Source organism: Boleophthalmus pectinirostris, unplaced genomic scaffold, assembly GCF_026225935.1.
Source record: "Boleophthalmus pectinirostris isolate CB_2022bp ecotype Guang Dong unplaced genomic scaffold, ASM2622593v1 HiC_scaffold_5, whole genome shotgun sequence".
In the NCBI taxonomy this organism is placed as follows: Eukaryota; Metazoa; Chordata; class Actinopteri; order Gobiiformes; family Gobiidae; genus Boleophthalmus; species Boleophthalmus pectinirostris.
This window is the reverse complement of record NW_026571404.1, coordinates 37,206,828-37,278,916: the sequence shown is the minus strand read 5'-3', so window position 1 is coordinate 37,278,916 and position 72,089 is coordinate 37,206,828. Positions and strand designations below refer to the sequence as shown.

General features: G+C 38.7%; 4 protein-coding genes across 9 annotated transcripts in view; 1 reads left to right on the top strand and 3 right to left on the bottom strand.

Annotated features, from left to right (window-relative positions):
• Positions 1–4,307, bottom strand: part of sanbr (SANT and BTB domain regulator of CSR) — a 17,339-nt gene extending 13,032 nt beyond the window's left edge. For both annotated transcript variants that reach the window (XM_055162996.1, XM_055162997.1), the window contains exons 1-6: positions 4,183–4,307; positions 2,986–3,137; positions 1,452–1,605; positions 1,197–1,296; positions 719–957; positions 99–157 (exon numbers count right to left, since the gene is read on the bottom strand). In XM_055162996.1, coding sequence (XP_055018971.1) covers positions 99–157; positions 719–957; positions 1,197–1,296; positions 1,452–1,605; positions 2,986–3,135 — 702 coding nt within the window. In that variant the 5' untranslated portion in view covers positions 3,136–3,137; positions 4,183–4,307. The remainder of the gene's footprint in view (positions 1–98; positions 158–718; positions 958–1,196; positions 1,297–1,451; positions 1,606–2,985; positions 3,138–4,182) is intronic.
• Positions 4,308–4,963: 656 nt separating this feature from the next.
• pex13 (peroxisomal biogenesis factor 13) lies at positions 4,964–12,282 on the bottom strand. 5 transcript variants are annotated; one of them, XM_055163008.1, is made up of 5 exons: positions 12,102–12,237; positions 11,461–11,668; positions 8,751–9,469; positions 8,546–8,668; positions 4,964–6,243 (listed from the first exon to the last, which is right to left on the bottom strand). In XM_055163008.1, exons 3-5 carry the CDS (start codon positions 9,403–9,405, stop codon positions 5,897–5,899), a joined length of 1,125 nt encoding a protein of 374 aa, XP_055018983.1. In that variant the 5' UTR covers positions 9,406–9,469; positions 11,461–11,668; positions 12,102–12,237; the 3' UTR covers positions 4,964–5,896. The 5 variants fall into 5 exon arrangements, with proteins under 5 accessions (XP_055018983.1, XP_055018980.1, XP_055018981.1 ...); XM_055163005.1 differs by having other exon boundaries at positions 11,483–11,668; XM_055163006.1 differs by having other exon boundaries at positions 11,483–11,635.
• Positions 12,283–18,412: 6,130 nt separating this feature from the next.
• LOC110154527 (gastrula zinc finger protein XlCGF52.1-like) lies at positions 18,413–20,628 on the top strand. The gene has a single exon (XM_020918519.2). The coding sequence runs from the start codon at positions 18,481–18,483 to the stop codon at positions 19,798–19,800; it is 1,320 nt and encodes a 439-aa protein (XP_020774178.2). The 5' UTR covers positions 18,413–18,480; the 3' UTR covers positions 19,801–20,628.
• Positions 20,629–30,534: 9,906 nt separating this feature from the next.
• rel (v-rel avian reticuloendotheliosis viral oncogene homolog) lies at positions 30,535–70,354 on the bottom strand. The gene is made up of 11 exons (XM_020918500.2): positions 70,244–70,354; positions 69,759–69,797; positions 67,724–67,863; positions 64,046–64,194; positions 59,071–59,162; positions 43,563–43,703; positions 38,904–39,008; positions 38,176–38,394; positions 36,567–36,638; positions 36,412–36,474; positions 30,535–35,943 (listed from the first exon to the last, which is right to left on the bottom strand). Exons 1-11 carry the CDS (start codon positions 70,248–70,250, stop codon positions 35,111–35,113), a joined length of 1,860 nt encoding a protein of 619 aa, XP_020774159.2. The 5' UTR covers positions 70,251–70,354; the 3' UTR covers positions 30,535–35,110.
• Between the last annotated feature and the right edge of the window lie 1,735 nt (positions 70,355–72,089).

Below are 72,089 nucleotides of genomic sequence, written 5' to 3'. Positions count from 1 at the left end.
GTTTAAATAACCTTTAAGATTAGGATATATTAGGATATATGAAATAAGAATCAGTGTATCCCCATAATTTAATCACCTCCATGAACCACAGGACTCACCAAAGTGTCCATCTTCAGAAACTCAGAAGAGATCAGGATGGAGATCACATTACTGGGCTCTGCAAAACACAAACATCATGTGACCAAATGAATGAGAAGTGAATGAAAATGAAGGAACATTGCTGAACAATGTTTCAGATGATTCAACAATCAAAATCTGACCAAGCACTGTTCGTGTTAAAGTTCTAATGCCTAAATTTGACCAGCAGTCAGCAGAGTCATTTTTAATCATTTTGATGTATTTATTCATAGGACACTGTTTACCTTCTTTCATAGCTTTTAGTGGAACTGCTTTTATTAAAAAAATCATATTTACAACTACTAAACTAAGGTAGTGAGGAAATGTACTCCTAAATTCACTTTTGCTTAGCATTTTTCCAGTTGGATTTGATCACACCATAAATGACTGTGCTTAGCACCAGTTTGTGCTTACTCCAGTGCTATGCTGCTATACTATATGCTACTATGAAATGATGATGTAGACATATAATGTACAGTAAAATGTAAACTGTCCAAATAATCTAAACTAAACATAATTCACACTTCAAATGAAAAAATATATAAAATAAAAAAATAAAACTAAGACTGTTACTACTAATAGTCCATTAGTGCTTTCATACCCAGCCTGGGCTTGTCCTTGGCCCCGTCTCCGCCTGCGTTCCTCCTGACGTAGTTCATGAGCCAGTCAAAGATCTGGACATCACAGTGCACAGAGATGTCCACCTCGTCCCAGCGCTGGGCGTCCACAGACAAATACTCGGAGAAGTACTTCATCTCCTTCACGAGGAGCTCACGAGGACACGTGAAGTCCTGCTTCAGGCTCTTGGTCTCATCACACACGTGGATCACCATGTTTGGACTGGGCACAGGCAGAGAGCGACTAAGATCAAACAAAGGCTCAAGGATTTAGGGAAAAACTAATGATAAAGGTTGGAATCTTTTCAGCACATTTCAAACATGTCCAAGAGCATTAAAGGTAGAACATGTTGATTTTTTTCATGTTCAAATCAAGCATAACAATTGTAATACTGATTAATTCTTAACCCCATCCTTAACCCCAGCACCTGCAGTCAACCTCTGCCTCTGTCTGCAACTCACTCTTTTGGTTTCTGTGGTTTCCCGTCCTCTTCAATGGTGACACGTTTCTCCTTCTTCTCCACAGTGCAGACCCTCCCAGAGAACGAAGGTTTACGCCCAACTGTGAGCACAGAAAGAAGGGCAGAAGTCCCACACACATAAATTATTATTAATTCAATTCAAATGGGAACTTATATTCTGGTGCATGTCTCCAAGGATATGTTCAAGACAAAAAAGAGAATCTGAAGGAAAGCTGTTCAGATATACTGGTTATACCTGTGTTTTTGCTCTGCCCGCGGACCTCCTCCTCGGCCCCCTCTGTGTTCCCTGTATCTGCAGACGGACTGGTGCCTTCAGTCAGGGTGTTACACTCGTTATCCAAATGTGGGAATGCTCCAGACGTCTTCAGCTCCTCAAACCTCAGTGAACACTGAAGGAAATGCAGAGGTTTAAAGTCATATGCAATAACTCTCTAGGGAAAATGTCAATGTGTGTTATATTTGTGTTATAGCTGATGTGAAATTCAGTCAATGAATCAAATAATATGTGGCACCAAAAAGTGAAGAGAAAAATGAAGAACAGAAAGATATACCGAAGTAAACTGAAGTAAATCCAAAGTGTGCTCAAAACTTTAAGAATAAATGATGAGTACAATATTACAAAAAAGTGGCATTCATAAGAATTTGACAATGTCATAATTTCCGATGGAGGCGGGGGCCTATAGATTCACCGTTTTTGAAAGAAATATCCAAACTCATGATATACAACTTAATAATTGTTTAGGATCGGCTCCACAAACTTATGGTGTTTTGAAGTGTTTTTCAGTCATTTCCACTGACAACAATCACATCTGTGGGGATGAATAATTGCACCACTTTCTGAGGTGAGAGCTAAAAGTATTTCCATTTTATTTATTTACTTGAACTCTGTGCCAGTGTCTGTTTCATGTGGATAGTCCAGTAATCACAGAGGGATTAGCCATAAACCAGGTCAACAAAACTGCAACTTTTGGATTCCATGGCACTGGAGTGTTTGGCTGCTTTTGTTGCTACCTGTGCCTCACACTGAGCAGATTTAGAAACTTTTTGTTTTTTGAGCTCAGTTTTTAACAACAGGACAAAAGTAAGGGTCTTTTGGATTTTGTGAAATGAGCTGTGTGTTTTTCCTGTATCTATGGAGACTGTGCAGGGGGCTAGCTAGGGACTTTTGAGATGCTACAGGGTTTTTACACCATATGTGACAACAAATGTGGCAGAAGATCTTCCAGAGGAAACACTTTGAGAGAATGGACCATTTCTTCACCAACAGAAACACCAGAGCGGAACAAGAATGAAGTCTTTCCTGATGTGTTCACCTGGCGCACCCTGGAAGCTGCTGTGATGGTGCAGGACACAGAGGAGGGACACTTTTGGCTCTTCCTCTCCTCAAACTGTTCTGACACAGAATCTGCTGAACCTCCCTGACCAGTCCTCCTGTTAAACTGACCTGAGACCTTTGACTGACACACAAAGACGTGCAGTGGAAATGTTGCTGCAACATCAACAGTTTGCTGCAGCAAAACTCAAATTTCCCTTAGAATTAATAAAGTATTTGTCTGTCTGTCTGTCTCTCTGTCCAATTTGACAAATAAACAACAAATTCCACCTGAGAATTCTGACCTGTCCTCCAGCTCATTTTAAACTAAGGGATTCTACAATGTTGTGATGCAAACACAATCAATACTTGCAAATATGAGAGTGAGAGACAGACAGAGACAGAGAGAGAGAGAGAGAGAGAGAGGTACTTGTGCACTTTTGTAAACAACAGTTACCTCCTTTGGTGTGAACCCAGGCACCAGTTTGGCCACGTTGTCCCAGTTGATGGGCTGAGGAACCCCCCACAGAGACCCCAGAACCATGTCCAGAACCAGGATGTTATTATCATATGGGAAGTTATTGTTGTCTGCACTGAAGCGGCTCATTTCTGCAAAACACACAATAACATTTAGTTTTAATATATAAGCCTTATGACAAAATAAAGTGCAGCTTATTCTTTCATATAGTACACAGGTTGTGAGGATGTCTCTTTCAGAGAAGGCTAGGGCTAATATTCTTCTCATCAAATAAAACGTTTTGGTTACAACTGGTACAAAAAGACTGAACTGAAAACAGGTATTGAAAAAATACTGAGCTTTGTAGAGCACAATAGAAAATTACAAAACAGTGTCACCACAAATTTAATATAAAAACAACTGTGTTTCTTCAGTAACATTTTCAGTAGGATTATATCAAAACATACCGCTCTACAAACTGTTGGAACCAATCATTACATCACATTATCCATCTATGAATACAACATACAACTTTGCAGATTAACACGAGTCATTTTATTTTATTAAACCTGCCTCCTGTGAGAAGTGTGATGCCATCTGAAATCTAGAAATCTTTTAAAAATTAAACCTGCCCATCTTCCATTCTGTTATAGTTTGTCAGTAATTTAATTATTCTTTTCATTCCAAATTAAAGTTCATTAGGTCCAAAATTCCGCTTAATGACAAGTGGAGGTCATAGATAAATTAAAGTTTAAATTGATCTAAAATTCCTTTTTTTTCTTGAACATTCATAAATGTTTCATGACAAGTGGACCACTGGAGGTCACAGACAAATTAAAGTTGAAATTAATCCAAAATTCCTTTTTTTTTCTTGAACACTCATAAATGTTTCATGACAAGTGGACTAGTGGAGGTCACAGAAAGGATCTAACAGCCTGACATTTCAAACCATAAACACAGTTAAAGACCGAGGACAAATGTGGGATAATTGTCCTTGAATCTAATTAGTCTGATATATCTGCGGTGCACAAACACCGGGCGCTGCTGCAGAGGCAGGCCGAGTCATGAAGCCCCCATCCCGGACACTCACTGCGACATCCCCCGCCGCAGAGCCGAGGTGCACCTGCTGCTTTCGGGTGCTTTCCTCTGAACACTGTCTGAACACACTCAGTGTGTTCTATGTGCATGTGCACTTACTGTCGGCCGGAGTGTGGCTCTTCTAGCGTCCAGCGGAGTTTCGGATCATTGTGTTCAGTGATGATGAAGAGATGCGCTGTTTCTTCAGCAGCTCAAGCTAATGCTAACAGAGGCTAACGTCTGCGGGACACGCGCTGCTGCTTTCGAGACCCCACGGAAATCCCAGATACTTACATTTGACCGTAGTTTTAGACTATAACAAAATATATAAACACACATTCTTAAAAGATATGAGGACTGGTAAGTTTTGTTACTCAAAGACCTAACAAATTCATATGTTCGGAATAAAAAAATAAATAAAAAAAACTTTTAAAGATAAAATAAAAGTGAAATTTAATAGGCAAATCTTCAAATAGCAGGGCAAAGTTTATAACAGAACAATCAAAGAAAAAAAAAAGTAGGCCTAAATATTTCGTATTTGCTCAAGTCGTGTTGTGTCCTGTTGCCTAGTAACAGTGGTGGGCGTGAACTGCTCAAATGCTTCAATGTGCCTACAAAACTGTAACAATGGGAAATCCACTGTTTTAGCAAGTATTTCATTTTTGTATCTTTATGCTGACACTGAATGTTGTACCAGTTTTTCTTTTAAGTGGATAGGCCAAGTAAAAAGAAATATGAACCATAAACCAAGTCAAAAATATCTGCAATCTGATTAGACTGTAGAATTCTGACCTCACGCAACACGAGCCATAACCACACATGTAGATTGCAAGTACTTTCTTAAAATATCATTTATATTGTAAGAAAAAGAAAGACGGAAAATAGAAGACTAAAGACAACGTTTTAAAATTTAAACCAGATTTATTCTCAAAATATATTACTATATACAAATTTCCTCAACCATGGACAAATTTAAGATGTTGAAAACTATACAATCATTGTGTAAATTGTGGTCAATCAACAGTATGGATTTAAATGGAACCAAAACCATTGCATAAAATAATTTCTATTCCATCAGAATTGCTGTTAAAAGGACGGAGTTTATAATTAATTTCTTTGCGAGGGTCAACAAAGCTATACAAGACCAACTCTATTGACAACTTTTGAACAAATGTGATGTTACAGTCCTAGAACAACAAAGAGCAGACATTACAAACATGATTGAATGAAAAAGCAATTAGGTATATCATTAGAACCACTTATTCTTTTATGCAGCACATTAACCCAGCAAAATTTTATGTATGTCAACTTTTCTCTTTGCCACATTACTTTGCTTTTTTGCATAATTTAGTCAAAAACCTCGTCATAACACACAGATACACTTGTTCACATTACTGTTTACATTTCAATAATCCAATGACTCCAGAAATCAGAAAATAAGGTCCTCCAAATGTCGCCTATAACAGGAAACTGAAACCCATGAGTATCCAGCCTACAGACCAGAGATATAAGATCAATATTCTTAAAAAAGTGCGTAACTTTTCTGGTGGATTGTCTGTCTATTATTGCTTTGCCTGGAGTATATTGTGTATCTCCATAGAGACGAGCAGGTGACGCTACCAGGTGAAGTTACAAGTCAAATCTGTGGAGCCGTGACCCCACTCAAAGTATGAAGAATCAATGTTACTTTTTAGTAATACAAACACCAGTATTTGATTAAGTGCCATGTGGACAAATGTAACGCCATACAGTGGAACATTCCAGTGAAAGCAATCAAAGCTTCCACCAGAAAAGCTGATTTGCCTGAAAAGCCTGATTTTGTACATAGACATTGTTATAACTCATTTTTGTCCTCTATGTTTATTACTGTAGGTATATTTGTGTTAGGCGCTTCTCCATAGACCTGTTCCAGTTGCTCCTCTGTCTGCCCCAGGTTTGAGGTGACGTTTTGGGCTTGGGCTTGGGTTGTGGGTAGACCTGGGTGTAGGGTTGTGGAGGTTTCAATATTAGGCTGAACAGCAGTAGCAGGTTGTATTGGAGCGTTCATTTGTTGTGCCTCCATTTCGACCTGTCTGCGGCCTCTGCGTTTGCCCAAAACTTTGACGTAGTTTGCAGGAACGAGTCCCGTGGTCTGAGCGTCTGAACTGGCCAACAACCAGCCGCGCACTCGGGGCTGCAGCTCTGAAAGAGACAAATGTAATAAAAGATAATTTTGTTACATCGTGAAGCAGTATATTTTGATATTAAAAATGGGTCAAAATGTTTGTGCTTTCATTCCTAAATGAAATGATGTAAACAAGTGGAAGTTTTTTAACACCAAGTACCACCCAAGATAATGTATCACCAGATCTTAACACTATATTAGGCCTAAAATCTGGGATTGGGTTTGTGATTTAAGTTTTAATAATTGCATTCTGTTCAAAGTTCAATTTTTGACAAAAAGACTGAAATCTGAACTGACAAACTAATAAAAGAATCACATTTCAGAACATGTTTGTACAGATCTACACTACAGGGTTAAATGTTTTTATGCAGAATAACACAGGAGATTTTGTCATTTGTGGAGGAAATTATAGCACTTCAAAAGCCTTTGTAATTTGCTAATTGCATCCTCTAACCCACTAAACATTGGCCTAAAATGGTCACCCTTACTAAACATAGTCTAAAAATATGAATAATTTAGATCTAAATTAGGTTTAAGTAAATGGTGGACAAAAACTTTAGAATTAACAAGTAAAGCACTAAATTCAAATGTACCTGAGATAAAAAAGTTATACAGTATTGTTTTGTCTGCATGTTACAAGAATATTTAAAAAGGAGATGTTTTTAGCATTTAAGACACGTGGTTCAAATTAGCGGCTGTGATTGGATTGGGAATTAGATTTTGGGACAGGTGAGCCAAGCAACTGTTAACTCAAACTTCTGTATGCCATTGCAGACTTTATATAGAGCAATAAAGCACATCACTTCTTAGCCAGAACATAGACTCCAACAGAAGCATGTTTATTCCTTTGAAAAAGTGTCCTTACTGTGAGCAGAGCTTGCATCTCCACAATCCTGACTCTTATTTGGCCTGGAGGAGGGCTTTCACCTGTTTGTCTCCATGGAAATGTTGTTCCTTTGGCTATAATCAAGGTTCAAGGTTCAAGGTTCTTTATTTTGTCATTCAAACATGTGAGAGAAACACATGACAGAACGAAATGTGCTCCCCGAGGCCCAGTGATACAGAAAGAGATAAAAAAGAATAATAATAATAATAATTTTCCACAGTATGACATAAAAATGCCCATGGAGAATGTTTCAAAGTATGGATATATAACTTCCTATTTCCATGGAAACATGCAGCTGACGTGCCACCTCCACAAAGTTACACAGTGAGTGTGTATACATACACATCAGTATCCCAGTTATTAGCTATATCCCGGTTATGGCAGTATTCGGGATACTGCGAGTATATGCGCCCTGAGAAACCAGGATACTCATTTCCCCGTATACATGATCAAATGGAGTATCCCGGTTTCTTGACATAATCTTACAAGTGCGCAAGCTCAAAAATTAACTTAATTTAAGTCAATAAACCAAGAAAAATACAAACAACCATGAGCTCCTTTAGCAGAGGAAGCACGGGAGGTTCTAACCAGCAGTATGGAGCTATGAGATATCCCACAATCCACTGCACAGATCAAACCCAACGTGTAGATTTTTTATTAAAATATTCTACATAAATAAACTCATCTTTATGACATAAAAACCATAACCCCATCAGCCCGTTTGATAATATAATTCGGCTTTGACACATTTGTTTACGTTTTATAGAAACAAAACTTAAGACCACATGGCTAATTTGCATAAACTGTTAGTGCAGATAAAAACAGCTCCTTGTGCCGCTGATGAGATCAGTTTCTGTTGGACTAAAGGACACGATTCAGTGGATTATGTGTGTTTTTTCTGTGACAGAGGAGTGGCTGATGATGATGAGTGTGTTCTGTGCGTATATCGTATAGGAGATGTTTCATGTTTAACTTTTCAGAGATCATACGTGTGCAGGTCGTACGAGTGCAGATTGTACGTGTGCAGGTTTAGCGCAGTCATTTCACTCATGTATGATCACTTTATGTATGTAGCTATTGTTGTGGTGAAAAGACTGGGAAGTGTTTTTCTTTTGGACGCATGCACACTCAACTTTATGTAGCAGTAACCGGGATACTGTGGCATGTGTACGTATATGTATAAGTATCCCAGTACTATTGGAATATACCAACTACAGTATCCCAGTTTCTCATAACCGGGATACTGCAACCGTATACATGCACCATAACGAAACTGGGATACTCAAAAAAACCCGATCATAACAGGGATATTCATGTGCATGCATACGCACTCAGTGTTGTTGTTTTTTTCTAGTGGAAATAAAGTTTGCCATTTTGCCATTTTTCAACTTTCTGAAACCATAACCTGATGAAGTGTTTTGTTGGGCATGTACCTTTTGGGGCCAGGTTGAGCATGTCTCCTGCTCTCATCGAGATCTCCTCCTCTGACGCAGCAGTGAAGTCAAACTCTGCTCTGGCCACAACATGGTCGTCCTCTCCACTCGCCCACTCTGTGTCTAAAGAGACAGAACAGAGATCAGGAGTCTAACCAACAACTTGCTAGCTTGTAGTTTTTAAAAATAACAATTAAAGTCATACCAGTCCTTTCTGTATCTGTTGCAGAGCTCAGCAGTTTCCAGATAAGATACGGCCCTCCCAAAACTACTGCGAAGAACAAGAAAATTGGCCAAGACTTGACAGACTGCTCCTCTGCTCCTCTGGGTGTCGCTAAAGCATCACTAGCACTTTCTGCCCAAAGATCATCCGCTTCAGAGTCTATACTTCTTCCCAGAATCCTTTGCAATCTCCTGTACAAGTACCTCAAAGTCCTCACAAGTGCAAATGCCGATAAAACCCGAGTGAGGTGAGCTCGCAATCTGGTGAAGTGATTCGCAACATCAAGAACTGCCCTGAAACTGTTGTAAACGGCTGAAAACGTAGCGTCTAACATCATGCTGACAGACGCAAAAGCGTGGACGATGCTCTCAATAGACTGGAACGCGCCTCTGCTACTCTCTTCTGCCTGCTGGACAAATCGACTCGGGGCAATTTCATCGGAATGAGGTAGAAATCGCCCATGTCCATATCCGCCGATGCCATAGCCCGAGCCATAGCCCGAGCCATACCCGTAGGGAGAGTAGCCGGGCGTGTAGAAGGAGCTCGATCCATAGGGGGCGCCGTAGGAGGAGTTGAAGTTGGAGTATGAAGGGCGGTAGGTTTGCTGAACGGGCCGAGGGGGCAGAGGAGGAGCCATGCGTGTGAGAACAGGAGGTCCAGGAGCAGAAGAGGGAGGGAGAGAGGGAGCAAAGTCTGTGGATCTAAAAAAAAAAAAAAAAAAAAAAAAAGACAGAGAGAATGGTAAAAGTTCCGTAATTATAAACAGATACAAATGTAATGCTTTGGCCTCGACAGAAAGTACAGTTTTAAAGGGCCCATATTACACTATTTTTTGATCTATGTCAGTGTTCCCCTTGCCTGATCAATACCCTTAGGCTATGTTCAGACTACAGCCTGAAGTGACCCAAATCTATTTTTTTGCCACAATGCTCCTGTATCTGATCTTTTAATGACAGTCTGAACAACACAGATCCAGTTTTTTCAAATGTGACCCAGGCCACTTGGATCTCTGCTCCTAAAACTGATACATATCTGATCTTGACATGTAACATGAATGTTAATGTGTTGTAACAAACACCCGTTGCAAGTCAGTACAGCCCAACGTCAACGCGTTTGCTCACTAAATAGGCCACCAAAGACGTGTTTCCTCCCGCGAGAGTGGTACAAGTAGAGGCTCACAAATGTACACAAATGTTCTTCTCGTCATATGAAAATCATGTCTGAACTCCGTGTGAGTGAAGCAGTGAAGCACTTCACAATCCCACCACTCTTGGCTGCAACTCCGCACTCACACGTTCCTTTCTACGGACGTCGCTGCCACTGCCCCACAAAACGCCACAGCCAAAAACCTCGTCTTTCTCCTTCTCAATCTCCTCCTTAAAACAAATAAGCTGTACATGTTCTGGCTGCGGTACAAGAGAAACTTTAAAATCTCCAGGTGCTCAATGCTGCATCCATGTTCCCTAAACACTGAGCACCCTCACTGTGTGTGATGTCATCGTGTCCTCCAATGTACATGCGGGACACTTCTGGGGCGTTTAAAGTTCACACTGGAGATCACAGACAAGTCACATTTAATTGGAAATGTGAACAACCTTGCGAAAAATCTGAATTGAGCATTAAGCCCTGTAGTATGAACGTAGCCATAAAGGAATTTATTTGAACACAGGCTCCACTGTGTTTTTAAACTCGATACACTTTCATTAGAATGATGTCGATCATTTCAACCATGGAATTGCCCATCTCTGCTGAACAAAAGTTAAAATATAATTAACTTGAAAACTACCACTAAATGACAGAGCATTTTGAGCTTTGGAGATGTAGACAAACTAATAATAAAGGATTACTCAGACATGTGTGAATGAAACAAAACACAACTCCAGGTCTGTTTGTGATGAGGAAACAATATTCGAACATAGATCAGAAAACAGGGGCCCTTTAAATTTAAGTGTTATCATGTTTTGCTGGTTGTACAAAAGGAAAAGGTCAGTGGCATTTCAGGACACAGTTATTTACACACACAGTTCCACAGGATCAACTCTGCTATAATAAATGTAAAAGTAAGGTTAAATCCCAAAGATAAATCACAATGTTCTAATATGATGAAGAAATAATAAGAAATGTCCTTGAATGAGGAGACACAGTAATATTACCCTACAGCTTAATAAAATGTGTAGACTATTTTAGGGTGACTAGATTTCCAAAATTCTAAACTGGGACACACTGAGGTTGGGGTGGTTGCTATAAATAAAATGGTGAAAAGAGCGTGTAAGATTGTGCGTTCTCATGTCAGTCATAATCTGAGGGACTTCTGTTGCTGCATTTTTTTGCTTTATGGTCATTCACAAACACAGATTTGTGTGTTTTGGCAAAACAAATTACAATTTATGCTCCTCTTACTGTTGGCACGGATCAAATTGGTCAAAAACTATGACAGTCCTGTTTTAGTCCTGGTTTAGACCTGATGTCGTCTCAGTTTAGACCTCATGTTGTGCCAGTTTAAACCTGATGTCGTCTCGATTTAGTCCTGGTTTAGACCTGATGTCGTCCTGGTTTAGACCTGATGTCGTCCTGGTTTAGACCTGATGTCGTCCTGGTTTAGACCTGATGTCGTCCTGGTTTAGACCTGATGTCGTCCTGGTTTAGACCTGATGTCGTCCTGGTTTAGACCTGATGTCGTCCTGGTTTAGACCTGATGTCGTCCTGATTGAGACCTGATGTCGTCCTGGTTGAGACCTGATGTCGTCCTGGTTGAGACCTGATGTCGTCCTGGTTGAGACCTGATGTCGTCCTGGGTCCAGGTTTAGACCTGATGTCGTCCTGGGTCCTGGTTGAGACCTGATGTCGTCCTGGGTCCTGGTTGAGACCTGATGTAGTCCTGGTTTAGTATTAGTTTAGTCCTGGTTTAGATCAAATTGGTCAAAATAGGGACAACTGGGACATTTCATGTATAAAACAAAATAGTGGTTTTGTATGAATCTACTGGGACAGGGGACACAGGCTCAAAACTGGGACTGTCTCGGGTAAACAGGGGCGTCAGGTCATCCTAAACTATATGATAGATTTTAGGGCTACAGAACAAAACCAGGCCACTGTTAGTTCAGATTAATTATTGTGGACTTATAAGTCTTCAAATCTTTGAAAATCAAATGTGAACTTTATTAAAATCCATACATTTCATGCAGTTTATCAAATATAAAAAAACAGACGCATTATAAACAGCGTGTGTGCATAACTAAGAGTAGCATTAGCATTAGCATTAGCATTAGTTCCAACATGTCGGACAAAATGCAGAAAAATAACGTCCCTTTTACTGTTATAATAAGTTTTTACCTGTAGTTTACGGGGGCAGCCATAGCCCCGGGGATTCGTCTCTCCCACGGTTTTTGTGGAGCCCGTGGATCCATGACTAAAAGTCAAATAAATGTCCAAAAAAGGAGGAAAATATGACAGGCTCCGTGGTTTGGACTCTAGCCTCTTCTCCGCGACTTCAGGGACCATCGGAAATTTGAAGAACTCAACAAATACTCGTAATAACTTGACTAAATCTGTAACAAAATACGGCTGGAAGGAAATTAATTAATAAAATAACAGTTTTAAAAATAACAAATAAAACGTGCAGTAACATGATACATAATATATAAGTTTTAATTAATTTAATGAATGGCAGTTATTTGTTTTAATTTAAAGTTTATTTAAACTAGGGTGACCAGTATTTCAAAATTTAAAAAAACTGGGAGATCGCCCTTTTTTGGTGGTTGATAATAATAAAATTGTGAAAAGAGTGCATAATTAAGGAAAACTGCTATACAAATGCCCTTCATGACTAACCTGTGAGCCAGTATAGTCACATTTTCTTTGTGTTCTGGCCGTGTTTCAGCAGATTTTTTGTATTTTACCTAAATAAATGACAATTTATGCCTCTCTTTACTGTTGGCAGGAATCAGATTGGTCAAAAATTGGGACACCTGGGACATTTCTTATACAAAACTGGGACAGATCAATAGTTTTGGATAAATCTGCTGAGACAGGGGACACAGGGCTACATAATGAGGTATTTAGGAACGTCTGATCACCCTTATTTAAACAATTTAACAAATGTAACCTATACAGGCTAGATTTTTAAAAGTGATATTATATTTTCTTGTTTTCCTGAAGTGTCGCTGTAAAAAAAAAAAAAAAAAAAAAAAAAAAAAAAAAACTGCAGTGGCTAGGAGTGTCCAGCTGAGGGCGGTGTTGTTATGCCGAAAATGTTTTTTGGGACTAAAAATGTTTTAGATGGGGATTTCCCTCTGTCAGACTAACATGATTGATTGTTAAAGAATGACTGGCTTTACTATACAGCTAACATTCGGTGGACAATGGGACACTACATATTTTAGTCCTATACTGAATACATCACTTGTTAAAGGTGCACAGTGTCACTTGTTTAGTGAAGGGTAGTCATCTGCTTATATCTGTAGAGATGTAAAAATTCAAGTGTTACCTAGAGCTTTTCTATCTTCAAAGCTCTTTACATCAAGGAATCACAACCCAGGTTAAATGTCTTGCCCATAGACACTACTCACCTGTTGGAGCTGGAATTTCACCTCAACCACTCTACAAACAATGTTTATGCTTGGAGTAAGATTGCCACTTCTGCCACAGTATGCCATTAAACCATGAATCTCACGAAAGAACAGGTAATGACACCATGCCAAAGTACAGGTCACTTCTGTGGAGAGGCGAGCATGCTCACAGTACAAAACTATAAATTAGGCTATAGATAGTTTTTATTTTATACAACTAGTTCTTAAAAGTATTAACAAGACATGAGTGTTATTAAAAGAAAAAGTGAAAGTGAAATGTCTTTTAAAGGAACAGTATGTTAGAGAAAAAAAAAAAGGTGTTGTAAAATAGGTTTTATAATCACATCTGAGCCTGGGTTGCCAGTTTCTTTCTTTTTTTTTTGTTTTTGTGATCAATATTTTATTTGATTTTTAGTATTCATGGGTGGAAGGGATTCATAAGTAAACAATATATGCACATGTGCACACAATTTCAGTTACATTTTACCCTTAACACCCACTATCCCACCCTGTCCCAAAACCACCCCACCCCAGGACCTGTACCCCCCTGACCCACAGGTATATTAATCAGAGAATACATCCAAAAATACACACAGTATATATAGGTGTATAGAGACACATGCATACATACATATATAGATACATACATTTATATGTATACATGCAAATACAATAATGGCAACAGTAGTAACAGTAACAACAATAATAATATTCTTATTGTTATTATTACTATCATCATCGTTATCATCATCATCATTTTAACAAAGGAGCAAAAAAGGAATTGGAGTTATGCATATTTACATAACATTCACTTGTTAGAAGAGATTTTAAAGGTTCTCCCACATCCGTGTGTTTTTAAGTTTCGCTTTATAAATTCATGAAGCCCATTGTTCTAATGATACAATATCCATGAAATCCAAAAATCCATCTTTGCAAGTGCACAACCTGTGAGGTAGTTGCCAGTTTCTTAACCTGCAGATAGATTTGATTTGTCTCATTCTCAGTTTATGGACAGACCTCATGTGAAAGATCAGAACCACCAGAGGTCTCTCTCTGAGCTACAGAGGCTGCACTAGCTGGATTTCAGCACTGACTGACAAACTTACAAAGCAGCTTGTCCATCATGTTCAGTGCTGTAATTTTGTAATGAATAATAAATCAGCATTACAACTGTTATCAGAAAAACTACATCTGACGTGCATGTGTCCTTTGGAGACATAGATAGGTCAAGTTTCTGACATCAAACTGTGCAGTTCCAGTGACGGCGCACAGCGAGGTGTTCTTTAAGCAGCTCAGGGGCTGGAGTGACGTCGCTGGCCTGTTGTGGTTTTGTGACGTCATATGATCGACGCTGCAGTAAGCGTGCGGTGTGCAGACAGAGCACAGTGCAGAGGAGGCCGAAACATGGAGATATGTACCACACGCACACGACTGTTAGAATGTTACTGAGTGGGACTGACCTGATACAAGACCCAGGCCCACAAACTGGTATTTAGGATTTGAACCCACAACTTTCATGATCCTGTTGATGTGGCTTAAATGCATATTCAGCTCTGGATAATCGAATGGTAAAATAAAAATGGACTCAAAAGTCACTGGCACATTGACATTAAGGTAAACGTGAATGCCCACTTCCTGTTATTGCCAGCATGCCAAGAAAGTGCTTTAGAGGATAAGAAAGACAAGATCACAATACAAGCGACAAATGTCAAAAGTAACGAAACCAGACACTTACTTGAGAAGCAGGTATTGATACTAAAACTGTCCCAGTTTGGCAGGACAGAAATGTAGCTTTCCAGAATGTCTTTAGAATGATGTTGAGAACATCAACATGATGTTGAGATGATCAGAACAAGTATACGGAAGTATACAGAACGAGTATTACACAAATATCAGCACACATGGAAATAGAAAAGAAAATACTACCATTTAACCTCCGAAGACCCAAACTCTTGCATGGCTTTATTGATTTCTCTTTGTTATTTGGGCTGATTGGGACCTGATGAGTGCAGAAACAGAATTATATTTGTACATGATGTAGTTTCTGAGAAAAATTATGTCCACATATGATATATAAAACATTCATTTTATGTTTTAATTATTTTGATGGAACATAATAAAGTCACAATTGAATAATGATTTGCAAAAGCTATTTATTAAGTGCCTAAACAACCAAAAATGTGTTGGACATATATGTCCACATATGTGGACGCCAGGTAGGAGGCTCCTGCTAAAAAGCAATCAATCCTAACTAAAAGAAGAGCGTTTTTTTTTTAAATTATTATTATTATTATCATTGTGGTATCAGAGTCAGTACTGAGTATTCCTTAGTGCTGTATTGTGATATCAAAATAAATGCATAAGTAATTACTGTAAAATTAACTAAGTGGAGAGTCCCTGCCTCAAGTGAAGGAGTTCAAGTATCTTGAGGTCTTGTTCTCTAGTGAAGGGAGGACGGAGCGTGAGATTGACAGGTGGATCGGTGATGCGGTCACTGTATTGGACCGTTGTGGTGAAGAGGGAGCTGAGCCGAAAGGCAAAGCTCTCAATTTAACATCAGTGTATGTTCCTCCCCTGACCTATGGTCATGAGCTCTGGGTAATGACCAAAAGAACAAGATCACTGATACAAGTGCTCGAAATGAGTTTCCTCCACAGGGTGGATCCCTGGGCGATCCCTTAGAGATAGGGTGAGGAGCTCAGTCACACGGGAGGAGCTCGGAGTAGAGCCGCTGCTCCTCCACATTGAGAGGGGCAGCTGAGGGGAGGGCATCTGTTCTTGATGCCTCCTGGACACCTCCTTCAGGAAGAGAAGACCTAGGACACACTGGAGGAACTATGTCTCTGAGCTGGCCTGGCATCTCTGAGGAGATGGAGGAAGTGTCTGGGGTGAAGGAAGTCTGGGCCTCACTGCTCAGATTACTGCCTCTGTGATCTGGCCCCAGATAAAGTGGAAGAAAATGAATGGATGGATTAACTAAACCAAGACTATAATAGGACTATAGCAGGACTAAACCAGGACCAGGACTGAACCAGAACTAAACTAGGACTAAACCAAGAAATAACAGGAATAAAACAGGACTATAATACGACTATAAGTCAGATTTGTGGAGTGGCAAGCCTGTTCACAGTAAGAATACATGTTTTTCAGGTAAAAACACAATGGATATGTGTAAGCCAAGGTGAATTTAATGCCACACTGTGGAGGCTCAAGGCTGCCTTCAGCTTCTGTGTCAGGGTTTCCAAATTTTCAGAGAGGAATAAGAAACCAAGTCTTGGGAAAAAAAATAATAATAATAAAATAAAAAATCCAAAACAGTGACCAAGCTCTACATAAATAATACATAAATAAATGAAAAACACATAAATGAATGCTTATCATAGATCCATGGCTAGCAGCTGCACGACATGTAGATGATATAACAGTAGAGTGAGCAGATTTTCAAAATAAAAAAACATGGTTTGTGGTAGTTGGTAATAATAAAATTATGAAACAAGGGCATAATTAAGGAAAATTGTTCTGCATTTGGTCCTAATGTGAGTCAGTATAGTCATGTTTTTCTGTTTTGGTCATTTTAAAACTGCTTTTCTGTATTTTACCTAAACAAATGACAGTTTATGAATCTCTTTACTGTCGGCAGGGATCAGATTGGTCAAAAATAGGGACATCTGGGACTTTTTTTTGTATAAAACTGGGACAAATCACTGGTTTTGGATAAATCTGCTGGGACAGGAGACACTGGCTCAAAATTGGGACTGTCCCGGGGAAATAGGAACGTCTGATCACCTTATGTAACAGTGACAGCCAGACTAAAGATGAGATGGGGAACAGTTAGCTGTCTATAAAACATAAACCATCTATTTATTAAGCATAACATTGTTGTAATTTTATTTGCACGAATAGTAAAAAAAATAAAGTCAATGTATGTGTGTAATATGTGCTATCTTTTAAAATAAATAAATAAATAAATGAATAAATAAACTAAATATAAAAATAAAAACTTCCGGAAACATATCCCTCCCACTCCACTCTCAGCCAATAGGAGCACGGAGAAGTTTCTGACTGACCAATCAGGGCAGAGAAACCGTGGTTCTCGGCTCGTGCAGTGGCTCCTGTTTCGGGACGGTCTTTGTGCTTAGCTCGGAGCTAAAGCTAAAAAGGTTTGTAAAAATGCCTAAAGGCCAAGATGAGACGAGTCCCTTTACGAGTCCAGGGCCCGGCCTGAACCAGGGTCTGCAGCAGGGTGTGAAGCAGGAAATCCCAGAGATTTTACCGATTAAAGAGGAGCCAGAGGAGCCGAGCGTGAAACAGGAGGAAGAGCCGCTGCCAGTGTAAGCTCCGCCATTGAAACTCATACAACTGATGTTTACTGAGCAGTATTCAGTGTGGGGAAGAATACTTCAAAATTACTGAATTCCTGCAATGAAAATGCATTTTGCAACACACTTTCCGTGCATGGTCCAATCAGAGGACTGCATCCTGAACAGAGCAGAGCTGGGCATTTTGGGGCCGATTAAACTGCCCCTCCCCCTGCACGTTATTTAATCATATTATTTTTATAATTATTACAGCAAATAGATATAGATTACAGCACCCTATAGTTCATAGACATTTGTTTAGGAGCATTTGTTACATCAGTCACTGCTTCAGTCTGCCCTCCTCCACATGTCTGGATTGAATTTTGAGTAACTAGGCCAACCAGAATACAGTTACTCATAATGAATCTTCCAATTTTATATTTTTGGTACATGTAGACAAGGGGTGTGCAAAATATTGAAATATCAATATATTGTATTGTTTAATGTGATGATACAATATTGTCATCGTGGGCTGCTGTGTGGCTATATCGCCAAGAGTATTTTTTGGTGTATTTTACAAAATGATTTTGTTACAGCTGCAGTTTTGTTGCTTGTTCAGAGGAAGGAAACTTATTTATGCAACATATTTGACATTTTCACTGTTTTGATGAGTAAAATGAGTGCGTTTCATATCCAATTTGCACAAGAAGTGGTTTAACAAATGCTTTTAGTATCGTAGTGAATCATAAGCGCGTTGTATCGAGTTATGTATTATATTGTAACTTATGTATCAAAGTATGTATCGTATCACTGCTAATGAGATGATATTGACCTGATCTTGTTTGAATGTTTTCAGGTGTCCCAGAGTACTTTACTGTGGTTGTGAAGGCAGAAGAGTCGTCACCGCTTCAACAAACAGAGCCCAAAGAGGAGACGCGAGGAGAGGACATCAGCACAGAAGCACAGTTACACTCAGAGACTGACGGAGACACAGAGCACTCCTCTGACAATGAGGAGGACTGGAGAGCTCCGTTCAACTGGTCAGATGATGAAGACCAGTTGGGAGCAATAAGCACCACTGCGCAAAACTCAGGTCTGTCCCCTGAACACAAGTCTGCACCGGAGACTAGTGACACTGTGAACAATGGAGACAAGTCAGGAACAGGTGAACGCATTAAAGGCAAGACGCAACAATGCCCTTTTTGCACAAAGATAATAAAAGGGAGTTTAGAGAGACATATCAGAATTCACACAGGCGAGCGACCTTACAGCTGTTCAACTTGCAATAAGACATTTGCTAATAAGTATTATTTACGGGTCCATATAAGAATACACACAGGAGAGAGACCTTACAGCTGTTCTATCTGTAACAAAACATTTTACCAGGTAAGTGCTCTAAATGTTCACAAGAGAACGCATTCAGGCGAAAAACCTTTCAGCTGTTCCATCTGCCAGAAAGAATTTACCCAACTCTCTGGACTGCAGCGGCATCAGAGTAAGCACACGGAGGAAAAACCATTCAGCTGTTCCATCTGTAATCAGACATTTCTCAATAAGGCGAGACTAGTTGTACATAGTAAAATACACACTGGAGAGGCACCTGTCAGCTGTTCAGTTTGTGAGAAAACATTCCCGGATAACTCGGCTCTCCGTGTACACACAAGAACACACACGGGAGAGAGACCTTTCAGCTGCTCAGACTGTGACAAAACCTTTCACACGATGGGTAATCTAAAGACTCACATCAGAACGCATTCAGGTGAGAAACCCTTCAGCTGTTCTGTCTGTAAGAAAGAATTTACCAACCAAACTGGACTGAGGGGCCACATGAGACTGCACACGGGGGAAAAACCTTTCACTTGTTCCATTTGCAATAAGACTTTTTCTCACAAGGGGCATCTAAAGGCTCATAAAAGACTTCACACAGGAGAAAAACCATTCAGCTGCTCATCCTGTGATAAAGCATTTTCCACGGCAACTCATCTACGTTTACATACAAGGACGCACACAGGGGAGAGACCTTACAGCTGTTCAGACTGTGACAAAACCTTTTCCCAAAAAAGCTCTCTAACCGCTCACAAAAGGACGCACACGGGCGAGAAGCCATACAGCTGTTCCATCTGTAATAAAGACTTCTCACAGCTCAATGGACTGAATACCACATGAAATGCCACGCCAGGGGAAAGTCATTCAGCTGTTCAGTGTGCAACAAAACATTCTCCCACCGACGTAAGCTAAATAAACACAGAAAAACCCACACAACGGAAATCACAGAAGACGCTCCCAAAGAGAAACCAGTCAGCTGTACAGAGCAAGACATGGAAACACAGGGACAATGAGAATAAAGGTCAAATGTCCTGGACAATGTCTCCACCTTTTGTTTGCTGGACTTGGATATGCATATCAAATTTCTTATAAAATTAATATATCAAATAATCATTACCACATAGAGCAGCTGTTTTTTAATCTTATTTTGAAAAACCCTCTAAAACTGAACAAAAGGCAGGAAATTATTTTATTTTGTTAGCAGGCCTGTCATGATAATGCAATAGTTTGCTGAAAAAAAATATAAATGATAAACAATATTATTCTGCTTGTTTCAATATTAAAGAAAAAATCTAAATGTGCAATAATGCCAGATGTTATTGTAGTAGGGAAAGACCCACGATAATCATTGAACCCCAGACGTTAGTTCCATTTATCATTTACTGAATGATAAACCAGTACAGGAACCGTCATGACAGGCCTTTCTGCAAGACATGATCATGCATCACACAAAAACATCCCATATTTTTTACTAGTGTAAGCACAACCCAAGGGCCGCAGTAACTGTTCTCTATATAATTTCAGTTCCACCACAAAAATGTTTTTATGTTGATCTGTGTCTGAATAATTCAGTCAATACACGCATCAAGAATCTCGGACTTCTGTACATTGCGCAAAACCGATCATTTCAAGTCTTTTGAACCATATCGCTTTTGTTACTGGTTTTGATATTGTCATATTTTAGTTTTGGGATTCGGACATCGTAATTGTGTGGTTTTTGGATCCTAACAACAGAAAACGGATCGAGAAATGTGTTTGCGAACTCCATAAATGCAAAAGGGAATCAGATGTGTGTGACTGCAAACCTCTGTTCAAACTGTTTCTCTTCCTAACGGAATTGAAAAATAGTGAAAGGTTAAGGCGATGGGCAGGATTGATCCACAGGAAGGACCAAAAAGGAAACATTTGACTGTCTAAATCATCTCGAGTTTGCAGCGAACATTTTGTATGTGGAGCAACATCAAAGCAGGTATCCCGTTTGGTAAGCGAGAGGTTCAGAAGACAAATAGGCTGAGCTGCACTTTCTTGTTCTTGTGGTTTTACAGCAACATCACGTCTTGGTCTCTTTGCAGTGGAAGGTGTTTCTTGGTCAACAGCTGGTGCCTTTCACTTTGGTGTTGACTTTTTAAATTCATAACCAAGGCTGAGTGAGGGATTGGGATTTTGCTTTGATGGCTCCACATACAAAATATTCGCTGCAAACTCGGGATGATTTAGGCAGTCAAAGTTTCCTTTTTTGTCTTTCCTGTGGATCAATCCTGCCCATTGCCTTTCACTATTTTGAATTCCACTGGGAAGAGAAACAGTTAGCAGTCGCACACATATCTGATTCCCTTTTGCATTTATGGAGTTCACAAACAAATTTCTCAAGTCATTTTCCGCTGTTAGGATCCAACAACCACACAATTACGATGTCTGAATCCCAAAACTAAAATATGACAATATCAGAATCAGAAACAAAAGCGATATGGTTCAAAAGACTTGAAAAGATCATCCCACTGGGAAATCAAACATGGAGGTTTGATGTTCACTTTTTCGGAAAATCCTTCCCAGTATGCATTGAGCAATGACCGGAAGTCCGAGATTCTTGATGCGTGTATTCGGTTAAACCACATTAGAAAAATGTGTGAGCAAATATTTCAGCTGGGCGATATGATGATTATCATGTTCTCTCATTCCTGTCAATCAGCTATTTTGGTCAAATCGTCATTGTTATTCACCGTCTCTGTAAAATGAAGAGTTAATTTGCAAAAACAGAAGTGCCATTTGAAAAAGTCATCAGAGCCTTGTACTTCACTATTAGTCTAGTCATATTTTTGAAAAAACAAATATTATTCCATCCCTTCCTGATAAAATCCACCATCCATTATTGTCATTGATAATATCTCTGGAAAATGGTAACAAAAAAAAACAACAACTTGGAGATACTGCATCTGTTTTTGTTATTGAACTCTTCAAATACAGCTCTCTGCTCAAAGACACTGTTTCCCTCCCTTACCTCTTATTGGTTTAGCCTCTGTGAGTGACGGCTGAATTTAACCAATCAGTGAAGAGTGCACTTTCAGAAGAAGCAAATAACTTAAAATGAATAAAGGAAATAAATAAATTATATACAGTATAAATTATGATGCAGTCTAAATTGAGATTTGTTCTTTTTGCCATATCGCACACACTAAGAAAATCTGTGTGAGTTGTGTGTTTGGCTCGGTGTGTCATTCATTTGCAAACATCGTGGAGTTTGGAGTACATCTTTATTTAAAAATATATCTATGGCACCATATATTTAAAAAGCAAAATATTGTAACCCTCACATTCTAAAGAGCCTAAAGTCAAATGGAGGACATGCAAAATTCAATTCCAAATATATTTTATCCATTTGAAGATTAAAAAGATATAAATAAACTCCTTTTGAAATGGAAATAATGAGTAGTGAATGTATTTACAGTCCTCCTAACATACATCTATACTATACCACATTAGATCTTGTTTGTTGAGGGACCAGGCATTCTCGTAAGCAAGATCGTATGGAGTAAGAAAGCTGTCAAAAATATTTGTGCGCATAAAATAGAAATCCGTGCGTATTTCGGAAATCCGTGCATATTTGGCTGTAGTTGCGCATAAAATAAATATTTGTAAACTCTTAAATGAGTCCAGTTGTACATAAAATATATTGTGTATTTTATCCATCAGAATACGAATTGAAAAATTACGACGTCATGAATTACAATCACAAAATGAAAATTTACGATTACGCTTTCATCAGTACGAATACGAATTCACAGATGGAACTTTACTGTCAAAAATACGTCATCACTTCACAGACATTATTCATCGAGCAGAAGAAACATCGATCAAGATCAAGACTGTGCAGCTCAAGTTTGTAGCAGAGGGTAAAAACAGAGTAATAGCACAAGAAGCTACAACAGCGACCAACAAGTGGGTTAATTAAAATCTATTGTAAAAATGTCTTGAATTCGGGAACCGAACGCTGCTGTATAATATTGCGTAACGTTATCCCAGGGCTAATTAGCAAATATCAGGTTCTCTGTATGTTTAGATTAAAACATTCACAACTACAGCCACAGCGAGCATCAGTCAGTCTTCACTTCAGCTGCATTTCTCGCATGAAATGCCACCAAAAGTTCCTCGGGACGCTGAAATGTCCCAGTTTACACCAAACACTACCAAACTGTCCTGGTTACAGACGTCACAGCTAATGAAATGTTACACATTACAGTTTAATACAGCTTCCAGCATCAATTAATGTTCATATTTACAGGCAACACCTTGGTATGTTTACAGTATTTACCGGTAAGTTTAACGATACCGTGACGTGGATGGATTTGCTCATTATAACCCATTATAACTCATGAAAAACCCATTGTCTGAAATGCAGCTGAGATGAAGACTGGCTGATGCTCGCTGTGGCTGTAGTCGTGAATGTTTACACACATGTATAAACAATGTTTATACAGAGAACCTGATATTTGTTAATTAGCCCTGGGATAACGTTACGTCGGATGTTAGCCAACTGGCTCCACTATGTTATCTAACATATAGGTGCAATTTCCCGTTCAAAGGAGGTGTTTCTACACAATATTACACAGCAGCGTTCAGTTCCCGAATTCAAGACATTTTTACAATAGATTTTAATTAACCCACTTGTTGGTCGCTGTTGTAGCTTCTTGTGCTATTACTCTGTTTTTACCCTCTGCTACAAACTTGAGCTGCACAGTCTTGATCTTGATCGATGTTTCTTCTGCTCGATGAATAATGTCTGTGAAGTGATGACGTATTTTTGACAGTAAAGTTCCGTCTGTGAATTCGTATTCGTACTGATGAAAGTGTAATAGTAAATTTTCATTTCGTGATTGTAATTCATATTGTTTCGTGATTGTAATTTTGCTACAGCCAAATATGCACGGATTTCCCAAATACGGACGGATTTCTATTTTATGCGCACAAATATTTTTGACAGCTTTCTTACTCCATAAGATCGCCTCTCCACAGATCTTTGCATGTTTGTGTCAGGCACTTTACCTGATTTTTATGACTGGTTAATGTTAAACTGTTTGTAGTGGTCTAAAGTTCCTCCTCACTTCCCTTCTGCGTTCGGAGCTTCCTAATTATTCACCACAGTCAGTTTATAAGTGCTTTTCACAACTTTCAGAAGCCAGAGTGGTCTAGTCAACTAGCATGCCAACACTCACTTCCTGATTTTCAGATAATAAAATCCCTTATAATTAGATGTAGACAGTACACAGCTCACTTATTTTGACCTTATAATCTACTGGGGCAAGACACATTTTGCTCGCCAGGCCTCCACTCAATTTCATTTCTCTCCAGCGAGTCACAGGAATCGGCAGGAATCGTCAGGAATCGGAATACACTAGATGATTTGCAAGAACATTTGAAGTTGTAGACCGCGCACCAGCCAATCAGTGAAGAGCTGTGAAGCCATGACGTCAAACTCGTCGCACCTGTCTGGGTCCCTTTTGTGGAACAGCACAACAGTAAACAAAACGGTCGAGATGATGTAGACGAAGACAGACTTTCAGTGTTGGCAACGATTCCCGAGATCGAGGATTTTAAATCAGAATAAAGAGAATGTTTGGTGAATTTTATCAAGGGGAAAGACGTTATTGCCCTTCTTCCTACAGGATTTGGTGCATTACATACATCATGACCAAACAGCAGCGATTGGTTAAACAAAAAAGTACCTGCCTACCGTTGAGTGAACGAATCCTAACACTGCGAGGTCAGACGCTTTCCACGAAAAGGAACCGGCTGATGAATCAGGGTAACATTTTGGTCAAATACATGGAAAAATCAGGTACCGGATCTTTAAGTTTAATACAATACTGTGGAACATTCCAGGTAAATCAAAAACATCATCAGAAAAGAAAAGTCGAGGTAGTTGCTCAAAAAAGTAACTTCTGTGATTGTTGAGTTCTTGCATTGTCACATTAAAGGCCTTCTTCCCAGTGGATGTGAGTAAAATTTGCCTCAGTACAGATATAATAAGTGGCTTTCGAGGTCAAAATAAGTCAGCTGTGTACTAACTATAAAGCTTTGTTCAAATATCAGGAAGTGTGTGTTAGCATGCTACTTGTTTTCAGCTTTACTGTGACGGCAAAGCTCCACTGTGGTCTCTGAAAGTTGTGAAAAGTGCTTAGAAACTCATCGCGGTGAATAATTAAGATGCTGAGAATGCAAAAAGTAAGTGAGGAATAACTTTGGACCACTGCAAACTGTTTAAAAGAAAAATTTGTCTGTTTTTCGACAGTAAAAATCAGGTACAGCGTGTTTAATGAAACAGTATCATGCCTATTTTCTTTACGCTCATGTTTTTGTTGTCATAGAGGTGTTGTCACAAATCCTATTGACTCACAGAGGGGAGAGGAGGGGGCGTGGCCATGGCAGAAGTGGGCGTGGCTTTACCGTAAGAGTCTAAACTGGTCTGTCCTGTCGGCGACACAGATTTGATCAGAGTGTGCTCGCTGTCATACACGTGAACTTTAACCCACAGAGGACACTGACGCAAGAGAAGGTACTTTTCACAACGTACAGAGTGATGATGTCATACTCCCAGACACACAGGGACGCACTCGGAGAAAAGATGGGCCTTGAACTTTTTGATCTGGACCAGAGACTCAGATGGGGTCAAGAGACAGATTTGCCTATTGATTAAAGAAACACAACAATTATTTTACAATTATTTACAGTGATTATATAGTAAACCAAAAATCACTGCTGGTCTGTCCTTATCGTCTAATCCAGGGGTGGGCAAACGTTTTGACTCGTGGGCACAAAGGGGTGTAAAGTTTGACAGAAGGCCCGGACCAGGAGCAGATGGATGGAGTTTTTGGTAGTTTACCTCTACCTCGATCTACCATGGGTTATGTAGAAAACATCCCATGTTATTGAAATATCCCATAAGTGAAAATCATTACAAAGCATCACAATAAAATATCTGTCTTTCAAGTCCCACGGTATTTACTGTTTATTGAAATGACTTTTAAAACACTGAAAATTATTATTAATATTCAAGTTCAGCGGGTTGGATTGAAAAGATTAAAGGGCTGTAGTTTGCCTACCCCTGGTCTAATCCTTCGTACACAAAGTGCTTTACAGAATAAGAAATTAAACATGAAAATCATCATAAAATCAAAATAATCATAATAAAGTTAAGGAGAGAGAAAGACATTAAATGAGAAGAAGACTGTGGAATGAAAAATGAAAAACTTTCAGTCATGCACAGATAAACAGAACTGTTGTGAGTCTGGATTTAAACAGCGTCACAGAAGAGTCTGTCTCACATGTTCAGACTGTTCCAGGTTTTAGCTGCATGAACCTGAAACTCTGACTCCCCTTGTTTAGTCGTGACTCTGGGCACCAGCAGGAGGTCGGTCCCTGGGTCTTCAGAGTGCAGATGGTTCATGTGACACTAACATGTCACAGATGGACTTTGGTGCTCGGCCGTGGAGAGACTTGTGCATGAGCAGAGCCGCTTTAAAGTCTAAAGCCACAGGAGCAGTGCAGAGACCTGAGCACAGGACGCATGTGCTCAGACTTCCTGGCTTGAGTCATGACCTGAGCTGCAGCGTTCGTTCTGGATGTTCTGCAGCGTCTCACAGCTCATCTGGAGACCAGTGAGGTGTCATTACAGTAGTCTACCTCAGTGTTTACCAAAATCTGGGTCGCGACCTTCAGATGGGCCGCAAGAGATTTTTTTGGGTCACCTTGTCACGATCTTCCCTGATTCATCAGCTGTAGAAACCATCTGACCTCGTAGCATTAAAATTTGTTTGCTTGATGGTTGGTGGGTACTTTTTTTATTTAACCAGTCGCTGCTATTTGGTCGTGATGTATGTAATGTGCCGCTAACGGGACTAACTGGTATATTATGTCTTTCCCAAATCCCGTAGGAAGACGGACAATAACATCTTTCCCCTTGATGAAATTCATCAAACATTCTCTTCCGGCTTTAAATCCTCGATCTCGAGAATCAATGCCAACACAGAGAATGTCTGGCTGTTGGCTGATTGACTGGTGCTGCAGATGTTATTGATTTGATTTGGCTGTTAAAGTTCAAGTCTGAGTCCATTATTACTCCAAGATTTCTTGCCTGATTTGAAGGTTTTTGAGAGAGAGACTGGAAGTGACTGCTGACACTGTCCCTTTGTTTCTGTGAGCCAAATGACTGTGACTTTTGTACCAGATTTAATTCATTTATCATTTTGTCCTTGCCAGTTCCATTAACTTAAATGTATAAATCAGATTTTGTGCCTCGAACTACAAGAGGAGTAGTTTCTCCAAATATTATGTTTACCCTAACTTCAGTATTTCTTTGGACCACTACTTTATTGTAGTAAAATACCTCTTGCAAGTTCGCTCTTTGTTCTCGGCCTAGATGACACTGGAAAAAGTTGACGTTTTCACCATTTATCCCCCAGTGAACCGCTCGACAAATGTGGAAACAGAACAATTATAGTTAAACCTTTTTTGTTTTTGGACTGAATATACTTTCTCCTACTTTAGTTTTATTAATTTGAAGGATTAGCAGGATTAGTGTGGTCCACATTTTTTTATTTTTTCCAATTCACCAGAAATAAAGTGATCAAGTGAAAAAGTGCAAAAAGGTGGAGGTACAGAGAGGACAGGAGCAACATTTAGATTTAAAATTTTTTTATTTTTTATTTCTCTATGTCTCTACATCCACAAGGGAAATGATTTGGACACAGTATCTCACACATCACAATATAATATAATAACAAAGAGAAAAAAATATATAAAATGGAAATAATAATTTCAAAATAAGTAGCAGAAATAACAAAAGACTGGTGTCAAATAACGCATAATTATACTGGTAAATAATTATATAAATAGCTCAAATCTTACTTATAATCTTACAGATGTTGAGGTTAGTTTTGAGTGTTTCAGGTTTTCAAAATTCAATACTTGGACACACCCGGTGGGGATGGTTGGCATGAATAAAATAGTGAAAAGAGCGCGTAACATGATCCATTTTTGACTCACTTCTGGGTCAGATGTACCTGAGGGAGTTCTGTCCATGTGGTTTTTTGTCTTACGGTCACCAACAAGCACGGTTTTCTGTATTTTAGTTAAAATATGTAATGAAAACTGCTCTGGTCAAACATTGGGAAACCTGGGACATACCACTGGTTTTGGGTCCATCTGCTGGGACAGTGGACAAAAATGGGCTTCAAACCGGGACTTTCCTGGATCAATAGGGACTAGTTGATCATTTCTACTCGTGACTGGGTTTGTCAAAAGTATCAAAAACCAGATACTAAAAGATACTAAAACTAACACTGAAAAAGTTCCAGTTTGACAGGACAGAAGTGAGCCTTTCCTGAATGTTTTTAAAATGATCTTGAACAAGTATAAGAGCACATGTACCCTCCTGGGACCCAAAGAAAAAAAAGTGTATTGCAATATATATATTTTTGAGATTTTCTATCTATTTGGAGGTAAATGAACACCTTAGCATTTAGATTTTGTTCATTTTATTTTTATTTATAATTTTGTAACATGTCCTCTGTAATGGACACCTGGGACATTTTGGTGTTAAATTCATGTGAAAATAACAACCAAACAAAAAACTTTTTTGATGACCAACATCTCTGACAAGGTTCTACAGTTGACTCAAAAAGTTTTAAGACTCCCTTTTAATTTCTTATTTTCTTTATTTTATCATAGTGCAGCCACAAACAAACTCCTATAGAGGTTTTATTTATTTATTTATTATTATTTTTTTATTTATAATTTGTCAAGTTTAAGGGATTGGATGCCCAGCACATCCACAACAAGACAGACTTAAATAAACACGCATACCAAAAAAAAAAAAAAAAAAAAAGTATATATATATATATATATATATATATATATATATATATATATATATATATATATATAATATAATAAATAAATAAATAATAAATAATAATAATAATAAAAATAAAGATAATCCCCCAGCCCTATTTAGGCAGTCCCCCCTTTAAGAATCTATCTCAAAACACTTAAATGAGGCTGGATAAGGTAATGTCCACTATAAAGGACACAAATGAATGGACCGGGTCTCAGGAGGACACAACCTTGGACAACCAAGGAACCTACCTGGACCACTGAGGGGTTACACACATATAAGGATATGGAATAGAAAAGAAAGTACTGTGATTTAATACTGAAAATCATGTTCTATTGACTAAAAAGAGTATTATTTTGTATTGTATCACTCTGGTATAAGAATTGGCACTGAGTATTAAATTCTACAAAACTATTACTGACTAGACTCAAGAATTCACTGTATCACAACTAAAACCTGCATGTTAACATACTTTTTAGCAGCTCTTATTCATATTATCTATTATTAGTCCTAGAAAGTGGTGATGTCATCTACAATCCAGTAATACAAGTAACAGACTGCACAGGATTGCATCATTTGTGACATTGTGAGAACAGTTCGTTCAGAGACTTTTTTTTCTCGTTTGGTAAGGATTTTAATGGTGCAAATGTGATGTTATTACTTTGCCTGGAAGAGTGGTGGATTTAGCAATTTGGGGCCCCTGGGTGAACTTGTGTTTGGAGCCCTCTAATGCACCGTTTTTCTGTTTACTGTTTGTTTTTCTCCATTGTTCTTGAGACATTCACATCTCTATTTTTGGAATTATGATGGATTGGAAACTTGTCTTATTAGTTCAGTAGCCTACTAGATACTAGAAATGAAAGTAGTTTTATTTTTTTGCTAGTACAATTAAGCTTTTGTTTAAATCGATTACATATGATGATTATTATTTTTCTTATGATTATTGTTTAAAAGTAAACTACTCTCATTTATTGTGAAATTGAGAGAAAATCTAATTGCTCTGATGCCTCAACCATTAGTGGCACTGAGGGTCATTGGTTGGGGGCCCCTCCAGATTTGGAGGCCCTAGGTGAACCTGAGTTTGGCGGCCTCAGAATAATGCACCATTTTTCTGTTTTGTTTTGTTTTGTAAATATATTTGTCTGTTTTTCCTCATTGTTCTTGAGACATGCACATCTCTATTTTTGATAGATGATGATACTAAAACTGAAAGTAGTTTTTTTTTTTTTTTTGCTAGTACAATTACATTTTTGTTTACATCCATTACATATGATGATTATTTTTCTTATGATTATTGTTTAAAAGTAAATTACCCTCATTTAATGTCAAATTGAAAGAAAATCATCTTGCTCTGATGCCTCGACCATTAGTGGCACTGAGGGTCATTGGTTGGGGGCCCCTCCAGATTTGGGGGCCCTAGGAGACAGCCTACTTTTGCCTAATGGTAGCGCCGCCTCTGGCCTGGAATGCTGTAACAGTTCCACAGTATGGCATTCATCTCATCTTTGAATGTAGAATGTTTGAATGTTTCTCTCATGGAGGTTCATAAGTTTAATGCCACACTGTGAAACATCTCAAGCAATAACATCCCCATGGAGACAAGCACGCGTTGGACCCTTCGGAATACTGCACCTTTACAATTAGAAATGAGAAAGTGTTGGTTTTTATCCTACAAGAAAAACGCCTTGTATGTGTGAAAGAGTCTTTATTAACAAATGAACCAGTACAAAATGTAAAATATTCAAAGTACATTATCAAAACATGACAAAATCTCTGGTAAATTCCATGAATATTGTAAGAAGTGATGACAGCAGGTGAGCAAAAATACTCCTCTCCTCAGACAAAGAAATAAATGTACACAAGTTTTTATCCACTCAAAAACGTAAATGTTGACCTTGCACTGGAATGTCCCACAGAATGGCTTTAAACGTACATATCTTGCGTGTATTCTATTGTGGTCTACACTGTATGTCTCCATTGTGATAGAAACGTTTATTGCCATACTGTGGAGTATTCCAGGCAAAACAAAAACATCTTCATGGAGACAAGTAAGTGGTATGCCATAGTGCACGTTTACATGAATATATGATGTCACGTTTTTCGATTTTAATATTCTATGTTGATTCAAAAGCAATTAATTTTGGTTTGAAGATGTTTAAAAGCGCTGTACCTGATTTTTACTGTTTTCAAATGTGAAAAACAGGTTTGCTTTTAACCAGTTTGCTGTGGTCCAAAGTTATATTCCATTTAACTTGGAGCATCCTGCTGCTGTGACTATAAAGTTCACAACAATAACTGGCATGCTAACACACACGTTCTGCTCATTGGACAATAAAACGCTTTATAATTAGATGCAGACTTATTTTTACTCCAAGAACTGTTTATATAACACATCTGTACTGGAGCAAGACAAGTTTTGCTCAAATACACAAGGGGAAAAAAGTACAAGCCTTTTAAACGTCTATTTAACAAAATACACTACCGGTCAAAAGTTTTAGAACACCCTAATTTTTCCAGTTATTTATTGCAATTCAAAGTCCAATGAAGATCTTGAAATGGTGCAAAGGTAAAAACTGAACAGACAGAAGTTAAAAAAAGATAAAAGATACAAAACACAAGTCCAAGCTCTGCCAAAACTACCTCAGGAAAAAAGAACAAGATGGTCAAGCTTGAAAACATGGAGTGTCCAGCAGCAGCACAGTGTCCAGACTTAAACCCCATGGAGCTGGTTTGGGATGAACTGGACAGAAGAGTGAAGCAACCTACAAGTGCCACACATTTATGGAAACTTCTGCAACAGACTTGGGAAGAACTTTCTGCACAATATTTGATTTCTATTGTAAAACGAGCCACGAGTGTGTTCAGCTGTTCTATCTGCCAAAGATGGATACACACATCAATCAAAAGTTTAGAATGGTCAACAGTAAATGGTAACAAACTGGATAAAGTGTGGTGTTCTAAAACTTTTGACCGGTACTGTACTATAAACAGTAAAGGTGACATAGCTGATGTGTTTAAGGTCAACATTTCCTGTGTGTGAGTGTTAGAACTGAGGACTCAAACAGTGATGTAGATATGACATAGTCACTACACAGAGACAAAGCCTCCTCCACTTTATCAATGGAAATCAGAATCACGCCGTTTCAGAGCGTCAATGTTTCAACTCCTATCAGAGGTGGGCAAAAGTGACACATATTTTCTATAAGTTTTGGATTTTTCTTAATGCAGCAAAAACAGCTAAATATAATTAGATATTTTTCCAAAATGATTCAAAAAATTCACCCCTAATGGAAACAAAAATTACCGTTGCATTATTAAAGATGCATTGTTTGTGTGCTTGTTTCTATGGAGATGCCATTGCTATCCTTGGAATGTTCCACAGTATGACATTAAACTACTTCATATTTATTCAATTACAGATGGTTTTATATCTTAAAAATACCTAGAAAAACAAACATTCTGGGGTCGCCTCTCCACAGATCTGACCTGTAACTTGGTCTGGTTTGGTCTCCACAGAGATGAAAAGGTTTAATGCCATACTGTGAAACATTCCAGACAAAGCAATAACAAAAGTTTGACGGACCCTCCAACAGAAAAGTTAAAATGCATCTTTAAAGGTTGTATGGAGGATTTTTATTTTTGTTCAAGATAGCATTATAGAGACGCAGCAGACTTGTAATTATGATGACCAAAAAAAAAAAGAATCAGCTGTGGATGTGATGGGGCCAGATAAACATCAGCCAGTAGATAAAGAGGCTACCTCATTATATATCTCATTATCTATTGGCTGTTAGGTTGTCAGTCAAACTCCTACGTTTCTAGTGTAGCTGAGTGGGATTACGTGGTTTACATTCACTTCTCACGCATTCCACATACGCAAGACACTGTTTACTTGACCAACGCAGCGGTTCTTAGTGGGTTTTTCTAACTGTAGCTCCCTCACAGTTAGAGCAAATTTGTTGCGGTGGCAAACAAGAATCCACGACCAGTCCACCGTAAAAAAAAAAAGTCAGTTTTTGAGGTCGCTGAAAGAAGAAGAGAAGAGGAGAAGGAGGGAAGCCAAACTGAGGTGATCCTTGGAGATTCCTTCCAGTGATGGCACGACTGAAGCAGACGAAGGGTCTAAAGACTGATGCGTCATTCGATAAATGACTTCTGGACAGGAAACTTCAGCGGCGATTCTGAATGCACACCGGCTGTAAACGAGCGTGATTTCTAGCGTAAGGAGGAGGCGGGAGGAGACGTTTCTACTTAGGGAGCTGAGGAGTCACTGTATTTCTCTTTCCTTGGAATATCCTCTATACAACCTTTAATAACGTGATGGTATTTTTTGCTGTTCATTAGGGTTGAATTTTTTGAATGATTTGGGAAAAATATGAAATTTTATTTAGCTGTTTTTATGCAGAATAAGACAAACTATTTAGTTGTTTGTTGAGAAAATTATGCTACTTCATAAATGGCAATTTTTGTGATTTGCTAAAACAACTGATCTTGCCCACCTCTGAAATACGGCTTAAGAGTGCATCACATAAAATACAAAAAATATTAAAATGTGTATAAATCTTTACTAAAAAAAAAAATCAATCAATAAAACAGATCATTAAAAATCATCATTATATCCACACCAGCGCCCCCTATAGTACAAAACAGTCCACAGTCAGACCTGAGCATCAGTAGTACATTCACTTGTTCAATCAACACATTTTCTCCAGTGACGTATGTTGATATGTTTTTAAAAGTTCTGATTGCAGGCGCCCACTGGGAGAAAGTAGGACAATCTTATCACTGAGATTCAAACACTCAAACACCATCGTCAGTGATCAGAGCACTTGTCCACCAACACGGAGGACGGAGGATCGATTCCCACTACAAACTAGTTCTGCTGTTATGTCCTCGGGCGAGACACTTCACCCACATTGCCCCAGGACAGTGGCTCTCAAACTTTTCACGCCAAGTAGTATCAAAGAAATAATTTGGCTTCCCAACAGATCTAAACCAGGTCTATAACCGGACTATTCCAGGTCTAATCCAGGACTAAACCACGTTGAGAAGCGGATTACATCATTTCCACAGTCGTTCAAAACAAGAAATTATAAAATGAGGACAGAAAAAGGATCTAATGAACTCTAAAGGAGGCAAACTCACAAACTGAAGAGCCGTCCTGGTACCACCTGAAAGAGCTTGTGTACTACAGTTTGAGAAACACTGCCCTAGTAAAAGTGTATAAGTGGTGGTGATTGGCGAGGCCCGTGAGACTGAGTGTGAGGTGAATAAATAATGACACAGTGCTGTGAGGGGCTGAGACAGGCCTGTAAAGGCCATCAGAAGCAAAGGCATCATTATATAACAAGGTCCTATATTAGAGTAAACCTTTGGAGCTGTGTTTTGTTTCATTCACGTGTTTGACTGATCCTCCATACTGACGCTGTCTCTCTCTCATCTCTCTAAGCTGCTTCATGTCTGGAGGTGTCCCAGATTCGTTTTTAAACCCCTCCCTCTTCAGACTGTTCTAGTTATTTCAGTGGTCAAATCGCTGCATTTACTATTAGAGCTGCAACGAATTATCGGAATGATCGCGATGTCGATTACTAAAATAATCGTATTTTCATCACTGTTACCTTGACTACACACACTTTAAAACACATGCCATAAGACCTTTTACAACAAAGACAGTGGCATTATTAAATCAAAATGTCAAAAGATTTTACAGAAATTTTTATCCATAATCAATTTTATTGGTAAATATTCTAGCCTCCAGTCAACTAATCAAATGAAGAATCACTGATTAGTCAATCACTGGGCTAATCATTAGCTGCAGCCCGAGTTGCTACATTGTGTTTGTTTTTGCTAAAATGAAATCATGTGTCTCCTCTCAATCCAATAAACCACAACAGCAGAACAAGTAGAAACATCAGACTTTAAATCCAGGAGAGGCTCTGCTTGTTTTTCTAAAACAAAATAGTCTGCACTGACATTAAAATAGGTGGAAGAACATTTGTTGGCATCGCCATGTTTGTTTTGGTTCGTTTGAGCATTTCGCCCAAACCTAAATGCTGCGACGTGATTGGTTCAGCTGCTGTTGGACAAATTTTAACCATACACTTCAAGATGGATTCTCATGAGTCTGTCAACTCCCAAATATCTCAAGAATCAATCTTGCTGTGCAAGGTTAGCAAAACTCCTAGTACCTTCAATATAGCACCTCTGATCCTAGGATAAGTACCATTATCAGACCAATAGATTTTCATTGGAACCCCTTTGTTATTGATTATTATGACTGGACTTTAACCAGTCTTCCAATGTTGAATAGTGTGTGCCTGGCTGCACACTATTGCTGTTTAAATATTGATTTCCCCGATGTTTTAAAGGCTGGCTGCTGTTAACATCCACTCCCATTGCCCCATTACTACTGGAGCGAGGAGGCTGCAGTGTTGTGTATGTGTTACTCTCTCTTGGCGAGTGCATGGCCGCATCTTGCCCTAACACCATTTGCGGTTCTTGCTTCATTGCGAATCCACTTTGTGATCCTCCAACTAAATTTTGTAACAAGTTTTCCCCATCGAATTGATCTAAAAAGTTAAACCCAAGACCAGTTGAACCACCTCCATCATTGACCCCACCGCCCCCTCCTGGCACTGCCCCGTTAAAACCGCTTGAAATCTGACTGGGGCTGCCAAACCCATGGGACGCCCACTGCATCTGGACACCTTGATTTTGATTGACAGGTTGGTTTTCAGTCATGAGTACATCTCGTTGTGGTAGATGGTACAGAGGCTGAGAATCACCTTGGTTAAGTTGTGAGTCCAAGCACTTCAAATCTTGCATGGACAGCTGAGGAAGACCGGGGTTCTGGTTGGGGGCGTTGACTTGTGGCCGTACATTGCGCTGCAGGGAACTTTTTACAGATCCTTGGTTGACGGTGACAGAATCGATTGGGATACTGGAGGGACTGGAGCTAGGCCATGGGGAAGGAGGGAGGGCCTGGAGAGGAGGAGACTGGAAGTTTGAGCCGAACATCTGAGCCTGAGGAGCAGGAGGCTGCTGCTGCTGATGTATTGAAGCAATCTGCTGCCGGAGGTACATGTTACCCACATCTGGAAAACAAAACGAGACTTTAGAGATTTGACAAAATGTAAAATAAAATCATAACCACAATGTTTTGGCATCGTTCTTGGATCTGGGATCTTTCTACCATGTTATACCATTGTTCCCTCATCAAAAACATGCCTGAAGAGGTTTATATGTCCTCCATGAATGTTTGAGTAATCTAGCGATCTCTCCTGGGCACTATTTGAACCCTCCTTGTGATTAGCTGTAAGAGTTTTTCCAATGCTCTGCCCACAAGCTGCCACATGACAATTCTCCATAAATGTACAAAAGCAGTAATACACTACAACTTCACAAATCTGATGCGAGTATCTGCAGTAGTTTCATTTGTGGATACACTCTGATGGTAATGTGATAATGTGCTCTGAAGGGGGAGTGATTGAAGCAGGGAGCAAAGGGAGGGTGGGTTTCAGGTGACATGATGTCATTTGTGTGTACTGCAAATATCTACTTACCTTTCCGTAGATTTTTGGAAGGTGTTGCCATTGGCCTGTTCATACTCAAACTGAAAGAATTCACTAAAAAAAACAAAAAAAAAAAACTCAATCAGAACTAATAATCTTAAGTAGAATAGGAGAGACTCTTACTCAGTATCAATATTCTAACTGACCTTGTGACTGGAGAGTGGCAAACTTCATCAGGTTTTCTCGTTTGCGTTTCTTCTCGTTGTAGCCATATGGATCTGGGGAAAAAACATACTTAAGTTAAGTAAAATTTCATTCTGATTGGTATGTATGTATGTATGTATGTATGTATGTATGTATGTATGTATGTATGTATGTATATGTATGTATGTATGTATGTATATGTATGTATGTATGTATGTATATGTATGTATGTATGTATGTATGTATGTATATATGTATGTATGTATGTATGTATGTATGTATATGTATGTATGTATGTATGTATGTATATATGTATGTATGTATGTATATGGTCCGTGTACCATTTGTTCTTTTGAATTTCAATTAAGAACGAAAAACAATAAAATGGAAAAACTGTTATTTCATTATTCTGTTTTAGTGTCAAAAAACCCCAAAACAAAACAAAACAAAACAAAAAAACAGATTTTGGCCTCCATTTCCAAGATTTAATTTAAAGTTGATTTCAAATAACACGAATCCAAAAACTCTTGGTGCCTATTTTAATTCTGATATTTCAGTCTCTTTGGTTTATTTGCCTCGGAAATTCTTCAATTCAGCGTCGCGTGTGAATTCAGTGTCAATTGAAGAAAGGAGAGTTTATCGCTGCTACTTTCTAAGACGTGAAAGTAAATAAAAGTCAGTATAAAAGAAGAGGACATGTTTGTCCACAAAACTGCAACAATTTTTCAGGTAAGTCCTTCTAGCAGCAGAACGTCCGGGGCAAATAAACCAGAGAGAATTAAATATCAAAATTAAAACAGGCACAGAAACTGTGTTATTTAAAATAAACTTTAAATTAAATACTGTAGGTCGAAATCTTTTTTTTGGTTTTTCGTTCTTAATTGAAAATTCAAAAGAACGAATGGTACACAGACAATATATATGCCATGTATTTATTTTAGGGCTGGGACATTAACGGATTAATTACGATTAATTAATTACAACAACAAGGAACGTTTGTCCGTGCACCATGTTGTGCTACGGCAATTATACTGTACGGAAGCGCTCTGGGTCTGCTGGACAGTAAATTGCTATTAAAAAAACTACCTACTACTACTACTATTGATAAAGGCATTGTTTATTGCAAACTGTGCAGAGAAGAGTTTGCGTATCAGAAGTACCTCAACCCTACGACACCATTTAAATGTAAAACGTGTGACAGCGAGCACGGAAAGTGCTGGAGCTGTGGGCGGGAGCAGTTCTGTTTGAGTACAAACAAGAGGTGTCATCAGCACAAACTCCAACAAATGATGGGTTTCAGGAAGAAAATGAGTACATAAGTAAGCCAAATATTGTTATGTGATTAATTGAGATCAATTAATTACAAAGCCATGAATTTGTTGAGACTACAATTTGACTGCAGAGTGAGCCACTGCGGAGCACTTCCTGTATTACTCTTAATGACATCATAAGGTGAAACAGTGTTTTGTTTCTGAGAGCAGAACTCAGTTTTAATCTGCAGGGTTTGGGTCTGATTGATCCGCCCCAAGAGAGCAGGAAGGAAAAAAGAAATTCTTCAGGTCAATGTGACCCAGAGGAGAGCAATAATGTAGATCATAAAATCAACCTCACCTTTGTCGTCGGGCAGATATCTGAAGTCGATGGGCTCGCTGACCTCCTGATCCGAAGGCCTCCGGAGCTGCATCTGCACCAGCACCGCCTCAGTGATGGAGGGGTTGTAGTATGCTGGGGTTTTGAACACTATCGCCACCTGTCTGTGAACGTCAGCCTGTGAAAAGGAACCTTTAGCCTCCCACCCGTCTGGGGCGAAGAAACGCACCTCGATGTCATCTGTGGAAGAAGAAATGAGAGCCAAAGGGAAGTGAAGAGAAGGAAGTGAAAGATGGATAAAGAGAGAGGAGAGAAGGGGGAAAGAGAGAGAGAAGGAAGAGAAAGATAGATATGGAGTTAGTAAGAAAGTCTGAGTAACTTTTGAAACTGTAGTTTTCTATTACTTTTACTGAGTACTTTTCTATTACTTTTACTCCTACTTGAATAATATTTTGTACAGTCTTAAGTCCACTGTGAGGAACAAGTAAAGTATTATAAATCAGTTACTCTTACTTAAGTAGGAGCTTTCCCAAATACTATTTTTACTCTTACTTGTGTAATTTCTTGAACCACTACTATTGGCGTAATATTATTTTGAAGTACGTCATTCTTACTTGAGTACAATTTTCTACTCTACCCACATCTGCTTTTGATTTAATCTTTGGTGTTATTACTGTAACTGGAGACCAAGCATGTGAACAAAGCAGATATATGTTGTTTATATGTTTATTCAGATAGGGGCGCTGTACCTTTCTGCACTTTGTCGCACAGGAGAAAAATCTCGTCTTGACCTTTGACACTTCCACTGTTCCTGTTGACTCTGCAGATCCTCAGCTCGGCCGTGTTTGGAGATCCTGGGACACAAATGGAAAAAGAGACATGATTTCCAGAGTTAAATCAGAATTTGACAGGCAAACTTACTACAGCCACATATACACTACCGGTCAAAAGTTTTAGAACACCCTAATTTTTCCAGTTATTTATTACTTTTATTTATTTATCATATATATAAAAGTTTAAAAGAATGAGAACTTCACACATCAGTTTCTTGAGACAGATGTGTTGGAAGAGAGGGAGCAGCTTTAGAACATAGAGAAAAATCCCGCACACCGTCTTACTTGCAAATTGTGAGATTAATTAGGACAAACCGTGCAACGTTTCGGCACTAGGCCTTCGTCAGGCAAACAGTTTGCCGAAATGTTGCACGGTTTGTCCAAACAAATCTCACAATTTGCAAGTAAAACGGTGTGCGGGATTTTTCTCTATATTCAATCAAAAGTTCAGAATATGTTTTGGTCAGAAGTAAAGAGTAAAAAACTGGAAAAAGTGTGGTGTTCTAAAACTTTTGACCAGTAGTGTACATGGACAAACTACATGTAATATGCTATCTACTGCATTTAACCGTTTAAACATGTATATTTTACTGTAAAGCCACAGTATGTAACTTTTTAGCCAAACAAATCCAATGAAAATGAAATGACAAAAGGCTGGTATGGGCCTCAAGGTGAGTCACTAAATGTCACCAGTGGCTTTAAATCTCGAGTGGATTGCTCTCTGTATTCCACAGCCTCTGCAGCAGGTCACATGTCACACTTCATCATGTGGTGGCCCTGGTGATGCTTTGGTGAAAATGAAGGTGAAAGTCCGGCCCCTTCAAATATGTGGACTGTGTGGCTCAAGAAAAATAATCTGTGATAGAAACGGCAACAAAGATAATCTCCTTAGATAGAGGAGACTGCGCACCAATAAAGCACAATAACAGCATGTTTTCCTTTCATTTTGGTTGCATGTATAGCACTGAAAAAACATGTCTAGGACAGAGGTTGCATCTCCGCAAACCTGACTCTTATTTGGGCTTCCTCCTGCCTCTTTCCATGAAATTTCTGTTCCTTTGACTGTAATATTTTATAGTATGGCATAAAACATATCCTTAGAAAATGTTCTGAAGTGTGGTTTTAACTTTCTCTAACCTCTAATTACAGCTTCTTGATATAAAGTTTCCTATTTCAGTGGATTAAAGGTAATTGTACGGAAGATGGGAGGACACACCTGCATGGTAACTAGGAAACAGAAATGAACCCTTAGTGAACGTCTTCAGAATGATGTTGAGCTGTATCCAAACAAGTCTAAGAGTAGTAGTAGTAGTAGGAGAAGACTAGTACACGCCCATGGAGCACTACCTGGACCACTGAGGAATTACACACATATAAGACCCAAGGGAATAGAACAGAACATACTATGATTTAATGCTGAAAATCTATTGTCTAAGGAAAGAGGTTTTTTTTTTTTCATCGTAGTATCAGAATCAGTATTGAGTATTGAGTCTATTCCTTAGTAGTGAAATCAAATTTTAGTATCGTGATTCGTGACAACACTATTGGAAACACTGTGCCTATATATATTCAGCTAAAAATATAGTTAAAATAACAAATTGGATTACTGAACAACATTTCAGGACCAAAACTGTAGACAAGTTTCACTAACAACTGAAAACAAACAATGCAAAAAAAATGACTGCTAAAAGACAAATAACACTATCTGTATTTCCACCAGTTCAGTCTGTATTTTACAGTTGCAGCTGGTTGAGACACAGGTCACATGATCGGTCCAAAGAGGAAGTGCGCCATGGTAACGCTGCTTTTTTGGGGTCAGAGTGTATAAACTACTTCCTGTTTCAGTCTCTGGGAGGAACACAGTGTAGTTTTATACACATCCACACAACTTTAACAATATCTGAAAACGAACTGAATGTACCAAACTGTTTAGGCAACTTCCACCTGTTTCACATGATACTCTGTCCCCATCACAGCAGTGTTATCTAAGAATCCAGTTAGATTAAAGAGACACTGTGTCACTTTTTTGGTGGAGGGTCTGTGACTTTATAGTATTAAGCTATTATGCAAAAACTGTGTTATAGTTTTCCTTCCCATTTACCCACTGGAAGTTGTATTTAGAGTGATTCCTGCATGTTTGAGTAATCTTTCTTCTCCTTTATTTAAGACGTCATATTTCTGATCTACTTTTTTTCACCGAGACACACCCGCTGCTCTGTACTTAATTCATTCTCCAATTTTATTCTTTAAATCAGTGATACACTTAGGATTTGGCAGCACTGCAGAATCATTTTAGGACAAATGGGAAAAAAGAATCTGCTGCTCACTGGTGAGATGTGCAGGTATATGTAGGAGGGGTGGACACCGCAGTTTTCTGACACTGAAGTCACCGTGTGGTGGTTTTAGATCAATATTGTGATTTAAAATGTTCAAATTGTAACATAATGATCCATGAGGTCAAAGATTATAGCAGACAAAAGCACAATATGTCTTCTTTAAACTTCTATCTTCTTGAGGACAAGCAGGTGACTTCACCAGGTCAGAGAGTATTTTTTGCCAATAAAACATCTGTAAAGGAATAAATGCAGACAGACATATTTAATAAAATACTGTGGGAAAAATCCAGACTCTGGGAGGAACACATGTGTATGTCCACATGACTCTTGCAACCAAACTGTTAAGGCAACTTCCATGTGTTACACACCACATCATGTCGCCATCACAGCAGTGTTTTCTAAGAATCCAGTTAGATTAAAGGTGCACTGTGCAACTTTTCTGATGGAGGATCTGAAATCTTATTGTCTCCATGAAGATGTTTCCATTTTCATGGAAACAAGATGAGGAGGCCCTCCTCAGACCAAATAGGCTGGTGGAGATGAGCCTGCTCACAGTAGGGACACATGTTGTTTCTAAGGAACCACTGATCCAATACTAGTATTGGATATCGGCACCGATACTGAACAATATGCTGGAGAGGACTGTTAGATAATACTGTAGTAATAATAATAAGACTGTTTACTGGTCATAGTCAGCCCAGAAAGTCTCAGAATGTTAGAGCTTTTATTTATTTTAAAGGAGATAAATGCTGTTTTCAGTCTCTGTACTGATATCGGCTGATATCTGATACTGGCAGATACTTAAAGCTTTAGTATCAAAATCAGTATCAGAACTGACAAAGCTGCACGATGCATCGTTAGTTGTTTCTAAGTTTTTTCAGTGCAATAGCTAACGAAATAAACCAAACCAGTGCAATAAACCAAACTGACAGAACATTTGAGTCTAAAAAGTTACACTCTGTGCTCCTTGGTGCAGCAGTACTGATGACGTTCATGTGTTACCACTGTAAATATGCAAATAGTAATATTTACTCTCAAGAAATCCCCATCCTCCAGTTCTACAAACCTGTGATGAAATTCATTATTGTTTTGATATTTAGCCACGCCCCTTTATTTGACTTTTATGGACTCACCTCTCACTGTTTATATCATCAGTGGCATTTCAACTTGTAATACCAATGAAGGTCGTTCCAGTAAAGATAGTAAAACAAATTATACTGACATAATATACATTCAGTATTCCAGTTTGGCATATTTCATATTTATTGAATCATAATCAAACGAGTGAAGATGAAGACTTCCCTCTGTCTCTGGAAGATGATTTCTAAGAATCTTCTGGTATCATTTCTAATCTAGAGAATAACTGGTTTCATAAAAAAAAGTCTACCTTTTTTATTTTTAAGCAGGCCAGGCCCAGTATTATGATTACATGAGTCTAAAGTGAGCTCAAGGGATCATTAGTGCACCACTCCTTTTGGCGTACATGTGCACAGTGACAGGGCTGGTGTGGCTGTGGTAAAGATGATACCTACACTTGTATTTATCTTTATCTAGACTTAAAATAACAGCATCACAGAGACCCGATATAGGCTGCTGTATGAGTAAAAAAATAGTTGTAGTAGTGGTATCAGTTGTAGTTATAGTAGTAGTATATAACTATACTGTACAGTTGTCAGAAATCATATTGACGACGATAGGACTCAGAGTCCAGGTGTATTGCAGTAGTAGTAGTAGTAGTAGTAGTAGTAGTAGTAGTAGTAGTAGTAGTAGCAGTAGCAGTACTCACTGTTTGATTGAGTTGGTGATAAGATACAGAGCCCTGGTGTTCTATAGTAGTAGTAGTAGTAGTAGTAGCGGTAGTAGTTGTGTATATAACTGACTGTTGTCATAGATGGGGTTGGTGACAATAGGATTCAGAGCTCTGGTGTACTGTAGTAGTAGGAGCAGTAGTAGTACTCACTGTTGTCATAGATGGGGTTGGTGACAATAGGATTCAGAGCCCTGGTGTACTATAGTAGTAATAGTAGTACTAGTAGTAGTAGCAGTACTCACTGTTGTCATAGATTGGGTTGGTGATGATAGGATTTGAAGCTCTGGTGTACTATAGTAGTAGTAGTAGTAGTAGTAGTAGTAGTACTCACTGTTGTCATAAATTGGGTTGGTGACGATAGGATTCAGAGCCCTGGTGTACTATAGTAGTAGTAGTAGTAGTAGTAGTAGTAGTAGTAGTAGTACTCACGGTTGTCATAGATGGGATTAGTGACGATAGGATTCAGAGCTCTGGTGTACTGTCCGTTGTCGTCTTGCAGATAAACCTGGATACACAGACGCACCACATTCAGGTCGTACTCCTCCGTCTGCAGCAGCTGCTCTCTGGGAACTGAACAACAAAAGAAAGATCAATCTACTGCAAAAACCACATGCTTTTACCACACTTTACTAAAACATAATTATCTGGAAAAAGGATTGTGAAATGTATCGAAAATCAGATACAAATTGCTGCAAAAAAATAGTATCAAATCTTGAACAGGTATTGGTACTAAAAAAGTTACATTCACAGACAGAAATGAACCTTTCCTGAACAGCTTTAGAATTTTCTTGAGCTGAATCAGAACAAGTATAAGAGCACATAGACTAGTATACACCCATGGAGCACTATGGAACCTACCTGGACCACTGAGGATTACACACATATAAAACCACATGCGAAAAGTAAAGAAAGTACTACTATTTAATGTTGAAAATCACATTCTACTGTCTAAAGAAGGACAATTTTTTTTTAAATTATAATTGTGGTATCGGAATCAGTATTGATTATTTTTGTAGCGTGACAACACTATCTGGAACCATGTCTCTACACTACCTACACTTGTATTCATCATTATCTATTACAAAATAACATTTGCTTCGGTTTTACAGAAACGAAACTTAAAACTGCATGGCTAATTTTCATAAACTGTAAGCTAAAAAAAAACTGCTCTTTCCTTGTGCACTGATGCGTCAGCTTTTGTCGGACTAAAGACACGAATATGAGCGTTCTCTCTGTGACAGAGGGGTGTTGATGATGACGGAGATGGTTCATGTTTGGAGATGGTTCATGTTTTCAGAGATCAGACGTGTGCAGGTTTAGTGCAGCTCTTTATTTATTTAATTTAACTCATTTCACTTTATTTATATTGGTCACTTTATTTATTTTGGCAACTGTTATGATGAAAAGATTGAAAAGTGTTTCTCTCTGACACATGCACACTCAACTTGATGTTGCAGTAACCGGGATACTGCGTATACATGCACCATGATGAAACCGGGATACTCGAAAAACCTGATCATACCTGGGACACTGATGTGCATGTGAACACACTCACTGAGAGCTACAGTGTCTCCAAGGAGGAGCCAGAGCCCAAACGTGGGACTGTGACGCCGCAAGTCCAGTGTTGTCTCCTTACGCTATTCAGACATTTGGTTTGTCAGTTAAAAATGAACGACGAAATTCTTAATGATCAATTATCAATTAGTCGACTAATCATGCCCATCCCCAGTAGTAACAGAAACAGTAGCAGTAGTAGTAGTAGTAGTAGTATATAGCTGTTTTAGTGTTGTCAGAAATCATATTGATGATGATGGGATTTAGAGCCCAGGTGTACTGCAGTAGTAGTAGTAACAGTATTTATCAACATTGTGGTATCGGAATGAGTATCGAGTATCGAGTCTATTCCTTAGTATCAAAATTGAGTTTAAAATTTTAGTATCATGACAACACTATCTGGAACCGTGTCTCGATTTCCAAATAAGCTTTATGTTTACACTGTAAAAACTGCTGTGTCACTATATCACTTTAATGCCATACTTTGCAACAAAGCTGGTAAAGCAATAAAATCTCCATGAGAAAATCAAGTGGCAAACCCTCCACTAGAATGAATCTTTAAATACATAAAGTAATAAAATTTCAAACTCAATTTCGATACTAAGGAATAAAATCGATACTCAATACAGATTTCGATGCCACAATAATAAAAAACTAAACTCTTTCTTTAGACAATAGAATGTGATTTTCAAGCTCAAGAATAATTTCTGTCCTGTGAATGTGACTTTTTAGTTGTGATATCTGCTAAAATCAGTATCTAGTTTCGATACTAGTTTTAGTAGTAGTAGTTTTAGTCGGTTAACGTCAGATCCTTGTGACAGGCCTGATTGTCCTCTGTCCTCTTCTTGGTGCAGTGATGGTGCAGACGCAGTAACGTGTGGGTGGATGTGTCCTCTCGGTGGCTGAACCTGAACGCGTCACACCTCGTCCTACACTCACGGCGTTCACGTTTACACATTCACAGCGTCAGAGAGTGCCCCCGAACGCACCACAACACGCACGGAACCTCCTCTGTACAAGCACACTCCTACACAGCGTTGCAGCATGTCTCTCTCACTACGCTTTCATTCTCTTCTCTCTCTCTCTTTGTCACCCTCCTTCTACATATGTCTCCCTCCTTCTCTCTATATACCTTGCTACACTACCAGACAAAATTTGAGACACACTTTTTCATGATTAATTACTCACTGAATTTATCAAAACATTCCACAAGATAAACTCAAAAGAACTTAAAACCTGTTCTACATATATTTTAAAGAGCCTCCTTTTGCTTTAACCTGCTTTGCACTTTCGCCATTTCTTGACCCTGACATGGCACAGCTGTGAAGTGAAAACCATTTCAGGGAACTTCATCATGACGCTCAGTGAGAGAAGGACAAGGGTTTGCAGTGCTGTCGTTACAGCAAAGGGAGGATACTGTCAGGATTTAATTATAAATCTATTTACAACTTAATTTCTCATATTAGCAATGTTCTCTAGGAATCCAGTTAGATTAAAGGTTCACTGTGTAACTTTTCTGGTGTAGAATGTGCCACCTCCTTCAGGCCAAGTAAGAGTCAGGTTTGTGAGGTGCAAGGCCCACTCATAGAAACCCATGTGTTTTTAAGTTTTTCAGCACAATAAACTGAATAAATCAACAAAATCAGTGCAATAAACCAAACTGACAAAACAAGCATTTATTTGAGTCTAAAATGTTACACACTGTGGTTTTAAATGTAATGTAAGTAAAACATAGCCGCCCTCTCTTTTGATGTCCATGTGTTATATACACATGCAAATAATATTTACTTATTTACTAGGAAATCCCCATCCTCCAATTCTACAAACCGATGATGTAATGCAATATTGTTTTGATATTAGATTTTTTAATGGTTTCTAAAATCCTTCAAAACAATTTTAAAAATGTTAAACTTACTTAAAATTTTATTTAACTTTTTTCACTAATTTCATCTTGAAATGTGAAAACTTTTATGTTCCCCATAGTAAGTCTGTACTCTTTTTTTTAGACAATATTGTCACTTTTCAATACTAAACATTAGCAGTTGTTTTTATACACTAGTTCTGATCAAACTCAAGATAAAACTGTGATGAAACTAGATTTCCGATACTAGTTTAACTACTGATTTGTATGTGATTTTTGATACTACGGTGCTTAATAAGTTGTGATGAATCCTGCAGTGGTGCAGCTGGACTTGGCTGTAATTGTGTAATACTGTTGTTTTGTCTGAGTCTGAATTGAAGAAGGTGAAAAATGTGCAAACAGATGACATGTGAAAACAAACAGATGTAAGTGAGACGGGGGGAAGCCCGGACACTGACGCCCGGGCGCTTCAACCTCAACTCTGTGTAGCAGAGACCACTACTTCAATAACAACTCCACACAAGAGCCAAACACAGTGTGGCTTCTAAACTATGTGAATACTCTTAAGACGCTGTGGAGATGCAGAGAGACAACAATAAAAAAGGGCTGTCAAAAATCAGAGTCGAAAATCAGATACCAATCAATACTAAAACTAATATCAGAAGTAGATACTCATTTCAACAAGCACTGATGATGCAAGAAATCATGTTTACAGGACAAAATTTGAGCTTTCCTGAACTATTTGTTATTGTAAGATCTCATGGTAACATAAAGAAGGTACTATTATTTTGTATGTAAGAATTACATTTTATTACTAAAAAGGAGCATTTTTATCTTCATTGTGGTAGCTATATATTTCCAACAGTCTGGCATTAAAGCTAACTATCTCCACGGAGAAACGCTTGTATTTGAACACAAAATGAGATTATAACTTCTTTCCATCAAATTGCAAAAGAGCACTGACTTTGAAATAGCAAGAGCTGTAGCTGGTATTAGTACCAGCAGCAGCAGTAGTAGTAGAATTAGAAGTAGTAGTAGTAGTAGTAGAAGTAGTAGTAGTAGTAGCAGTAGCAGCAGCAGCAGTAATAGTAGTAGAAGTAGTAGTAGTAGTAGCAGTAGCAGCAGCAGCAGTAATAGTAGTAGAAGTAGTAGTAGTAGTAGTAGTAGTAGTAGTAGTAGTAGTAGAAGTAGTAGTAGTAGTAGTAGCAGTAGCAGCAGCAGTAATAGTAGTAGAAGTAGTAGTAGTAGTAGTAGTGGTAGTAGTAGTAGCAGTAGTAGTAGTAGTGGTAGCAGTAGTAGTTGTAGTAGTAGTAGTAGTAGTAGTAGTAGTAGCAGTAGCAACACCAGACCAGAGGCAGTAGTAGCAGAGCAGGAGCATGATGATATTGAGTGCTGAGGAGAGACGTGGTTGCAGAGGTTTGGTTTGATGTAGGTGTCAGATCTTCACACTTGAATGGAGAATCTGTGGGAGGGAAACACACGGTGTGATGGAACAGAGAAGGTCTGCACCAGGAGAGGCACCAGGGGGAGGCACCAGGGCAGGCCAGACTCAGGTCTGTGGTGGCGGCTCTGTGGTTCTCTCAACTTAGCACCTGCTCCTCTGCCCTCTACACCAGTTTTTCCCATGCACTTGAGCAAAACACGTCTTAGCCCAGTACAGATATGTTACATAAGCAGCTCTTGATCCAAACAAGTCCACTGTGTAATGTCTAATCAGGAATTGTGCAGTTAGCATGCTAGTTATTGCTTTACAATGAGGGAAAAACTTTGCTCTGATTTCTGAGAGTTGTGAAAAGTGCTTATAAATTAGAATAATCTGAATACAAAAGGAGTAAGGAATAAGTTTGTACCACTACAAACTACCGGTATTTAAAAAGATTTTGTTCTGTTTTTCACGTTTTTGAGACAGGAAAAATCAGGTAGAACGTCTTTAAGTCCCCGAGTTTTTACCGTTTTCAAACATTTAAGGACTTCATTCTAAACTGTCATCGGCAATCCACAACAGGTCAAATCCTTCAGCTGAGGTAGTCCTGACCAAGACTAGCTCCAAAATGTTGAGATATGTCCTACTGCTCCTGACAGGTTTAACCCAGAGACACTGAAGAACGGGTCAAACGCAGAGGACAAAAGAACGTCGACCCTTAACCTAATAAACAACAAGTGTGTTAAAGGACACTACGTAGCTCTCTTCCTGACCTCATTTTGACCTGGATACTGTTAACCATCACCCATATTTTTCATTCATACAAGTGGGTCAAGTGTGCAAAATGCCCAAAGACACAATGAACGAGGAGTAGTAGTAACAGCAGTAAGAATAGTAGTAGTAGTAGTAGAAGAAGAAGTAGTAGTAGCAGTAGTGGCAGTAGTATTAGAATCAGCGATAGTTGTAACAGTTGGAGTATTAGTGGTGGTAGTAGAAGTAGTAGCAGTGTCAGTATTAGCACCAGCAGTAGTAGTGGCAGTAACAGTAGTAATAGTAAAAGTAGCAGCAGCAGTAGTAGTAATAGTAGTAGTTGTACATGTAGCAGCAGTAGCAGTAGTAGTAGAAGTAGAATAAGTAAGACAGCATACAGTTCTGATGTGAAATCTAACCGACAACCTTTGGGTTAAAAGTTGACCACTTTGTCCAAGAGCCACTGTTCCAGAAAATGAAATAAAAAATACAAGTCTTCCCAATTTTTGCAAACAACTATAGGGTAAGCCCGATAAGTATCTAAAGTACACTCTAACTTAATACTACTACAATATTTAAATTGCAGAGTAAAGTGTGGTGCACTGAGGGTCCCGTCAGTGACGGAACAGAGGTGGGACATGAGGGGGCGTCAGTGGTTATCGTGTGTAGGGGTGACACAAAGTGAGAAGAAGGCAGCAGCCACAGAGTGACTCACGATTTCACACATTCATACTTGGTTTAACCCTTTCCACAAAGGTAGTGCTCAAAGTAGGCCATGAGATAAATCACTAGTACAATGTGAAGGATCACAAAAACTGCAATTGTGAAGGTCCTATACAATTCTTTCCACAAATGTCCCTGTGTCTCCATACGGTCTGATTGTAAAGTTAAGGTTAAAGTACACTCTATTGTCCCTGTAGGGTAATGTGTCCTCTGCATTTGACCCGTCCTTCAATGTCTCTGGGATAAACCTGTCAGGAGCAGTGGGACCATCTGCAGATCTTGAGCTAGTCTTGGTCAGGACTACCTTAGTCCAGGGGAAACCCACCCAGGCACAGGAAGAACATGCAAACTGCACAGAGAAAGCCAGCGTACTGCCTCCACCCATTTCATATTGTGTCTGAAACTTTCCAACTCTGTAGTTTAGTTCTCTACATACATGTTCTGACATGCACAGGATGGGATGGATTTAGTGGATTAATATATTGGTGGAGTCTTAGAAGATCAACCTTTGTATTAGTCAACTAATTATTTTATCTATAAAAGGATTTATAAAAGACAACAGCAGAAAGGAGAAGTGCATGAGTGAGCTGAAGATCTGGTATTTTTTTTGGAATTTCTATTTTTGTTTTGGCCATACCAGCTTGTCAAATCCTGATCTCGTCAGATTTCAAAAGCTCTGCAAGTCTGGGCATGGTTAGTACTTGGATGGGAGACCCCTGGGAAAATCAGGTACTGCAGGGGGGCACCAGTCACAAAAACTGTTGTTGTGTCCTTAGGCAAGACACTTCAACTACATAGCCTAGTAAGAAAGTGGAGTGTGTGTGAGTGTTGGTGGTAGTCGGAGGGGCCGATGGATCAGATTGGCAGGCTCGCTTCCATCAGTCTGCCCCAGGGCAGCTGTAGCTACAATAGTAGCTTGTCACTATTGAGTGTTGAGTGAATGAATAATGAACTGTAAAGCACTTTGGGTGTCTTGAAAGGCGCTATATAAATACAATGATTAATAATAATAATTAAAAAAAAAATCATAATTAATTAATTAAAAAGCAGACTGAACTCAGTGGAGCTAATAAGACTGATTGAGATTCAGGAGCAGAACTCTCTAACCAACCACAGCTCAGCTCAACCACACCTTCAATTACCCAGAAGCCCTTTTTATACAGGCCTATCCCAACAACACCGTCTGTCTCTGCTCTCCCTCCCACCCCGTGTCTCTCGATCATCCTTCAGCCTGAAGACCTCATCATCTACAAAGGGTGGGAGGGGTCCTGAATTGGCTGGACAACCACCTGAGACAGAGCACCCATCCAGGGTCTCCTCCCAGCCAACACATCTATCCATCTTCAATAAGTATCTTTATCGTATTCCAGTGTTGTGGTGAGCCCCTTGCTAGTGAATTACAAGTTGAATCTGTCTTTATATAAATACTAGTACATTGTCTCATAGTATTTTCTCTGCATAAATAGTAGTTTCTGCATGAACTCCCCCTGCAGGTGTAGTCTTGTGAGTGCAATCTGGGTCACATACAGAGATATGTTTGAAAGCTTTTGCCACGCTCCCTTTTTAGTCGACCAATCAATCGGCAGCACACCGAGTTCACAAAGAATTCTTTATTCAACCACAACTCTAGATGTATTAGTTTATTATTATTTAGTTCCATCAAGTGCTGATAGCTCAAAGAGTGAACAGACTACAGTAAACACGTTTCACTACAGTTGAAAACAAAAGTAAAAGAGAAGCAGAAGTCCAGTCAGAACAGTTTGGGGAAATGGTAACGATGGAGACAGTGATGGTTTTGATTTGTTTTTGTATCGCTCAGAGACCACTTGAAAAACTAGGCCTTCACGATAACACATTTCAAAGGACGATACAGCGCTGAAAAAAAATACAGATGATAAACGATAATATTCAAAGTAATGTATGCCACTGACCCAAAAACCCAAGAGCAGACTTAAACCACAAAAACTTTTTAAATCTACAATATGCTTTAAAATCATGAGCTGCAAATCTTATCAAATAGCCAAAAAAATAACCACAGAATTCCCAGTATTGGAAATAAAATGTACAGACGATAAATACAGTTACCAAAAAAAAATATTGTTCCAGATTTCATATGGGTGGTTTTCAGATTTTAGAATGTGATAAGTTTATACTCCTTTAGGGGGCAAGTTTTTCTTCCCTATTGATATCATTGTACTTTCATATGAAACACCCAAAAGGTAAATTACCCAATCTGGAACCTGATCATTTCTATTACTGACTAAATCTGCAGTTGAACAATATTAATTTCAGCTGCCCCTCTTCTTTGTGAAATAATACTGGCCTATAGAATGTTGTGATGTCATCTGAAACTAGCGATGCAACACTAACTGAAATTGTGAAATCGTATCGTCAAAGGTCTCACAATAATATCGTGGGCCATCATGACAGATCGAATTACAAGACTCTTAAATCGCTTAAATTCATTGTTATGGTGCAGCAATAGAGAAAAAACAAAAAAACCAGAGCGAACTACATAGACCATGATCCTCCCTGCAACTCATTGCCACTAACATCGTCTGCTCATTTATTCATCAAACTTAACATTCTTAATATTTCTGAGATTCATATTTATCAAATTTGTATTTTTATGTATAAAATTCTTTATAATTCAATGATGATCCCCAAACATTTAACATTTTACTTTAAAACCAATGCAGAGAATCATAGACACAAAACTCGTCAAAATCATAATTTTCATCCAAAATGTCACATCAAGATCGCAGTTTTGCTTCGATACAGAGGCTGTAAATTCTGGAGCAGTTTTCACATCTGGTTAGTGAAGGTACATAAGAGGTGTTGTTTAAAAAGAGTTTGAGGAAATTTTTTGATATTTCATGGTGATGTTTGACAATCTTTCAGTTGTGCTTGTTTCATTGTGATTTAGTCCATGTTTGAATCAAATGAATTTAATCCAACTTTTTTTTTTTTTTTAAATACACAGCGATAATTTTTTTATGTATTCATAAGGTGAAGGCTTTTACATAAGCCCTTTTGGGTTTTTTGCCCATTCCAGCACCTACTTTTTATGTAGTGTGTTTTTTATTGTCATGTTATATGTGCAAACTAAATAAATAAACAAATGAATAAGAAATAACTGTTTAAGCACTTTTAAATCTTAGTTCCTCAGATGTCTTGTGAAGGCATTTTAAGAGGAAAAAGTAGCGTATTCAGTTTTGTTAGCCTCCACAAAATATCGTAACGAGATGTATATCATGAAAACATTCTATTGTATAAAAGATTTGGATATTGTTACATCTCTATCTGAAACCCAGGAACTGAAAGATTGGAAGGATAAGTCAATATTATCGTAATTATCATGACACTGCGTGGAGCGAGGTCAGACTTTTGAGTATTTGAATATTTTATCCTGAGACCCGGCCCATTCATTTGTGTTCTTTATAGTGGACATTGTGTTAACAAGTATATTTTTTATGTGTTTTGAGATCGACTCTTAATTCCTGTCATACTTTATAGAGGATGCCCTTGGCTTTCTGATGATATGTGATTTGTTTGGCTGGGACTTTTGGAACTGACTTTTCCTTTTGATCCAAAATGGCCAATATTCAAAATGAAACATTTTATGGTACAAGGAAAATATCCTTTATTTATATAATTTAAAACTAAGTTTTTCACATGTATTTCTATTTCTTAACCTTTTAAGATTAAATTTACCAATTATTTTAATAATGTTAATGTTTGAGCCTTAAAATAATAACAAGTTTATAAATGTCCATTACAATTGACGCTGGGACAATTGTGTTGTATTTGATGGAACTTCATTTTGTAGCTGACAGAACTGAAACAGAAGGATTTCTGCACTGAATTACTGATGAAGATTGTGATTGTGACTTTTTGGATGATAAGAAAAATGAGGAGCACACCAGCCTGAGGTTTAGAGAAGTTATCAGAAGTCCTTCAGTTTATTATGAGTCCCCAGAGTCCCAGGAGGATAATGTAGAATATTCTAGGTTCAACCAGAAACGTTACGCACCTTTAAAACTGACGAGAAGTGAATCTTAGAATTAAAGTTCCAGTATTCAACTTTCAGGTGGTTAAAAGACAACTGCACAATTCCACGGAAACACAAAGTTAAGACCATACTTTGGAACATTCTACATGAAGATAGATAAGTTTCAAGCCACACTATGGAATATTCTAGCCAAAAGAATAACATTTCCATGGAAACAACAACAAGAGTCAGGTTTGTGGAGATGCAAGCCCGCTCACAGTAAGGATGAATGTTTTTGTATGCTTTTCAGTGCAATAAACACCAAAAACCAAAAAAACAAACAAACTTCAAATTCAAATCTGACCAAAAAAGTTACATGCTGGGGCTTTAAAATGATAAGTAGCACTGTTAAAGAGTTAAAGATAGCTTTACAATAAAATACGTACGGAAAAACAAAAGGTTAAAATAGACAATGCAAAGAACCAAGAGGAAAATCTACAGTGTGATTTGCATAGAGAGATTTGCTGTTGTCTGGGTCCTGACCAAAACCAGGAAGTCCAGACCACAGACTCCAGTGCTGAAATCGTGATACTGAGAAGTGACTGAGAAGCCACTGCCTGTAAATCTGTAACACACCACAAACAAGAGTCTGTTTTATACTCAGCGTGCAGTTATAGTAAAGGATAAACAAGAGGAAGAGCAGCTGTGTTTTTGTGCATATTACGCTATTTTCGGATCTATGTTATAATATTTCCTCACCAAAGACAGACCTGGAGTTGTGTTTTGTTTCATTCGCACATGTTTAACACACAAACCCTGCAGATTCAAACGGAAACACCTTGCAGACCACCTTATGATGTCATGTGGTAATACAGTAATACAATCATTTGGATGATTTCAGATCTGGAATTGCCCATTTCTACAGAACTAAAGGTAAAAGGAAGCTGTTCACTTGAAAACTAACATGACATGACAAGGTGGAACAGAGCATTTTGAGTTTTGGAGAGGTAGACAGATTAATAATAAAGTGTTAATCCAGCATGTGTGAATGAAACAAAACGCAACTCCAAGTCTGTTTTTGGATTGAAGCTCACAAGTAGGGGTGTGCAAAAACATTGAAATATCGATCTATCATATTGTTTAATTTGATATATATTGCCAAGACTCATTTTTAGGTATATTTTACTTAACTATTTTGTGTAAGAGCTACAGTTGTGTTGACATTTTCATTGTTTTGATGAGTAAAATGTGTGTTTTTCATATTAACTCTGTACAAACTTAGTGGACTTAATAGACTTTAAGTATCACAACCATGATTTAGCCTCTTCTACACTGAACCATATCGAATTGATCTGAAATATATTGAATCAAATTGTACCAAATCGAAAACTCACTGTATTGAAAAGTGGATCGTATCGTGGCTTGTGTATCGAGTTATGTATCATATTTGCAACTTCTTCATGATATCCAACCCTACTCACAAGATTCAATTTTGTGTACCGTGTTTTTCGGACTATAAACACTTTTTTTCATGGTTTGGATGTTTCCTGCGATTTATACTCTGGTGTGACTTGTAAATTAACATGATCACACTGACAGCAGCGAGAGGCTCTTGTCTTGTGTGTCATCTGCTGCTGCTGTTCGTCCTGTACCACTGTCACTTCACTCTACTGCACATGTCTCCTACAGAAAGAGCCACTGTTCTCCTGCAAGTTGTGAAATATTCAGTCAAAAACGGTAATCGGGCAGCAGAAAGAAAGTCTGGAGTGAGAAACTTGGGAGGGACTGGTCGGAAAGCAGGGATGAAGAACATAGCTTCATGATAACTGGGCGGATGCGCTGTGCAACTTTCCTGAAGTCACTGGGTGGATGGACAAAGCCTGGACTTCAGTGACACCGAAACCATCCTGTTGGGATTCAGAAAGGCCAGAATAATTCTAACTGGAACTGATGCTGAGTCTGACGACACCGAGGATGAAGACTTGAATGGATTTACCGTATTTTCCGCTTTAGGAGCTCTGGATTATAAGACGCACTGTCATTAAATGGTCTATTTTCTAACTTTTTTCACAAATAAACCGCACTGGACTTTCAACGAAACACAACAGTTGGATGGGTCAGTGGGACTTTGTTTGTTTGGCGCGCTCATGGTGACTCTGGGCTTTGTTCAGTTGTGGCGTGTAGGGAGGGTGCCGTCTGGGACCGCTGGATTGTCGGCGTGTTCGCAGTGACTCAGTTGTTCAGTCGTGTCTAGAAGAGGCACACTGCGCTCGCTTTTTCGATTCATTCCTCCGTTTCATTCCTCGTCCGCGTGGAGTGATGAGTGTGTCTGCGGGTGTTTTTCGCTGTGTGGTCGCTGTCTGCTCCGTGTGTGTTTGTGTGTTCTGCGGGTGGTGCGGCTTTGTAGTTTACTGAAGTCGTGCTGGGACACCCGAGTGGATTCGTGTATAGGGCACTCTGGATTGTGGAGCGCAGTCATTTTTTGATGGGGTTGGAGGCTTAAGAGCGCTCCCTATAGTGCCGGAAAATACGGTAGTGATTTGGAGTGAGATGGAGAGTTTGGTAAACTTGTTCTGTTCTGTTGTTTATGTTATAATTATCTGAAGAACTGTTCATATATGACATTAACAGTTTGTTGTTCTCTCTTTTATTGTTATTACTAGAACATGACTTTCAAGATCAAATCTCAGTTCCTGGTCTCAGATTTTATCAAATAAATTTCCCCCAAAGTGTGACTTATAGTCCCGTGTGACTTAAATGTTTTTTTTCTTCTTCATTACGCATTTTTTGGCTAGTGCAACTTACACTCCGGAGTGACTTGTATATAGGACCTTTAATTTATCATTGTTAATGCTGAAAATCAGTGAGTGTCAGTGAGTGTAGCAATGCCAAAGTGAGAGAAAAGCAGTAGAACATAAAATTTTAATAAAATGATGAAACTAAATGGGAGATCAAGAATAAAAGACTGGCAAAAAAAAAAAAAAAATCAATCTGTCAATGTTATATAAGAGACTAGTCCCAAACATGAGACCACTCACTGTGCAAAGATGAAAATATGACTTTTCCTTCTCTGTGATCATGTCTGTCTGGGGAAGCCCCTCTCTCCACTCCCTCCTCTCCTCCCTCTCTCTTTCTCTTTCTCTTCTCTATGTGTGTGTGTCTCTCTCTTCTCTTATTTCCTTCCCTCTATTCCTCCCTCCTCTTCTCTTTCCCGTTGGTCTGTGCTTTCCCAATCCATCTCCTCTTCTCTTTCATTCCCTCTCTCTTTCTCCCTCCTCGTACAGCTTGCTTCCTTCTTCCTCCTCTCCTCTCTCTCTCTCTCTTCTCCCCTCTCAGCTGTCCTTTCCCCCTATCTACCCCCTCTTCTCTTTCTATCCCTTATCCCCTTTGTCTCTCTCTTCCTCCCTCTTCTCCCCCTCTCTCTTTTTACCTCCCTCCTCCCAGTTTGAAATCCGAATTCCCGGCTCTCACGTGGATCATTGAGCAACTATGTCCAAGAATGAGGAAGTACAGAGCGGCGCTTGTTAGTACACGAGAGAAACAGAGAGAGGGAGAGAAGAGAGAGGGAGAGATAGAGAGAGACAGAGAGAGAAAGCGAGAGAGGTCTTATCTGCAATGAATAAAAGGGAAACGTACATATTATTACTAATCTCTGTACATCTAGAAATCACTTTACATTTATTTGACTTAAAGATGATATATGATGCTTTTGTCTGCACTAGGATCATATATTTAGCACATTTTAATTTGCAATATTGATCTAAAACAGCACTTCTAAATGATTTTCTTTAAATAATATAATTTATATTCACAAAGAGGGATGATTGTTGCAATATTTGTTTTCGCTGAAAAAACTCAAGCGTCTTATCAGCGTGATGGGGTGTAATGTCTTTAAGTGACGCCTTCATTTATTTGGCTTCATGCTGCCAACATTTTTAGGCACAGTAAACACACTGGTCTTTCCTCGTTTCCCACCGTAGTCACAGTGAAGCCGAGCTCTACGTACGCTTCGTCATATTTCCTTGTCTTAGCTTTCGGGAGACTGTCGTTTGATTCATTATCTCCGTCTTTCTCCGCCTTTCTTAAATATTTTTCCGTGGTGTCTCTTGAGGGTTTGTTCACTACACTTTGTATCTCCTGCTCTGTGCTGTGTGTGCGCATACTGTTGATGCAAAAACCCGACACTATACTGCCAACTACTGTAGTGGATGTGCAATTACACTATTCTAGAACGACAAAAAAAAAAGCATGATCCCCGAGGTGACACATGCCTCTGCCATCGCCCCACTATTTGAGAAGGACTGATCTAAGACAAGTTAATAAAAGACTGAAAACTACTGAAACTACTGAGCAAATTTCTGCCTGGCTCTTTACATTACATCACCGAAAACTGCACTGGACTAACCCGCTAGCTGCCACATTCCGAATACGAAGTGAATTATCTCTCTGTAACTGCTGCTGTCAGACTTGTCCTTGTCCTGGTGCTTTTATTTCGCTATTTTGTCTATAAGTCAATTCCTATTCCTAATATGGAACTGTAACTGCAGGCCTCGGTGAGCTGCATTTGACTGGAGCCGAACACTATAGGTAACGTCTAGAGCTGGGTGTCATTAAGGAGTTGCCGATAAGATACATACCTCGATACATCAGCCATGATATGATATATATCTTGACAGAGTGAGGTTTCGATTCAATATGATATATTTCAAATCGATTCAATATGGTTCAATAAAAAATAAAGGTTAAATCATGGATGTGATACTAAAAATCTTTGTTAAACCACGTCTTGTGCAAAGTTCATATGAAACACAAACATTTTAATCAACAAAACTGTGAAAATATCAAATGTGTGGCATGAAGACGTTTCCTTCCACTAAACAAGCAACAAAACTGTAGCGCTGTAACAAACTAATTTAGTAAAATAAATGAAAAATTCGTAGCGATATATCAACACAGCAGCCCACGATATTGATACTGTATCATCACATTAAATGATATGGGAAAAGCTCATGATATGTTGGGGAGGCTCACGATTAGGGATGTAACAATATCCAAATCTCTCTGTATGATATTTTCACGATATACATCTCACGGTACGATTTACTGAGATATTTTGTGGAGGTTCTGAACAAAACCATTAATATTCTACTTTTTCCTTATAAAATGCCTTGACAAGACTTAATCCAAAGAACTAAGACTTAAAAATGCTTAGAACTGTTATTTCTTTAAGTAGTCTGCACTTAAATGGAGCAAAGGATCATGGTCTATATAGTTCCCTCTTAATTTAAGCAAAGAGACTCTGAGTCTAACGATATTATTGTGAGAACTTTGATGATAAGATATCACGATATTTCAGTTATTGTTACATCCTTAATTGATATTTTTGCACACTTCTAGTAACGCCACACTCCCTCAGTCCACTTCTTTACAGTCTATGAGTCAGACTGACAATAAAGAGTCACGTAAACATGTGTCCGTGAATCAAAACACAACTCCGGGAATGAGGTAACAATTGTCCCACATGACTAAAAGTAGACAATAGCCAATTATGTGTAATAGATGACCTTTAACCAAATGATCCTGACATTTATAAATATGACAGGCCATTTGTTAATACATGAGAGCTGTTACTGACCGTTGAAGGGGTTGATTCCTCTGGTGATCCTCTGGACGATGGAGTCTTTCACCTCTCGTCTCCTCACGCACTGAATGCCCAGGTTCTGAAAACTGACAACAAAATAAAACACACTCAGTATGTTTGTGTTACAGCAGTGGATCTCAACAGTTATCTCTTAGTGACCACTGTTTCGTCAACTGAAACCTGGCAACTCACAAGGCCCTGACTCATTCTGAAACCAATCTTAAAGGTCCAACATTACGCAAAACTGACTCTTGTGAGCTTTAACATGTGGTTTAATGTTGTCCCCTCACCTAACACTTACCTGGAGTTGTGTTTTGTTTCATTCACATATGTTTGAGTAACTCTTTATTATTAGTCACTGTACATCTCCAAAACTCAAAATTCCACCTTCTGATGTCATGTAGTGGCAGATTTCAACAGCTACCTTCTGCTTTCAGTTAGGTAGAGATTGTTAATTCAAAAGCTGAAATCTTCAAATGATTCTAGTGAAGGTGTGTAGCGCACTTCCTGTTTTATCACATGACAGTTTAAGATGGAGCAGAGTGTTTTCTGTTTAAGAGAAGAACTCAGCCTTAATCTGCAGGGTTTGTGTGTTAAATGTGTGAATGAAACAAAGCAAAACTACAGGTCTGTTTGTGATGAGGAAACTACATTAGAACATGGATCAGAACAGAGCAACAATTTGTCTGATTCTATTTATTACTACTACTACTACTATCAGATCTGTCGTTGTGTCCTAAGGCAAGACACTTCAGCCACCTTGCCCAGTATGAATGTGGTGTGAGTTCTCAGTGGTGGTCAGAGTGTCTGCAGCTACAACTACAACTACAAGTACCAGGCATTTTATAATTACTACCTCGAGTACTGTGTCAACTACAACTCTTGATATTTTGGAGTTGATGCTGTCAACATTCCATGGGGGTTTGATTCTAACTGTAGGCACTGCTCTATCTGAGGCTTGTTAGACTTTAATCTGATCTTTATTTTAACTCAATCTGACAAGAAAGAGTTTACCGTCATTTCCAGACCATAAGCCGCTACTTTTTCTCACACTTCAAACCCTGCGGTTTATACAACGATGGAAAGATTATTTGTTTGGCAACACAGAGGATGTGCGCAACCTAAGTGCAGAAAGTGCAGCTGTCTGTGCGGATAACACATGGATCAAGGGTTAACATAAAGTTGCAACATTAGCTAGTGATGCTGTCAGCACTCAAACAGTTTATCGCCGGTTGATAAAAGTTTTGATACTAAGTGAACATTAGTGAGTGGGATACATCTTAATGACTCATATGCATTAAATGCAGGTGAGTGCATAAATGACGAGAAGAAACGTCTCAAACTTCAGTAGCCGGACATCCACTCATACCTGATCCATACACCTAAATCTGCTGAAATCCTACAAGACACTGACATTATACCAGACAGGACATCGAGTGATGAGTGTGGCTGCGGGTGTTTTTCGCTGCGTGGTGGGTGTCTGCTCTGTGTGTGTTTGTGTGCGCTGCGGGTGGTGAGGCTTTGTAGTTTACTGACGTCGTGCTGGACACCCGAGTGGATTCGTGTATAGGGCGCTCTGGATTGTGGGGTGCCCAGTCGTTTTTTTGATGGGGTTGGAAGCTTATGAGCGTGCCCTATAGTGCAGAAAATACGGTATTTTGCGCTTCATACACACACCCTCCTCATGGAAAACACACGAAGAAATGCATGATGAGGCAGCTTTTAAGTTAAAGGCAACTGATCTGACTGTCGAAGAAGGAAATCAAGCTGCTGCATGTGAGCTCGGCATCAGTAAGTTGATGGTGAGACGTTGGCGACAGCAGCATGACGAACTGACGCAAAAAGACGATAGGCAATAAAAGCAGACGGCCTGAACTTGAAAAAGTTCTGGACACCTGTAGCTTATATTCAGGTGCGGCCGATATATGTACAATTTTTAAGTTTCATTAAAATTGAGTTGATGCAGCTTTTATTCAGGTGCGCTCAATAGTCCGGAAATTACGGCACTTAGTTGGAACTGCAACATTTAAACTGTTAAACAAGTCTCTCACACAAAATTACGGTCACAAGATTTCACCTTTTTGTTGAAAATCAAACACCTAAACAGGAGAATTGACCACAGGCTCATGAAAATGTGTCTAAATATATTTTACATTTTTTCTTCAGTTTTCTTAAAACTTTTTGGTTATGTTCACAAAAATGTTTGAAATATGTGCATTGCGTCTGTACTGTAACTGCTGAACATTTCACCATAGAGATACATGTAGACCACCCCCAGCATGATGTGACTGCAAAGTATCAGTCACTACTACAACTACTACAATAAATACTACTAAACAATTTAAGTGCTGCTACTAGAGTATGAAGTGAATGTTGGGTCGTGGACACAAACACTTTCACTGTTCCTCTTCTGTTTGTCATTCTGAAAACATGACGCAATCAGCCGGTCGGCCATCTTGTTTTTTCAGCACATAAAAACCACATTCATGATTTGAATTTACAGCAGCACAGAGGCGTCGCCGTGGAGAGGATGAAAAGCTTTTTAAAATAACTTGAAGGATTTACGAGCGGGGACCACATGATAGATGCAAATTACACACTTCCATAATAAACTGGGCACTCACTGAGCGTCCGCTTTATAAATAAGAATGATGTCACTTGGGGAATTCCCACAATGCATCATCACAAACAAGATGCAACAGAGCCTACTACAGATAGAGCTAAAAGATTAAGACAAATTTGAAAGGTTTAATTTGAATGGAATTAGTAAAATATGCAGTTATAGAGCTATTATGTTCTAGGTAAAAACCAAAACTCCCTGCGTCTCTACAAGGTATTATCCTGTGTAAAAGCTCCTAACCCTGTAGTTTAGACCTCTACAAACATGTCCTGAAATGCCCCTGTGTGTCAGATGCCCTCCCGGTGTGTCAGATGCCCTCCCTGTGTCTTCATGGAGTCTCATTCTAAACAAACTGCACCATATCTTCGTAAAATATAGCAAATCTAAACATAACTCCAATATTTGTCGAAAAAATTTAACGCATTAACACACAAAATTACTCGTTCACTCGTTTTAATCAAGATTCTTTTGTTTCTAATGGTCAATGATCAGCTTTTAATGTCTTTTTAATGAAGAGGTCTATAGCCAACCAATCCTCAGGAAAACAGCATTTGCAGCAGACTTCAGACTTTGGACGAAAGAAATTCAAGTCCATTTTTAGGGTTTAATTGCCAATGATTAAAAGTCAGGTTTTGTATCAGCAGGAAATTAATACTGTAAGATGTCTTATATATTTTTAAGACAAAATAAAATGGAATGATGTTCAAATTTTGTCATATTGTCTAAAGCCGCAAATTGCTCTAAAAATACCGAGTCTCTTATCTCTATTACTGAAGGAATACCTTAGCTGGAGGATTAACAAACAAATTCATGAAAATAAAAAAATAATAAACAAAAAACACCCACGCAGATGCAGGGAGAACATGCAAACTCCACAAATGGCCAGTCTGAATCGTTCCTCGGGCTACCTTGTCGTTTACGTGAACCAGCTAGTTATAATTAGAACGGTTTTGGTTTCCTGGACATTTTTTTGCAGCCTGATAATAAGAAGTGAAAGTGACTGATATCATTAATAGAAAGGGCATTAATTAGGTTTGATTGAAACATGAAAGTGTGTTGAGTCATTGTGAAGAAGTGGATGGATATTTACTCGAAAGCTTTTGTGTTTCTATTGACTGGTCTTGTGGTCTGTCAACACTGCGGGTGGAACCATTCTGTTTTTTCACCATTTGATTTTATTTCCATTTTTGTTGGACCTCAAAAGACGGGTGACGTGTCTGCTACCTGCTTGACTCCATGGAGATGCTACTGCTTCATCAGGAGTAGACTACAGTATTTTTGGACTTTATGTGTATGCCCTGGATTCAGATTTATTTTTACACAAGAAAATGTTTTTTCTCAGCTAGTTAAACTATTACATATACATATCTAGGGCTGGTATCATTAAGAAGTTGCTGATACGATACATACCTCGATACATAGGCCACAATACATATCTCGATACAGTGAGCTTTCAATTCGATACGATATATTTCAAATCGATTTGATACGATTCAGTAAAAATAAATCCTGGCTGTGATACTAAAAGTCTTTGTTAAACCACTTCTTGTGCAAAGTTCATATGAAACTAACATTTTAATCATCAAAACAGTGAAAATGTCAAATGTGTTGCATTAATCAGTTTCCTTCCACTAAACAAGCAACAAAACTGTGGCTGTAACAAAATTATTTAGTAAAATATACCAAAAAATACTCTTGGCAATATATTGAAACAGCAGCCCACGATACTGATACTGTATCATCACATCAGACGATGCGATATATCGATATTTTGATATTTTTGCACACCCCTATACATATCTTTATTTTGCATTTTGTTCATTGCAAACATTGATCTAAAAAGCTTGAAAATAGAACCAGGACCACTCACTTCCTGTTCAAAAGTGCAGATCAGAGAAGCGTCGCCTCAGTAAATTTGCCTCACTTGGTTTTGTTGTTAAAAGGTGTCAGTGTGACCTTTGAACACTGCACGTATGACCTTTAGTCTGAATTAATAGAATGATTGCCACTAAATAAAGAGCAGTGGGCAGAGATTGGGAGATAGGTGAAAAAAAGGTGAAGGTTCAAATAAAGTTTAAAGTACACTTTATTTTCCCCATGGGGAAATGTGTCTCTGTGTTTGACGCATCCTTCAGTCTCTGGAGCATGTCCTCAGGAGCAGTGCTCAGAATCTTGTTGCTGTGAAGTGTGAGTGCTAGCCACACACTTTACCTGCTCAAAACCACAGTTTTACTGCCACTGGATTGGCTGCAAACATCAATAACTGTGACTGATTCAAGTCCTTTATATTACCCAGCCCTATAGAAAACAATAAGCCTCAAAGACAGGTGTATTGTGTTTTGCACTCACGCTATCACTCTCCGGTCTTGTCCAAACTCGGTCTCGTAGATTCCATCTTTGCAGTCTTTTCCCACCAGATCGTGAGGGTGAGGTTTGTACGGCTCACTCTTCGACACCAGAGACACGCGCACCTTCCCTTTACCGCAGTAGTTCAGGATCTGAGGAACAAAAAGTTTAAATGATGTATCTGTCCACCATGTGCCAGGCACAAGTCAAGCTGTGGCCGACTAAAGAAAGTCTTGGTCGATTAACTGATTGACTAAAAAGGGGCATGGTCAAAAACTCTGTGTATCTGACCCAAACTGAACTCAAAAGACTTCTCCTGCAGGGGGAAGAAACAATGTACTGTCATATTAAACATGTTTCCCATGAGTTTAATCTGACTTTTTACATATAAAAAACAAAAATACCAAACCTCCAGATCACTCACTCCCTTCTCCTTTCTGCTGTTGTCCCATAGAGATCTTTATCATCTAAATAAAATAATTAGTCGACTAATACCATTTTTAGTCAACTATGACTCCATCGACTGATTAATTGACTAAAGGCCTAGCTAGATAAAAGGATTATACAGTCTACTTATATTCATACATGATTATACCCAAGGACCAGCTAATACTCCTGGGGGACTATTTAACAACCCTAGCAATTCACTGATAACTGGAGAACAACTGCATGTTTGTTCAGTTACTGACTTCAAAAAGCCTCTAAAATTCAAAGCAGCTGTATAAATTAGTGGAAGACACATAATTTTTCCATGTCATGGGTTCAGAGATGGTTTGTGTTGGGGCCACAACATTTACAAAACCAGGTTAACACCTGACCTGGTTTTGCAGGTCAGTTTTTGACCTGCAAATGTCCAATATTACACAAAAGTGACTCTTGTGAGCTTTAAACCGTGTGAGAATAATGTTCCCTCTTCAAAAACAGACATGGAGTTGTGTTTTATTTCAGTCACACATGTTTGAGTAATCCTTTATTATTAGTCTGTCTACATCTCCAAAGCTCAAAATGCTCCATTCCACCTTGTGATGTCATGAAGTGGTAGTTTTCCAGTTTCAGGGCTGAAATGATTCTAGTGAAGTTGTATGTTGTTTAAAAACACAGAGCAACACTTCCTGTATTACCACATGACATCACAAGGTGAAACAGTGTATTCTAAAGTCCTAAATCAATCTGTCAGCTAACCAACCCAACCCAACTGAAGTACAGCACAGGGCAGGTGCGGTTGTTGTTGTTGTGCAGGTGGGTGTGGTTGTTACCTGTGTATTACAATGGGACTAAACACCTAAACTCCACCCATAAACACATTTGAAACAGAACAGCTGAACACCTGGAGGACTAAAGGGGAAAGTGAGGGGGAGGAGGAGGGGCGGGTCTGGAGGACTAAAGGGGAGAGTGAGGGGGAGGAGGAGGGGCGGGTCTGGAGGACTAAAGGGGAGAGTGAGGAGGAAGAAGGAAGGGCGGGTCTGGAGGACTAAAGGGGAGAGTGAGGAGGAAGGAGGAGGGGCGGGTCTGTAGGACTAAAGGGGAGAGTGAGGGGGAAGGAGGAGGGGTGGGGTCTGAAGGACTAAAGGGGAGAGTGAGGAGGGAGGAGGAGGGGTGGAGTCTGAAGGACTAAAGGGGAGAGTGAGGGGTAAGGAGGAGGGGCAGGTCTGTAGGACTAAAGGGGAGAGTGAGGGGGAAGGAGGAGGGGTGGAGTCTGAAGGACTAAAGGGGACAGTGAGGAGGGAGGAGGAGGGGTGGAGTCTGAAGGACTAAAGGGAAGAGTGAGGGGGAAGGAGGAGGGGCGGGTCTGTAGGACTAAAGGGGAGAGTGAGGGGGAAAGAGGAGGGGTGGAGTCTGAAGGACTAAAGGGGAGAGTGAGGAGGGAGGAGGAGCGGTGGGGTCTGGAGGTATAAGGAACACTGTGATTGGTCATGTACCATCACTTCAAACTCCACCCCTGTACCAGAAATCGCATTTACCACTGGAGGCAGCACACACTTTAGTTTAGGTGTTTTTGACCAATTCACTAGACTGCACTAATGTTGCCAAAAAATGCTATTAAGAAGACATACATGCTTCTCACTTGTGTCTGCTATAGTTATAATCTGTGATACCCATGGATCATTATGTTATAATTTACACATTTTATATCATAATATTCATCGAAAACAACTTAATAAAAGAAACAAATGTGCTGACTTCCATGTCAGAAAACTGTGGTGCCCAAAGGGAGCTGACATCACCATAAACGTCATCACAACAAAGAGCAGTGAAGTTGTCGGCACTTCCAATATCTGCACATCACGCTAGCGAGCCACAGATTTTTTTGCATTGCTACAAAAATGACTAAGTGGCGTTGCCAAATCCTACATCTATCACAGATTAAGAAAATTAAATTGGAGAAAAAAGTAAGTGCACATCAGTGGGAGTACGCCGGTGAAAACGGAGTCATCAGCCATATGGCGTCTTGAAAATAAGTGATTAAAGACATGCACGAATCACCACAAATACTACGGGGGAGTAAATGTTGAGGGGAAACAAGGGGAACATTTAAAGTCTGTAAATATTCAATTTTGCTTAATAGGTCTACTTTAGAACACAATATACACGGTTCAGTAGCAAAAAAGTGGATTTAGTGTTAAATTCCTCTATACTGGGGTGTTTTATTTATATGTTTGGACAGGTGTGGGGTGGTAGTTACCTGTATACTGTTTTTTTTTTTTTTTTTTTTTATCTATATGTTTGGACACGTGTGCTGATGGTAGTTACCTGTATATTGAGTTTTATTTAATCTATATGTTTGCACAGGTGTGGAGGTGGTAGTTACCTGTGCACTAGGGTGTTTTGTTTATATATGTTTGGACAGATGTGAAGGCGGTAGTTACCTGTATACTGGGGTGTTTTATTTATACGTCTGGACAGGTGTGGAGGTGGTAGTTACTTGTATACTTGTAGTGTTTTATTTATATATGTTTGGACAGGTGTGTTGATAGTAGTTACCTGTATACTGGGGTGTTTTATCTATACGTTTGAGCAGGTGAGGAGGTGGTGGTTACCTGTATACTGTGGTGTTTTATCTATATATGTTTGCACAGGTGTGGAGGTGGTAGTTACTTGTATACTTGAGGTGTTTTATTTATATATGTTTGCACAGGTGTGGAGGTGGTAGTTACTTGTATACTTGAGGTGTTTTATTTATATATGTTTGGACAGGTGTGTTGATAGTAGTTACCTGTATACTGGGGTGTTTTATCTATACGTTTGAGCAGGTGAGGAAGTGGTGGTTACCTGTATACTGTGGTGTTTTATCTATATATGTTTGCACAGGTGTGGAGGTGGTAGTTACTTGTATACTTGTAGGGTTTTATTTATATATGTTTGGACAGGTGTGTTGATAGTAGTTACCTGTATACTGTGGTGTTTTATCTATATATGTTTGCACAGGTGTGGAGGTGGTAGTTACTTGTATACTTGAGGTGTTTTATTTATATATGTTTGCACAGGTGTGGAGGTGGTAGTTACTTGTATACTTGAGGTGTTTTATTTATATATGTTTGCACAGGTGTGGAGGTGGTAGTTACTTGTATACTTGAGGTGTTTTATTTATATATGTTTGCACAGGTGTGGAGGTGGTAGTTACTTGTATACTTGAGGTGTTTTATTTATATATGTTTGCACAGGTGTGGAGGTGGTGGTTACCTGTATACTGGGGTAGGTGCGGTTGTTGTCTGAGCTCCTCTCTCCGGGGATACTTCCAGCAGAGCGACCTTCCACTCTGTACCTGAACCTCATGCCCCTCTGTTTGGGCTGCTCAAAGATCTGCACCTCCGGCTCGCCCACTGGGAGACACAAGCAGGGAGTCAGTTCATATCACTCATAATAAACACTAACAGTAAAATACAATGTTTTCAGATAGTAGAAAATAGGGCTGGGTGATGTGTCATTTTGGTGATTTTGCTGTATTCTAATCCAGTGCTTAACTGTGATAGAAGAAGCAGGTGGGTGAAAGTGTCCCTTGTTTGAGATACTTTAAAATAACGCACTGGTAGGCCTGTCACGATAATGAGAAATATAACAAGCAACAATAATATTCAAATCACCTTATGTCGCATTTCTGTGTGTTGCTACCTATTTAAAACCTGTAATTAGCAATACCAGGCATTGCAAGTTGATGAGGAACAGTCTTCTGACCGTGCTCATGGATCAAGCCAAAATAAAGGAATATCTGAGCTGTTATTGGAGTTTTGGGCTCATTTATATGGAAGCACACGCCAGAAATGCCTTTTAAAATGTGTAATCTAGTGTCTCATGTGGCATAGGGCCATACTATCCCTACACAACTGACAGAATAACAATACTGCAAGATAATCCCAGTAAACCATGTTTTAGAAATAGACTGTATCATTTAAAAGGCCTGAGTTGCAACAAATAAGTATCAGAATGAACCCATAATTAGGCACAGAAGTGACTTATTCAACTCTCTACAGCTCAAATCTTAACATATTACAAGGAAAATAACAAAAATATGTTGTTACAGCTCTCATATATTGAACAATAAGTCGATATAGTCGATTTATCATGGCAGGCCAATGTATTGGATTTATATATTCCCTTAAAAGATGCCAAAGGCATTTTAAAGTGCATTCTTCATTCCCCCCACACTCAGTGGTGGTAAGACACTACTGACGTCACAGCTGCCCTGGGTAAATTGGTGAAAGGGGGGCAGCAAATCTGCACCATCAACCCCTCTGGCTGCTGGCAACACTCAAACATAACACATTCATACTAGACAATGTGGGTGAAGTGTCTTGCCTAAAGACACAACGCCACTTTTCACTAGAGCCGCAGGAGCCCCACTGTGGCACCTGGCATTCCTAATGGTCTCCCATCCAAGCTCTAACCAGGCCCAGCCCTGCTCAGCTTCAGAGGTCCGACATCGACAAGGACGGATCCCCAGAAACACACGCACACACAGACCCACTTTCCTCGTAAAGAATCACGTTTCCTCATATAGAATAGTCTGAAATCCAATATAATTCTGTGCATTTCAGAACATGTTTGTAGAGCTCTAAACTACAGGGTTATAGCAGCTTTTACCCATGGACACACAGACAGGACATCTGACACACAGAGACATTTCAGAACATGTTTGTAGATGCCTAAACTACAGGGTTAGCAGCTTTTACAAAGAATACGATAAGATGCGATAAGATAAGACACACAGAAACCTTTGAGATTTGCAAGATATAATTTCTTGTCATCCAGATTTACAATTTTAATTATTCTACACTTTTACCAGGGTAAGTCCATATAATGAGCAAGAGAGTTTAAGCTTAAGGCCTATAATCATTGATGCGGCCATAGATCAAATAGTCTTTGTCAATAGCACTAAACACCTGTATTATTTTGAACGCCCCTGCTATCATTATGTCCAAAGAGCAAAACTTGTCTTGTAACATTTTTGGCATGAATACAACTTGGACCTTAGCCAAAAATCTTCTTAAACATGTTTTGTGCCTCCATTTTGCATCACCATTCAAAATAAACACAACTTTGGACTTTATATCTGACAGAAGAAGACTCGAAACTGTCTAAATGTTACTTCCAGGTGTGAGAATTCATGCAATAACGCCAAATGAGGAAGTAGGAGGCTTGCTTTTAGCTCTACTAAAGTTTCAACTTGTAGAGACAGGCAGATGAAGTAGAATCTTTTATAATAATAGTGTATACTTACTGAAATGGGGGTCGTCCCTTAGTATGGAGGGCCCAAGAACTGCAAAAGACAAAAAGTAAATTAAACTAATTAGCAGAGGATGAAAAAATTAAAAACATAAAAATAAAAAAGCAAAAAAATACCAGTTATTCCTTATACAAGTAAGAGATAAATAGTAATGCTTAAATTAATTATATTTTTGTATGTTTGCAAAAAAAAAAAGAAAAAAAAAAGGCAACTGTCACTTACGCAAAAAGAGGAAGTTTCGCGCTTATCTCCAAAAAACAACTTTGTAAACCTTTGCAGTGCTTTTAAAAGATTTAAAGAGTAAATGTAATATTGCTAAAATGCATTAAATCTTGCTTAATTTGCGTAAAAGTTGTGAGTTTGTGGATAAGGCGCAAAAAGATGCACGATTTTAACGTGACATCAACTTGACAGCGCTTATCTGAACAGAGGCGTGATAAAAGTGCAATAAAATGTTGATTAAAAGCGTTTAAACTCACCATCCATTATAGAGAGACGCCTGTGTGTCCCGCTGTTGCTGATTACTGTCCGTGTGTGGAAATGAGGCTTGATGAAAGATACAGAGAGAAAAAAGTGAAATTTGGCAGAAAAAAAAGTCGACCGGGAATTCCCCCCAAGGCCCGCCTCCTGGGACCGAACGGACCAATCACAGAGCGGGATTTTTACACACAGACGCTGCCATTCATTTCAATACAACAGGTAACTGTTACGTAACATTACACGGCTTTATTAAAGGTGTACTGCGTAGCTTTTCGGGTGGACGGTCCGCTACCTGCTTGTCTACGTAAACATGCGTAGATATGACTTAGACTTTGACAAACTTTATTGATCCACAAGGGAAATGATTTATTACACAGTAGCTCACACATCACAATATATTATGATAAAGAAAAAATATAAATGGTAATAATACATTCAAAATGAATAAATATATATGTACAAGTCAAAATAAAATAGATAAGTAATACAATATAAAATCACAGCTATATACAAGAGGTCATAAGAAGACAGTTGTAGGGAGTATTATCTATTATATAAGGAGGAGTTGTTGTACAGTTGTAGAGAGTATTATCTGTTACATAATTACACGTATTTGTATTGGTCAAAAAATACTTTTTTAGATACATTTTACCCTTATCCTCCATCAGTTTCCTCATCACAAACAGACCTGGAGTTGTGTTTTATTTCATTCACACATGTTTAACACCCTGCACATTTAGGCTGAGTTTTTCTCTCAAACAGAAAGCACTCTGATCCACTTTGTGATGTCATGTGGTAAAACAATACAAGAAGTGCTCCATGGTGTTTTTAAACTCCAAACAGCTTCACTAGAATCATTTGGATCATTTCAGTCCTGGTATTGCCAATCTCTACTGAACAAGAAGTAAAAGTAGGTGTTAACTTGAAAAGTATAACATGGCATCACAAGGTAGAACAGAGCATTTTGAGTTTTGGAAATGTAATAGGCTAATAAAGTGTTACTTAAACGTGTGTGAATGAAAGAAAACACAACTCCAGGTCTGTTTTTTCCTTCTTTCTTTTTTTTTTTTTTTAATTCATTTTCAAACAAACAAAATAAATGTTCACCACTTTAACATAGGTCAACATATAACCAAAAAAAAAAAAAAACCCAGGCCAATTCACACACTCACACATTCATACACATATACACATTCACATATTCACTAAACTATACTTGCACAATACAATTTTAGTACAATTTCAATTTCAGTCGCAGGTAAGTCAAAGATCCATATTCAGTGACCATATGAAAATGGGTAGAGAAAAATAAATAAATAAATAGATAAATAAAAATTAATTATACATTAATTAATAAAAAAAAAAAAGTTAAATTGATAGATAAAAAATTATAATAATAGTAAAAATAAATAAAAAATTAAGTATTATTATCTGTTTTTGAGGAGGTAACAACATTCTAACATGACTAAAAGCTCATAAGAGAACAGACAAATCAATATGACAAGTATGTGGCGGACCCTCCACCAGAAAAGTAAATAAATACTTTTAAAAGGCAGAAAAATAAGTGGAAAATAAATGTGCATTTTAGTCTGTAATGCTACAATAATGGTTAGATATTGGCGGAATAAAGATTTAAATTGAAACTACTAATCAAAACTACTAAATACGAAAAACCTCTACTAAATGAAATGCACTTCATCCAATTTGTTTAAACGTGCACTATTCAACTTTTTTTTTACTTTGCCCGGAATGTGTCGAGCAGGTGAGACCACAGGCCAAAGTTATAGGTCAGATCTGTGCGAGAGGACCCCACTTGCACGCAAAACACCAAGTGAATAAACAAGA

Coding starts and splice junctions, on each gene's coding strand:
- pex13 (XM_055163004.1), bottom strand. CDS start 12,175: ATGGATCCACGGGCTCCACAAAAACCGTGGGAGAGACGAATCCCCGGG. Junction 9,470..12,101: donor GCTGCCCCCGTAAACTACAG/GTAAAAACTTAT, acceptor TTTTTTTTTTAG/ATCCACAGACTTTGCTCCCT. Junction 6,244..8,545: donor GCTCAACCTGGCCCCAAAAG/GTACATGCCCAA, acceptor TGTCTCTTTCAG/AGCTGCAGCCCCGAGTGCGC.
- rel (XM_020918500.2), bottom strand. Junction 38,395..38,903: donor GTGCGACAAAGTGCAGAAAG/GTACAGCGCCCC, acceptor CTTCTTCCACAG/ATGACATCGAGGTGCGTTTC. Junction 36,639..38,175: donor ATATCTGCCCGACGACAAAG/GTGAGGTTGATT, acceptor TTTTTTCCCCAG/ATCCATATGGCTACAACGAG.
- LOC110154527 (XM_020918519.2), top strand. CDS start 18,481: ATGTTTTCAGGTGTCCCAGAGTACTTTACTGTGGTTGTGAAGGCAGAA.